The following is a 72089-nucleotide window of genomic DNA, read 5'->3' as shown; positions in this document are numbered from 1 at the left end:
ACTAGGCTTTGAATGCCATTATATGCAATGAAAGTCAAGATCATTCACACATGCATATATTATGGGGGATTTTGCTCTATATATTCAACTTATTTGTTACTTAAATTCCTTATATAAACCCTCTCAAAGAGATTGTCATCAATTACCAAAATGGGGGAGATTGAAAGTGCATGGAGCCCCCATGTGTGGTTTTGGTAATTAATGACAATCCCTATGGACTAATGTTTGCATTGAGTTATATTTGTAGGAGTTGTCCATAGGCAATTCTTGAACCATTTGTTGGCTTCAAGGTTGCAATAAGAAGAAATTGATGAAGGATATCAAGTGTCAAGTATGTCTTGAAGATGAAGATGAAGTGAGCCCTCAAGTTACTTCAAGACATCAATATGATGAAGAATGAAGAGTGAAGCGCAAGTTCAAGATGAGCCAACTCGAAGAGTTCATAAGCTTGAAGCTTGCCATGGAGAAATGAAGTGCAAGTTCAAGATGAGACATCTCGAAGAGATCCTTTGCTTGAGTCTTGCCATCCATATGGTGGTCATGGTTATGTGAAGATGCGCCGAAGAAGAAGCTCTCCCATGGTGGATTATGGGGGAGCAATCCACAAGACTTCGTCAAGCAAGCACAAGCAAGAAAGGCGTTCCATCTTGTTGAGGTCAAGATCGTCGTCATCGAGCTCAAGTGGAATGCGCAAGTATAAGGTTTGCTCTTGATAGGGTTTCTTTCTCACCGGTCTCATAGTGTAGTTGGAGACCGGTTTATAGTTTAGTTGCCGTACTATCAAGAGGGCTCTCGAGTGAGTAACTCGATCGTATCGTTCGGAGAGAGCTCAAACCTTTGCATCCTTGCATCATGTTTCTTGGTTGTTATTTGGACCTTATCCATGTGATGTTTTTGAGCTTGTGCTTATTCTCATGACAAGTTCTAGTTCATCGAAAACGGATTTCGCATAGATCACTTGTTGCGTTTTCGAGTTTGATTCATCATCTTTCTTGGTTGATTATTTGGATCTTATCCATGTGATGATTTAGAGCTTGTGCTTATTCTCATGACAAGCTCTAGTTCATCAAGAATGGTTTTTGCACGGGCAACTTGTTGCATTTTCGAGATTGGAGGTTTTACCTGTATGTCTTTTTTTATAGGTCAAACCTTTCATCATTTGTTTCTATCCTCCCTTGTTGGACTATGATGGTTTCCTGCATGATCTTGTAGGGCATGTTCCTAGATTCAAAACAAGCCCAAGATCATCAAAATCGGAGTCCGGATGCTAAAGTTATGCCCGTTTTAGTTTTGGTGTTTCTGCAGTTTGCCAGGCCGGATTTTCCGGGCCGGATATTTCGGAAATATCCGCCCCCCTCGAAATCGGCTAAGGACCTGAAGAAAAGCAGCTCTGGACAGGGGCCGGATTTTTACCAGGTTTTGTCCCTGAGGCCGGATTATCTGGGGGGGGGGGGGGGGCGGATTATCCGGCCCTTACTTAGGCCGGATTATCCGGCCCTGGTTTTGCCCAACGGCTCGATTTTCTTGGGGGTATAAATACCCCCTTCTTCCTCCTTGGGCTGCTAGCTTCTCTCACTCTCTCTCTCCTCCATTGTTGAACTAGAGAAGCTTGCACTATCTCTCAATCCCTCCATGATTCTTGCCCCCATTTGAGGGAAAAGAGAGAGGAGATCTAGATCTACACTTCTACCAATCAAATCCATCTCTTTGTGAGTGGAACTCTCTAGATCTTGATCTTGGTGTTCTTTGTGAATTCCTTTGTTCTTCCTGTCTTATTCCCCCAATAGCTTTTGTAGCTTTGTTGGAATTCGAGAGAGAAGGACTTGAGCATCTTTGTGGTGTTCTTGCCATTGCATTTGGTGCATCGGTTTGAGTTCTCCACGGTGATTCGTGGTGGTGAAAGCAAGAAGGTTGTTACTCTTGGGTTCTTGGAACCCTAGACAGATTCTACACCTTTGTGGCGATTTGTTGGGAGCCTTCAATTAAGTTGTGGATGTGTGCCCCAATCTTTGTGTAAGGCCCGGTTTCCGCCTCAAAGGAAATCCCTTAGTGGAACCGTGACCTAGGCCTTTGTGGCGAGGGTCACCGGAGATTTAGGTGAGGCTCCTTCGTGGCGTTCGGTGTGTGGTGTGAGTACCGCATCTTGGGGTGAGGCCTTTGTGGCCTTGGTGTGCATCGAGCAACCACACCTCAAGGTGAGCCTCTTGTGGCGTTCGGGAGCACTAAGCAACCGCACCTCTCCACCGGAGATTAGCACTCGCAAGAGTGTGAACTCCGGGATAAATCATCGTCTCCCGCGTGCCTCGGTTATCTCTATACCCGAGCTCTTTACTTATGCACTTTACCTTGTGATAGCCATCGTGCTTGAAGTTATATATATCTTGCTATCACATACTTGCTTGTATTGCTTAGCATAAGTTGTTGGTGCACATAGGTGAACCATTGCTTAGAATAAGTTGTTGGTGCACATAGGTGAACAATAGTATATAGGCCTATGGGCTTGACAAAGTAAACGCTAGTTTTATTCCGCATTTGTTAAGCCCATCTCGTAAAAGTTTTAAATCGCCTATTCACCCCCCCTCTAGGCGACATCCGTGTCCTTTCACACCTTGAAAAGAAAGTTGCAAAAGCTATCAAGTCTTTGAAAGTCTCTGCCACCAGTCGCTGACGTCCTCAAGGCGTCGCCACCGAGGAACAAGGACGAAATGCTCGAGCGCCCCCTTCCGGCGAAGATCCACCGCCGCTGGACACCTCCAAGCCGCCAGGGACGTACCACTTGGCAGCGAAGAAGCGGAGAGCTCTAGCAGAAGCGGAGAAAAGCCTCCACATCGGAGGTTGAAGAGAGGCCTCCATGCCGGCCGAAGATCGCATAGGCGTGGATGCCATACGCGTGGTTGAGCTCATTGACGATGCACCACTGTAGCAAAGGTTAGCGTTGCCTGACAAAAGTCGCAGTTCCACCGCCCCTTCTCCCCTCACCTCAATGGCAGGACAGAGAAGAAGACGAGATAGAGCTCCACCAGATTAGAACGCACCAACCGACAAACCTAGTGAGCTTTATTGAGGAGGAGAGGATGATGTTGTTGCAGAACGCCTTTGTCTCCAACCTCTGGAGCACCGCATCGAGCCACCTCATCACCACCCATCACCAGTAGCCGCTCAAGAACTCAGGTGATGAACTCCTCCTTGGCTTTGCGCCAGTCTCCACATAGGTAAATACCATAAAGCTAGATATAATCCTAAACCTAGGTCTACAGAGAAGAGGCTGACATCCAGATCCATCTCTACACCAACCAGTGCAAGCACCCGAGGCGAGAGGGACCAGAGTCAGGAGCCGGCGGCCGACTCTCAAGGGGAGGAGAGGAGCTTTCAAGAGAGGTGGATAAGGAGAGGTGGGGACCGAGATTCCTGATTGCCACCGAAATTTTTTTTAACATCGGGCAACTGCTTTCTCATCAAACGAGAATTAGTAGATGTCTGGATTTATGTTGCGCAAGTAAGGTTATTAACCTTGAAAAATCGATTTGTCATCTCTGTGCCTCGGGCCGGGTCATCCAAACGGACCATTTCAAACACTTAAATCAGTTAAGTCGGCCGGATGGTGATGCCTAAATGTGCAACTTCTTAAGTCGGTTAAGTCGGCACAACATCTCCACTAATATAAAAAGGGAGAGAGGGTGGTGATCCAACAAATCCTGACCTTTTAACAACAATCCAACGATGCTCCGTTTTTAGTCCGTCAGTTCGCTCCCGCATTGTGTCCGTCAGTCGCCGATAATTTCCAGGCCCGCTCCCCCATACCACGATCCCCATATCGCCCAAACCGTCGTTGCGCCTCACTCCATCCCTACCGCTGCAAGGCAGCTACGTCGCCGCCTACCCCTGATCAGCCCCATCGGCCGTTGCACGCAACTATCAACTTCGCCGCCACAGACCGAGGCCTAGGGCTCCTTGCTTACCTCTATTTCTCTAGGCCACGGCCGCCCAACACTCCTCAGGGACGGCAAGGCAGCATGTCGCTCTTTCCGATGCCACCACGACGCTGCCCCACCCTCAAAAGCCTGCGGTGTCTCCTTTCCCTCTCGCTGCGTCCTCTCCAAAGAGCGGAGTGAGGGCATCTCCAACGCGGCGAGCCATCCTGTTCCCGCACGTCCGGATGGATCGAACCAGACAAAACCGCGGCCCAATGCGGGCACGCATCACAAATGGGGATGGCCGCGGTGTCCGGGACAACCCAAACCCGACCCAAATCTGGGCCAGGTTTGCGTGGCCGCAGATGGCACGCGGCGTCCGGTCGCGTCCGCCTGCTCGCCTGCTCGTCTCTCTTGGGCCCAGCTATCGGTGGGAGGGGGCGTCATATTAAATATGGAATGGGAGGGATCTGTCCCTGTCCAGTCCACTCCCCACTCCACTCGACAGTTGACATAGGCATCCCCAATGGGCCTACCAAAGATGGTACCCGGGGTTTACTGAAGGCCCAGGACTCGAAGAATAAGAAGATTCAGAAGCCCATTTAGTGTTAAGGAAAGATAGATTGTATTAGGAAACATAGAGACTTGTAATCTTACGGGTTGGATATGAAACCTTCCCGAACTTTGTAACTTGTGTATTACGAAACCCTCGGCTCCACCCTCTATATAAGGGGGAGTCGAGGGACAAAGAAAGGATCGAATCTATTGTCAACAGAACCCTAGTTTTTACAATCAGCGAGTACTTTTCGGCTGAAACCTTCGAGATCTACTTGCCCTCTACTTCCAGCAAAACCCTAGTCTACAATCTGTAGGAATTGACAAATTAATCCTTTGTCAATTGGCGCCGTCTGTGGGGATTAGAGGTTGCAAGGAACTGATCTCGATGGCACGTCTAGAATCATCGACTTCGTCGGTGGCTAGCAATGCGATGGATCGAGGTAAACGGGAAAAAACTGATCTAGTCGATTTTATTCCTCACCCGCCCTCCCGTGTGGATGCATGTGCCTATCTGGAGGAGCCCATCGTCATGACGTTCGGAGAATTCCGATTTGGCGTCAACAAAGAAGGATCCTATCGTCTCGAAGTTCCGATCTCGTCGGAATTTTCAGCGATCGATTCTAGCTTTTCATCGAGTGATGAGGAGTTTTCGTCGCCACGCTTCATCGACACCAAGGCAAGCGGAAAGCTCGCCAAGATCTTCAGCGACACATCTTTCGAAGAGGCCATGGCCCCGAAGAGGGCTTTCACTCCCGGTGCCAACAACGGCGAGGCCAGCAGCAGCCGCCTTCCTCAGCCTGGTCTCTACATCGGAGAGGCCGCCCGCGTCGGCGCGGCATTGGCGCAACCCGCGCCACTGCTGCCGAAGCCGGAGGAGGAAGACGACCCGAAGATGTGCGCCGCGATGGCGCTGTCCAAGGCGGAGGACGAGGCCAACTGGCCGCATCTCGTGGAGGTCATTCGCACCTCCGTCATGGAGGAGCAGGCCCGTTAGGCGGTCGAGGACGCCGAGGCCTGGGCGTTGCTCGACCAGGTCCGCCGGGAGGAGGAAGCGAGGCGGCGGCACGAGGAGGCCACGCTTCACCGCGAGGAGGAGAGGCGCCAGGAGGCGAGGCGCGTGGCGGAGCAGGAGAGGCGCCAGGAGGCGAGGCGCGTGGCGGAGCAGGAGAGGCGCCAGGAGGCGAGGCGCCTCGCGTGGTAGGAGAGGCAGCAGAGCCTCAGGGAGGAGGCGGAGCTCCGAGGTGCTGCGGCGGAGCAGCGGGCGGCTCCGGACCCTCACTCGGCCTGGGAAGAGGCCATGTGCTCGCCGTGGCCGGAGTCCCCGGCGCGGTCCACCCACAATAGCGCCTTGCCGCCCGGGGGCGTCATCGACGGTGACGGCGACGAGGCCCACATGGACTAGGCGCGCACCGGCGGCCACCCAAACCCTAGGATAGGGTTTTTACTTGTTTTTAAGTTTAAAGCCCATATAGAGGGTTTTTTTTGGTAGTTTAAATTTAACCAAAATAGGGCATATGTATAAATTTGCTTAAAATAGGGCATATGTTTAATTAAATATGATCAGGTTTAATTGTTTTTGTTTTTATTGTTTTTTACTTATGCGATGGGTCCGCGTGCAGCGTGCGACCAAAATAAACACGCGAACGCGACCCAAACGGCCTAAAACAGACGCCCATCCGTCCGTTTAGGTCGTTGGCGTTGGAGATCCCCTGATGCGCGCAGATGCCGTTGTCCGCGCAGGTGCACGACTAGGCGGAGGATCGCTACCGCATTCGATTCCTGCTCCAAGACAGAGTAGGTGCCGCTTCTTGGTCAATCGGTCGTGGCGTGAACACCGCTTAGAGCATCTCCAGTCGCGTCCCCCAAACCGTCCCCCAAAAGAATTTGGGGTGCGCCGGACAAAAAATGTGTTCCAGCCGCGTCCCCCAAAGCCCATTTTTGTCCGGCGCGCCCCGATATGGTGTCTGGTGCCCCGAGCCCGTCCCCGTCCCACAGGGGACGCTCCGGGCACGCCGAACACAACGAAAAGCGAGGCGAACCGACGTGGGCCCGACCCGTCAGCGGCACAGGGAAAATTCGTCTCACACTCCCGCCAAATCCCGCCTCTCCCGCCAAATCGCGCCTATCCCAAAACATATCCCACCGCTGATTCATTTCTCCTATCCCGCCGATTTATTTCTCCCTCCCGCCGTCCACCCGCCGCTGCTACCCTCTCCACATGGCGCCGCCGACAGCCCCCAAAAAGATGGCGAAGAAAGCGGCCAAGAAGCCGCCGGGCAATGGGACGAAAGGGGCGAAAGCGCCGTTCGCGAAGCCGCGGAAGGCGCCGGCTGCGAAGAAGAAGCCTGACGGATGGACCGACGATCAATGACAGCAAGATTGCATGCGTAGGAAGCTATCGACGGCGGAGCGGAAAGGACGGAGGGCGGCGGAGCTGGAGAAGAAGGCTCAGGCGGCGCGCCAGCAGCAGCACATAATGGCCGGGTGTATCTCCGCCACCAACGCGAGCCCATGGAGTACGTCCGTGCCGGTGTATGTTCCGGGAGTGATCTCTCCGTCGCAAGCCGCCTTCTACAACGACGGCCCCTCTGCCACTCCCGGGTGCGTGACGCCTAACTTGTCGCCGCACTACCAGGATGCGCTACCGCATGGCGGTTTCAACCCCAACAACCTCTACTCCTCGGCGTACGAGCAGCGCGAGCCAGGCCCCGGTCCGGACGGCGACCCTTTCACCGGCCGCAGGGGTCCGCTCGAATACGACGGCGCCGGTGCTGAGGAGGACGACGAGGAAGAGGACGGGGTGGAGGACGACGAGGAGGATGACGAGGAGGACGAAGAGGGCGGCGAGGAAGAGGACGACGAGGGTGCCGGTCACGATGATCTCGTGGAGGTAGACGCGGACGGCATGAGGACGAAGAAGAAGAAGGCGTCGGGCACACGAGGCCCGAAGTGGACGGTTCTGGAAGATCTTTGTCTATGCGAGTCGTGGGCGACGGTGAGCCATGACTCCATCATCGGCGCCAACCAAAAAAGCGGGAAGTATTGGGCGAGGATCAAGGCCGAGTTCGATGAGCGCAGGCTGATCAACAGCGACTACAACAAAGTGACAATGAAGAGGAGCCAGAAGGCAATGTCGACACGATGGGCCATCATCCAGGCGTCGGTGAACTCCTTCCATGGGTACCATCAGGACTTAGAGACCAGAGGCGACAGCGGCGCCGACGTCGCCCAACTGGTACGACTCTTTCTTCCATAATCCGTAGCGCCTACATTGTGTTCGATGAAATGACTCTGCTTCCTTTGGTTAGTTTGATAAGGCCATGGATTTGTACTCGAAGAACTCGGAAGGTCACAAGTCTTTCGTGCTCATGCATTGCTATGGCAAGCTCAAAATGAATGAGAAATGGCGGTTGACGCGCTTGTCGCTGTCCAAGGGGAAGGACGCCATTGATCTGGACGCGCCGCTGACAACTTCGACAGGGCGTCCTACTGGCAACAAGGCTGCCAAGGCCGCCTTGGCCGACGCTGCGTCGTCAGGCGTCGATCACGAAATGCCTCGCCGACGTCTCCTCGACCTTTATCTCCCGCGACAAGAAGGCTGATCAAAGGTGGACCGAGCTGCTCAAGAGGCAAGAGGAGAAGCTGGAGCTCAAGAAACACAGGGACGACATGTCCCTGCTGAGAACGTCGACAGAGGGAATGTCTCCCGGACGCGAGCGGCGCACAACTTCTTCAAAGGCCAGATCCTCGACGACATCGAAGCCAAAATGGCGGCGGCGGACGCGGCGGCCCTGGCAGCGGCATCGGCGACAGCGGCAGCGCAGCAAGAGCAGGCTGACGCGTCTTCTACTGCTACACTTGCGTCGGCCTCTGCGTCGGCGACGGAGCAGACGCACCATGCACAGCAACATGCAGATCGCGACGAGGTCATCGTGCTCGACGGGCCTGCGTCGACTCAGGATACGACGCCGTCGCCCAACCCCTTTTTCTAATTTGGATGCACCACCGATCTGTAATATGATCGCGCGCCTAGTACTTTGATCGCCGCTACTCTGATCGCGACGAATCGGCGGAAACGATCTCTTTTGAATGCATCTATTTGAATTTCTGATTGGGGGCGGCGTTTAGGGGACGCGGTTGGGGAGCGATGTCCCCCAAACGCTCGATCCAGCGCGGTTTGGGGGACGCGAGTGGAGATGCTCTTAGGGAGCGCCCGCACCAATCTTCCATGCTCGAACCAGTGGATTTCCACATCTCGGCAGCCAAATCGATGCTACGACCAGTTAGTTTTGCTTCATCTTAGGCATCGGGGTGGCTCTCTAGATTTTTTTTTGGCTTAATATTGCAAATGTTAAGCAGTCAGCCGCATCCACTTAGCTGCCTCCCAAATGTTAAACGTACTGTCTTGTCGATTCAGTTTGTTGGGTTAATTTTCTTGCTGTACGGGATCGTGTTCTTCTGCGGGGTATCTGGTCTTGTCTTCCAAGGATAAAGGATTCAGTTATACTGCTGCTCCTACAGGGACCATTACTGCATTTTTACAGATAATAAGATGGGTGCTAATAACTTCCAAAGATGTTTTAGTTTTCTACGAGGGACTATTTGCTTTCATCAAGACGGCTTGATTTCTATGGACACTAGATGATGCCCCGCGCGTTGCTGCGGCATTTTTGATTGAACACCAGATTTTGATATGTCAAGAGAAAACAGGTGCATATAAGCCATTTTAACTACAGCTTTTATAAAAGAAAATTCAAGAATAATAAAAACACCACCCAACTCATTCACAAACACTCAACACTATATTTTCTTGATGAAAGAGACGGATGATTTCCTTTTGATTTTGTCAACGTTGGCGTTCTTGCATACTTGCAGGAGGATAGAAGCAAATTATTCCTGGTGGGATGCAAGATAGCTGATACATGATGATCATACATATATTTAAAAGTTCTGCAAACAAGGCACTTCTAGACCGAAGGATCTGCTATTACAGTTGCAGTGAGGCAATGCGACAACAATAGAATAGAATCTTGTACAAATAAAAGTTGATCTCAATTCTTTTAGATCCACGAAATTAATATTGCATAATGAATGGATGGTAAGTGATTCTTCATTCATAGTCGATGCTAGCAAAATTGACCATGAGTCCAAAAATCAGCATATCATAATCTTGAATCTTTTAGCTGCATGAAAAAAAATGCACGGATGGATTAGGTGCTGGAAAACAATGGATGAATAGATGTAAGATTTCCAATTGTCTTCTAAGAATGTAATATTTTTTATCACCAGTACAAATGCCATAACGTCTGACTATTTAGGCCTCCATATAACTTAAGATGATTTGCTGCAGGTCTTTCTTAGGCAGCTAGAAATAGTGAACGCGCATCTTGTAAGATCTATCTTTTTCTAATATTTCCAGCAGATTTTCCACATCTATGTATGAACCCCAACATCTGCAACCTTTTGGAGGAAGCAATATAGCTCACCTTATATATACTGTGAGCCTAGGCATGTACAATCTATCATCCAAGCGGTCACCCTTTCAGAATGCGGTGAAGATTCAGAGACACTCTGCCAATATGGTGTTGAAGTAGATTATTTGTGGAGGGTAAAATAAACCATGTGTGAATGTTAGTGATATTATATAATCTCATCTTATGAAGCTGCCACTGACCATGAAAACCAGAGTAAGGGCAACTCGTCTAGTTCCTCTCTGTTTTTGGTACTCTTCAAACTGTAAGTAAATCATAGTGAATTGGATAAGCTAACAGCTTCATTGAATGTAATCATGATTTTCTTCTTTCCATGCGACAAAAGGGGACTCTGGTAGCTAGCGATGTGGAATTACAAAACGGGCAACATAAAGAAATAAAAAATAAGTGAATTGCACGATCCTGATTGGCTGGGAACTGCACAACAGTATACAGTGGTGAGAAAAATGAGGTTCAGTGGTAAGGACCTTGCCTACCTTCAGGTGCCTGCTGTGGGCTGCTGCATCGGCAAGACGAAGCGGGCAGGAAAAGGAGGTGCTAGCCTTGTCTAGATAAATGCGTATACCAAGGTTGTAGGTACAACGTGGAGCAGTGGAGACGGGTTAAACCTCCTGAGTCTAACAAAAAGAATGATACCCTCTGTCAACAACCTAGAGCAAAACAAATCATGAATCGATTTGATTCCTATAAAAAGTGGCAGTTTCGAACTCACATGTACATGAACGATGTCTAGGCGAGCATAGAGGATGTGCTGATCGAGATGAGGCCTGGCGATGTGCTGGGCGGACGACGGTAGCGATCTCCGACGCCGTCCGGCACGGCTGCACCGACAACACCGGCCACCTCGAAAGTGGACGTAGATGCCAAACGGCTGGAGGATGACACAACGGGATGCAGGCGCTGATGATGACGGGCTTGTTTGCCCGCTTGGTAGTGTTCAGTTTGGCAAGCGGTGGTTGCTTCTTACTCAGAGTCCGGGCAGGTTAGAGCACTGCGGCTGGTTTTAATAGAAGGATTTGGGGGGCAGGCAGAGGGGAATGAAGAGGTTGCAACCTGATCGTCTTCCTCATCGTTATTAAATCTCGGGTCGGTTCGTTTAAAATTCAAGGACTCTGGAGACGAAGAGGAAAGTGTTACGGAGAAGACGATACGGCCGTTGAACGATAACACTACACCCTGGTTTGGCGAAAACCAAATTAAACGGATGGGCCGGCTCTTTACATGGCATGCACATTAGTAGACCGGAAGATATTACGGTGGTTGTTGTCTACTGGTCAAGACGTAGTAGCTTAAATTCAATTCTAAGACACAACGTGATAGGAAGAGGTGACGTGGCATACAACTAATCAAAAACTGAAAAAGTGATGTGGCATGCTTGCATGTTGAGAGAATTACCTTTAGTGGGTTGCTCCAATTTAGATATTATAGATACTGCATGTTTAATGCTCTCGACTGCACTATCGCTGTATCTCAGGCCGCACGCATTTAGGCAAAGAAAATTGTCATTGTCCAATTATACTTCATCCCACCAATACTACATAAACTTCTGGGAATAATTCTTAGAATTTCATTCTTTCCGTTTTTCCCTGAGAATCTATTTATTGTTCTTCACTAGAATCAAAATTTTATTTGATGTTTGTTGTAGTTTAGATTGGCCCGCTATACTTTGGCCATTACTTGCAAAGCATGGATAAGATTTTTTACGCATTGTGAAAATTTGCAGGTTGGAAAGCCTGCTTCAGATGGAACTAGAGTGCACAAACTTTTGATAGCTTCAGAACACATAGACGTTTACAGTACAATAGATGAGTCGAAATGATGTCAATCTCGCATTTTTTCAGTTCTGTTTTTAATTCAGACCAGACTACATGATTTTCAAACAGCTCTTTCAGTTAATTTGAACCTGTCTTTCTGGACCTGGAGCTTCGATGAACCTGTTTCTGAAGTATTTGGTCCATGTTTTGTACTATATAGTTGCTTGATCTTCTGAGAAAGTTTACAGATGAGTTAGATCATTTGCTGGTTTATCGTCTTCATGTCATCATATCCAAAACGAAAGAATAATTTGCCTTTTGATGTATTACTTAGAATTTATTGCTCATGTTAAATACTATCTGCAATGACATGTGCACATAGATTATTAGCACTACCATTTTTAAATTTCACTCCTCAAATTGCAGTCATCGTAGTCTTCGTGTCCACTGGAGCTGGTGCATCCGACTAATGACCCTGACAACAAGGTCACCACCTGAGGTCGCCAAGTAGGACTGCACTTTTTGCTTCAAGCTGCTACGATACATCCCCGTCAGCGAGTGGTTCAGCTCATGGACTCACACTGGACAGGGGCGTCATGGTCCCTGCTGGAAAGGTGAAGCAAGAGCCAAGAGGGACACAACAAGTCCAAAGAGGTGACATGGATATGACGAAGATCTAGAAACATCTTGTAAATTTTCGTAGTGCTACTTCATTGCAAGCCAAAAAAATTAAAATGTGATTGTATTGATGCTTATGTTGAGTTCTTTCTTTATTGAAAACCTAAACCTAACTATGTAGTTGATTGTTGATGTTTGACTGCCCCAGTAGAATGATTAGATTGATCGACAGCTTGGCATTGCAGACATTTCTTATCATGTGTACAAAGTAATATTAGCTTCAAAATGGAGCAAGGAAAATTTAAATATGATGGATTACATTATTTTGAAAAAAAAACAGGCAGAACGTGCGTTGCACGTACACGCTAACTAGTCACAAAAAATGTGCGAAACCTGTTGCGCGTTCCAAACTTCGAACCATTTCCCCGGGCGTGATCACAGTTTGAGTTGTTACCGCGTCCTCCCCTGTTTCGCTCCAAAATTAGAGTTTTGGTGCAACCACTCTGTTTCTTCCTCCTTCCCAGTTACCAATTTTAGCTCCTTTTTTTCTTCCCCAGTCATCTCCTCCCACGAATCGAGACCACCAATCTCCCACGCCTCTCCGCCTCCAACGCCGGCCGCTGCTTCCCGGCGGAACGCGCCCCGTTCCGCCGCTGCCATGCGATGCGACTCAAACAGACGACGACGAACGCTGTAAACACGAGGCTCTGACCGGCGCTCTGACAGGCCGCCATCGTCGTTCGGCGCCGCTGCCGCCGCAGCACGCGCCCGATGGGCAACGTCTGCGCCGGCCCGCGGCGCAGCTTCGCCAAGAACGGCTTCTTCAGCAACATCTCGGGCTCCATTTGGCGAAATCGGTCGGCCGGGTCGACGAGCCCCTCCCAGCCTACCACCACCTCCCGCTCCGTCCCCCTTGTCCAGCCCACCGCCTCCACTGCTCCCCCAGAGGTCAAGCCGCCCGAACCCACCCATACGGCCCCTCCGGCACCCGTCGTCATCTCCGAGCCGGCGAGACCGCCTCCCCAACCGCAGCCTGCGCCGGCAGAGAAAGAGCCCGTCCACTCGAATCCTCCTCCTCCTCCTTCTCCCACTCAGGAGCAGCAACAACCGTCGACGTCGCAGCCGGCTCAGCCACAGGCGCCGAGGCAGCAGTCGCGGCCCAAGAAGCCGTCGGGGCACATCAAGCGCGTCTCCAGCGCCGGGCTGCAGGTGCAGTCGGTGCTCCGGCGCAAGACCGACAACCTCAAGGACAAGTACAGCCTGGGCCGGAAGCTGGGGCAGGGGCAGTTTGGCACGACGTACCTGTGCGTGGACAAGGCGACGGGGCTGGAGTACGCGTGCAAGTCCATCGCCAAGCGGAAGCTCATCACCGACGAGGACGTGGAGGACGTGCGCCGGGAGATCCAGATCATGCACCACCTCGCCGGCCACCCCAGCATAATCTCCATCCGGGGAGCCTACGAGGACGCCGTGGCGGTGCACGTGGTCATGGAGCTCTGCGCCGGTGGGGAGCTGTTCGACCGGATCGTACGCAGGGGGCACTACACCGAGCGGCAGGCCGCGGAGCTGGCCCGCGTCATCGTTGCCGTGGTGGAGTCGTGCCACTCGCTCGGCGTCATGCACCGCGATCTCAAGCCCGAGAACTTCCTCTTCGTCGGCAACGAGGAGGACGCGGCGCTCAAGACCATCGACTTCGGTCTCTCCATGTTCTTCCGTCCTGGTACATAATCGGTTGATCGTTCTTTCAAGAACTGCCTGCCCCGCCATGTCAATCGCAAGGTAAATATGATAGGATGTTGGTTCGTGCAGGCGAGATGTTCACCGACGTGGTGGGGAGCCCCTACTACGTGGCGCCGGAGGTGTTGAAGAAGAACTACAGCCAGGAAGCCGACGTGTGGAGCGCCGGGGTCATCGTATACATCCTGCTTTGCGGCGTGCCTCCCTTCTGGGCAGGTACATTCATCGTGCCAAGCCCAAGTGCCACTGCAGCCCACACATGCTTGCACTACTGAAACTGCGAGATGACACCAATGTGCAGAGACGGAGCAGGGGATCTTCGATCAGGTGCTGCACGGCACGCTGGACTTCGATTCGGATCCGTGGCCGAGCGTATCGGAGGGCGCCAAGGACCTGCTCAGGAAGGTGCTCGTCAGGGACCCTAAGAAGCGGCTCACCGCGCACCAAGTCCTCTGTGAGCTCGCTCGACCTTGCACCACCTACAGTGTTCTTAGCTGCATTACATCGTGCGAATGTTGCAGTAGCCTCATGGCTGTGTTCCACTTGTGACAATTTGGTTCCTGCAGGCCACCCGTGGCTGCAGATGAGTGGCGAGGCGCCCGACAAGCCACTGGACTCGGCAGTCCTCTCTCGGCTGAAGCAGTTCTCGGCGATGAACAAGCTGAAGAAGATGGCATTGAGAGTGAGCACCGGCATATATATTATCTGTTGTTATAAACATTAGCGGTCGGGTTTTTTTTCGAAATTGAGGATAAGACCCCCGGCCTCTGCCTTGAAAAGATGATATGACTTTCTTTATTATCACCTCAGTGGTCAATTGAACTTGGAATTTGAGGAAATGTGATTGTTTGCGCAGGTGATTGCGGAGAACTTGTCAGAGGAGGAGATCGCGGGGCTGAAGGAGATGTTCAAGATGATGGACACCGACAACAGCGGGCAAATCAACTACGAGGAGCTTAAGGCTGGGCTCGAGAGGGTGGGCGCCAACATGAAGGAGTCGGAGATATCTCAACTCATGCAGGCCGTAAGCTTCCTTTAATTTTCACACCCTCCAGCTCCTAAGCTTGATTGGCAAATGCTTTTGACGAAACATTCCGTGCTGACTTCATTAATTCACCAGGCTGATATTGACAACAGCGGCACCATAGATTACGGGGAGTTCATAGCTGCCACTCTGCACCTAAACAAAGTCGAGAAGGAAGACCACCTATACGCCGCCTTCCAATACTTCGACAAGGATGGCAGTGGATACATCACAGCCGACGAGCTCCAGCAGGCCTGCGACGAGTTCGGGATCGAGGATGTTCGACTCGAGGACATGATAGGCGAAGTAGATCAGGACAACGTAAGATCAATAGTCCTGCATTATTACTGTTCTATAACGAATGAAGGATTATTCACCGTGCTAAACTTGATGATTTTTTTTTTCTTTTTGAAAATGTCTCTGCAGGATGGGCGAATAGATTACAATGAGTTTGTGGCCATGATGCAAAAATCCACCGCAGGGTTCGGGAAAAAGGGCCATCACAACCTTAGCTTTGGTCTTAGGGATGCCTTGAACATAAAGTCAAATAGCTGACAATGTTGTAGAAGTGCTTGAATGTATAACCCTGACCCCCTCATACTCTGTGAAAGGGTGTTGTGCATACATGTTCTGGTTGTAAAGGAAAAGAAAATGTCCATTGTGATTAACCTTAGGAGCAATATATATGATAATCAACTGCAGATTTTAGCTTTTGTTCCGATTATTTCATGTTTTGTCCAAATATCGTAGTTTATGTACAGATAAGAAACGGGGGACACGAATTTCCAGTACCCGGGCATCATTGTGCCCTTCTTTTGAAACAAAATTAAAATTTGTACTTTCAAATTTCAACAAATTTCAAAAACAAAATCGGGAGTATGTCTACATGGCCCATATATCCACACAAAGTTTCGGTAGAAAAATCATTATGTTTTGGGCTGTAGAAAAACATCTGATATGTGTATTTCTGTCAGAAATTTGTCCTTTGTATTTCCCAAAATACAACGTATTTTTAAACTAAATTTCTGGCGCACCATCATGATGTATATATACATGTAGCTATATATAGTCTTTTTTGCAGATTTTGTGGAAACCCAAAAGTGCGAGTTTCGAAAATTTGAAAAAAAAGCTCACTCATGCTTAAGAGCATCGATGAGTTTTCAAGAGAAAGAGGACGACACTTAAACGGGTCAACAAACACTGCCGTAGGTGACAGACCATGGTAGTATGTTTCTAGATTTCTCTAATAGGGTTACCATGCCTTCTTAATTGAAATCGTAAGTTAAAGAAAGTACTAATGATTACTCATGATAGATACCGCAAAAGAAAATTGTAAGTTAAAGATAATACATGGCTGTACATACCAACTAAAGGGAAACAATTTTCGAGTACCGTAGCCATGATGATTAGACCTTGGCATTTCTTTTAGTCTAGGACTAGGAAAACATATGTTTTAAATGCAGGAGAAAAATATGTTTGTCGGGGCGTGACCCCTGGTAGGTTAAGGGTATGGCATAATAGCCAAGTTATCCCTATAATGCCGGCTTACTAAGGTAAGCCGGATAATCTTGTTTGCAGGTAAACTGTCGTTGACCAAATTGGAGGTTGACCAGGTTAGGGGTTGATACGTCTCCAACGTATCTATAATTTCTTATGTCCCATGCTAGTTTTATGATAATACCTACATGTTTTATTCACACTTTATGATGTTTTGATGCATTTTCCGGCACTAACCTATTAACAAGATGCCGAAGCGCCAGTTCCTGTTTTCTGCTGTTTTTGGTTTCAGAAATCCTACACAGGAAATATTCTCGGAATTGGACGAAACAAAAGCCCACGGTCTTATTTTTCCACGGAGTTTCCAGAAGACCGAAGAGGATACAAAGTGGGGCCACGAGGAGCCGCCACCATAGGGCGGCGCGGCCAAGGAGGGGCCCGCGCCACCCTATGGGGTGGGCCCCTCGGGTGCCCTCCGACTCTGCCCTTCCGCCTACTTAAACTCTCCGTCGCGAAAACCCTAGTACCGAGAGCCACGATACGGAAAAAGTTACTGAGACGCCGCCGCCGCCAATCCCATCTCGGGGGATTCTGGAGATCGCCTCCGGCACCCTGCCGGAGAGGGGAATCATCACCGGAGGGCTTGATACGTCTCAAACGTATCTATAATTTCTTATGTTCCATGCTACTTTTATGACAATTCTTGAATGTTTTATACATACTTTACAGCATTATTATACATTTTCCGGCACTAACCTATTAACAAGATGCCAAAGTGCCAGTTGCTGTTTTCTGCTATTTTTGGTTTCAGAAATCCTAGTAAGGAAATATTCTCGGAATTGGACGAAATCAACGCACAGGCTCCTATTTTTCCACGAAGCTTCCAGAAGACCGAAGATATAACGAAGTGGGGCCACGAGGTGGCCAGACCACAGGGCGGCGCGGCCAGGGCCCTGGCCGCGCGGCCCTATGGTGTGGGCCCCTCGTGAGCCCCCCCTGACCTACCCTTCCGCCTACATATAGCCTTCGTCGCGAAACCCCCTGTACAGAGAGCCACGATACGGAAAACCTTCCAGAGACGCCGCCGCCGCCAGTCCCATCTCGGGGGATTCAGGAGATCGCCTCCGGCACCCTGCCGGAGAGGGGAATCATCACCGGAGGGGCTCTACATCATCATGCCCGCCTCCGGATTGATGCGTGATTAGTTCATCCTTGGACTATGGGTCCATAGCAGTAGCTAGATGGTTGTCTTCTCCGCTTGTGCTATCATTGTTTAGATCTTGTGAGCTGCCTAACATGATCAAGATCATCTATTTGTAATGCTACATGTTGTGTTTGGTGGGATCCGATGAATCTAGAATACTATGTCAAGTTGATTATCAATCTATCATATATGTGTCGTTTATGTTCTTGCATGCTCTCCGTTGCTAGTAGAAGCTCTGGCCAAGTTGATACTTGTAACTCCAAGAGGGAGTATTTATGCTCGATAGTGGGTTCATGCCTCCATTTAATCTGGGACAGTGACAGAAAGTTCTAAGGTTGTGGATGTGCTGTTGCTACTAGGGATACAACATCGATGCTTTGTCTAAGGATATTTGTGTTGATTACATTACGCACCATACTTAATGCAATTATCTGTTGTTTACAACTTAATACTGGAGGGGGTGCGGATGCTAACCTGAAGGTGGATTATTTAGGCATAGATGCATGCTGGATAGCGGTCTATGTACTTTGTCGTAATGCCCTGATTAAATCACATAGTAATCATCGTTGATATGTATTGAATCTTGATTTGTCAATTGCCCACCTGTAATTTGTTCACCCAGCATGCTAGTTATCTTATTGGAGAGACACCACTAGTGAACTGTGGACCCCGGTCCATTCTTTTACATCTGAATACATTCTACTGCAATTATTGTTCTTACTGTTCTTTGCAAACAAACACCATCTTCCACTCGATACGCTTAATCCTTTGTTTTCAGCAATCCGGTGAGATTGACAACCTCACTGTTACGTTGGGGCAAAGTATCTTGATTGTGTTGTGCAGGTTCCACGTTGGCGCCGGTTTCACTGGTGTTGCGCCGCACTACACTCCTCCACCAACAACCTTCACGTGCTTCTTGGCTCCTACTAGTTCGATAACCTTGGTTTCTTTCTGAGGGAAAATTTGCTGCTGTGCGCATCATACCTTCCTCTTGGGGTTCCCAACGGACATGTACATCTACGCGCATCAAGCAGATTTTTTCTGGCGCCGTTGCCGGGGAGATCAAGACACGCTGCAAGGGGAGTCTCCACTTACAATCTCTTTACTTTGTTTTTGTCTTGCTTTACTTCATTTATTTACTGTCTTGTTTGCTTAATACTAAAAACACAAAAAAATTAGTTACTTTACTTTATGTCTTATTTATTAGCTCTATATCAAAAACACAAAAAAAATAGTTAGTTGCATTTAGTTTACTTTTGTTATCATGTCTAGCTCTGTACCTGTTACTTCTTCACCTGATGAATTAGTCTTTACTTTTAAACAAGGGGATGAGGAGAGTTTTAAAGATGCTTGGTCTAGAATTTTTGATGCTTATCGTAAAGCTGAACCTCAAATGACTCTAACTTTGCTCCTTAGTAATTTTTATTTTGGGCTTATGATTCGCTATAGATACGCCTTAGATGCTATAGTGGGAGGAGATTTCCTTCATTGCAACGGTGATCAAGCTTTTAATGCCATAAAAAAATTGGTTGCATCACATAGTTCAGCTAATAACTTTGATTCAGCTCTTATTAGCATTTATAATAGATTAAACACCCTTGAGATAAGTGCATCTTGCTTGAAAGAAAATTATAGTTATGTTCGTAACCGTCTTGATCAAGTTTTAGTGAACTCTGAACTCTCAATGTGGAACCCTACTATTAAAGTTATTATTGGTGGTGAAACTTTTCATGCCCGTTGTGATATTATGTCTGAATTTTGTCTTATGCCTAAGAGTATTTATGAATCTTTGACACTCTAGGGACTTGTTGAAGAGGGAGAAGGAATAACTCTGATTGATAACTCCGTTATAATTCCTAAGGGAATAGCCGATGGTGTGCACACAACCATTCTTGGAAGAATAGTATCCACTGATTATCTTGTTATTGAATGTGTAGGAACAGGACAAATCACACTTGGAAGATCCCTACTGAAACTATTGGGAGCAATCATAAATACGGGAGAAGGCACCCTAAAATTCACACCGGGAGGCCGACATGTATTCCCTAAACCAAAGAGTAAGAAAAAGAGTAAAAAGGGTAGGCGTAAAGCCTGAGGTAATGTTGATGCTTCTTCTCTTGAAAATACTTGAATTGCACTTTCTGCGCCTAGCTGAAAGGCGTTAAAGAAAAGCACTTCTTGGGAGATAACCCAAGTTTCATTTTATTTACTGTATTGTTGAGTCTTGGAAGTTGTTTACTACTGTAGCAACCTCTCCTTATCATGTTTTTGTGCCAAGTAAAGTTTCTATGTTAAAGTTGATGCTAGATTTGGATTGCTGCACAGAAACATCATTGTTGTCTGTCACGAATTCGCACAGATCTCTCTGTAGGAGAGTCAAAAAAATCTGAAAATTTACGTGAGTGATCCTCATATATGTACGCAACTTTTATTAGTTTCGAGTTTTTCCGTTTGAGCAAGTTAAGTGCCCCTGCAAAATTCGTCTTTACGGACTGTTCTGATTTTGACAGATTCTGCCTTTTGTTTCGCATTGCCGCTTTTGCTATGTTGAATGAGTTTCTTTGTTGCATTAACTTTCAGAAGCTTTGTGCAATGTCCAAAAGTGTTAAGAATGATTGTGTCACCTCTGAATATGTGAATTTTTAATTATGCACTAACCCTCTAATGAGTTTGCTTGAAGTTTGGTGTGGAGGAAGTTTTCAAGGGTCAAGAGAAGAGGATGATATACTATAACCAAGAAGAGTGAAAGGTCTAAGCTTGGGGATGCCCCGGTGGTTCATCCCTGCATATTTTAAGAAGACTCAAGCATCTAAGCTTGGGGATGCCCAAGGCATCCCCTTCTTCATCGATAACATTATCAGGTCACTTCTAGTGAAACTATATTTTTATTCCATCACATCTTATGTTCTTTACTTGGAGCGTCGGTTTGCTTTTATTTTTGTTTTGGTTTGAATAAAGTTGGATCCCATCATTATTATATTGGAGATATTACGCTCCGCTTTTTCATATGGAACACTTGTGTTCTTAATTGTGCTTTAATGTTCATGGCGAAGGCTGAAATTGCTTCGTTAAATTGCTATTTGGTTGGAATTAGAAAATGCTGCATATGGTTTGGATTAACTTGGCAATTGTTTGAGCTCTCATAGATCATGTTTAAGCTCTTGCATCATGTAGTTTAATCTATTAATGAAGAACTACTGTAGAGCTTGTTTAATTTGGTTTGCATGATTGGTCTCTCTAAGTCTAGATATTTTCGGGTAAAGTGTTTGAACAACAAGGAAGACAGTGTAGAGTCTTATAATGCTTGCAATATGTTCTTGTGTAAGTTTTGCTGTACCTGTTCATACTTGTGTTTGCTTCGAACAACCTTGCTAGCCCAAACCTTGTACTAAGAGGAAATGCTTCTCGTGCATCCAAACACCTTGAGCCAAAACCCCATGCCATTTGTGTCCACCATATCTACCTACTATGTGGTATTTTTCTGCCATTCCAAAGTAAATTACTTGAGTGCTACCTTTAAAATTTCATTCCTTTATCTTTGCAATATATAGCTCATGGGACAAATAGCTTAAAAACTATTGTGGTGATGAATATGTAGTTATGTGTTTTAATTCTTATAAGTTGCTTGTTGAGCGGTAACCATGTTTCTGGGGACGCCATCAACTTTTTACCTTTGTTGGATATCATGTGAGATACTATGCATGTTCGTCTTGTCTGAAGTAAGTGCGATTTCATGATCAAATGGTTTGAGTATGCATATGTTAGAGAAGAACATTGGGCAGCCAACTAAAGCCATATATCATGGTGGAAGTTTCAGTTTGGACATACAACCTCAATCTCTTATGAGAATATTATTTGTTGTTGAATGCTTAAGCATTAAAAGAGGAGTCCATTATCTGTTGTCTATGTTGTACCGGTATGGATGTCTAAGTTGAGAATAATCAAAAGCGAGAAATCCAATGCGTGCTTTCTCCTTAGACCTTTGTACAGGCGGCATAGAGGTACCCCTTTGTGACACTTGGTTGAAATATATGTCATGTGATGATAATCCGTGTTATCCGAGCTGATTAGGACAAGGTGCGAGCACTATTAGTACTCTATGCATGAGACTTGCAACTTGTAGGAAGTATTATGCATAGCACATATGAATTATTACTACCGTTGACAAAATTGTTTCTATGTTTTCAAAATAAAAGCTCTAGCACAAAAATAGTAATCCATGCTTCCCTCTGCGAAGGGCCATTCTTTTACTTTTTGTTGAGTCAGTCTACCCACTTCTTTCTATCTTAGAAGCAAACACTTGTGTTAACTGTGTGCATTGATTCTTACATGTTTACTTATTGCACTTGTTATATTACTCTATGTTGACAAATATCCATGAGATATACATGTTACAAGTTGAAAGCAATTGCTGAAACTTAATCATCCTTTGTGTTGCTTCAATGCATTCTACTTTGAATTTATTGCTTATGAGTTAGCTCTTATGCAAGTCTTGTTGATACTTGTCTTGAAAGTACTATTCATGAAAAGTTTTGCTATATGATTCATTTGTTTAGTCATTATCTTTGTTAGCAATCTTTTGTTCAGATCACACCATTCATCTCATATGCTTTACAATAATGTTGATCAAGATTATGTTGGTAGCATGTCACTTCAGAAATTATTTGTGTTATCGTTTACCTACTCGAGGACGAGTAGGAACTAAGCTTGGGGATGCTTGATACGTCTCAAACGTATCTATAATTTCTTATGTTCCATGCTACTTTTATGACAATTCTTGAATGGTTTATACATACTTTACAACATTATTATACATTTTCTGGCACTAACCTATTAACAAGATGCCGAAGCGCCAGTTGCTGTTTTCTGCTGTTTTTGGTTTCAGAAATCCTAGTAAGGAAATATTCTCGGAATTGGACGAAATCAACGCCCAGGGTCCTATTTTTTCACGAAGCTTCCAGAAAACCGAAGAGATAACGAAGTGGGGCCACGAGGTGGCCAGACCACAGGGCGGCGCGGCCTGTGCCCTGGCCGCGCGGCCCTATGGTGTGGGCCCCTCGTGAGCCCCCCTGACCTACCCTTCCGCCTACATATAGCCTTCGTCACGAAACCCCCTGTACAGAGAGCCATGATACGGAAAACCTTCCAGAGATGTCGCCGCCGCCAGTCCCATCTCGGGGGATTCAGGAGATCGCCTCCGGCACCCTGCCGGAGAGGGGAATCATCACCGGAGGGGCTCTACATCATCATGCCCGCCTCCGGATTGATGCGTGAGTAGTTCATCCTTGGACTATGGGTCCATAGCAGTAGCTAGATGGTTGTCTTCTCCGCTTGTGCTATCATTGTTTAGATCTTGTGAGCTGCCTAACATGATCAAGATCATCTATTTGTAATGGTACATGTTGTGTTTGGTGGGATCCGATGAATCTAGAATACTATGTCAAGTTGATTATCAATCTATCATATATGTGTCGTTTATGTTCTTGCATGCTCTCCGTTGCTAGTAGAGGCTCTGGCCAAGTTGATACTTGTGACTCCAAGAGGGAGTATTTATGCTCGATAGTGGGTTCATGCCTCCATTGAATCTGGGACAAAGGATGAGAAAGTTCTAAGGTTGTGGATGTGTTGTTGCTACTAGGGATAAAACATCGATGCTTTGTCTAAGGATATTTGTGTTGATTACATTACGCACCATACTTAATGCAATTATCTGTTGTTTACAACTTAATACTGGAGGGGGTGCGGATGCTAACCTGAAGGTGGATTATTTAGGCATAGATGCATGCTGGATAGCGGTCTATGTACTTTGTCGTAATGCCCTGATTAAATCACATAGTAATTATCGTTGATATGTATTGAATCTTGATTTGTCAATTGCCCACCTGTAATTTGTTCACCCATCATGCTAGTTATCTTATTGGAGAGACACCACTAGTGAACTGTGGACCCCGGTCCATTCTTTTACATCTGAATACATTCTACTGCAATTATTGTTCTTACTGTTCTTTGCAAACAAACACCATCTTCCACTCGATACGCTTAATCCTTTGTTTTCAGCAAGCCGGTGAGATTGACAACCTCACTGTTACGTTGGGGCAAAGTATCTTGATTGTGTTGTGAAGGTTCCACGTTCGCGCCGGTTTCACTGGTGTTGCGCCGCACTACACTCCTCCACCAACAACCTTCACGTGCTTCTTGGCTCCTACTGGTTCGATAACCTTGGTTTCTTTCTGAGGGAAAACTTGCTGCTGTGCGCATCATACCTTTCTCTTGGGGTTCCCAATGGACGTGTACATCTACGCGCATCAGGGCTCTACATCACCATGCCCGCCTCCAGACTGATGCGTGAGTAGTTCATCCTTGGACTATGGGTCCATAGCAGTAGCTAGATGGTTGTCTTCTCCTCTTGTGCTATCATGTTTAGATCTTGTGAGCTGCCTAACATGATCAAGATCATCTATTTGTAATGCTACATGTTGTGTTTGGTGGGATCCGATGAATATGGAATACTATGTCATGTTGATTATTGATCTATCACATATGTGTTGTTTATGTTCTTGCATGCTCTCCGTTGCTAGTAGAGGCTCTGGCCAAGTTGATACTTGTAACTCCAAGAGGGAGTATTTATGCTCGATAGTGGGTTCATGCCTCCATTGAATCTGGGACAGTGACAGAAAGTTCTAAGGTTGTGGATGTGCTGTTGCCACTAGGGATAAAACATCAATGTTTTGTATAAGGATATTTGTGTTGATTACATTACACACCATACTTAATGCAATTGTCTGTTGTTTGCAACTTAATACTGGAAGGGGTGCGGATGCTAACCCGAAGGTGGACTTTTTAGGCATAGATGCATGCTGGATGGCGGTCTATGTTCTTTGTCGTAATGCCCTGATTAAATCTCATAGTGATCATCATGATATGTATATAAATCTTTATTTGTCAATTGCCCACCTGTAATTTGTTCACCCAGCATGCTATTTATCTTATTGGAGAGACACCACTAGTGAACTGTGGACCCCGGTCCATTCTTTTACATCTGAAATACAATCTACTGCAATCTTTGTTCGCTGTTGTTCTTCGCAAACAAACATCATTCTCCACACCATACGTTTAATCCTTTGTTTTCAGCAAGCCGGTGAGATTGACAACCTCACTGTTATGTTGGGGCAAAGTATTTTGATTGTGTTGTGCAGGTTCCACGTTGGCGCCGGAATCCCTGGTGTTGCGCCGCACTACACTCCTCCACCAACAACCTTCACGTGGCCTTCATCTTCTACTGGTTCGATAACCTTGGTTTCTTACTGAGGGAAAACTTGCTGCTGTACGCATCACACCTTCCTCTTGGGGTTCCCAACGGACGTGTGCTTCACGCGTTATCAGGGGTAGCCGGCATAGGAGAACCGACTTAGCTATGCTGGCATACCAAAACCGACTTACCTTAACTCGGTCGTCTTGGATCATATAAGGGGTGCTGGAATTGAAGAACCGGCATACTTTGTGGAAGCCGACATTGGTGACCGACATAGGGCCAACGGTCATATGCTTATCCCCAAGGTTAGCGCTCAAGTCCCATCCATGTAATCACCGAAGAATCTAATCATCACGTCAGGCACGCTGCTACTGTACAAGCGTCATATGAGCTCATCATACGCTGACCATGGTGATAGAGGGAAAGTGGTAAGCGTGGCCACATAGTCAAGTATAGAATGGCAAGTCCTGTCGAAGATGTCCTGGGCGACAAGATGGAGCTCCTGGTAGGGGCCAAGTGAAGACTTTTGGCACCATGTTTCAAAACTGGCATTATTCCGTGCTAGCATTTTTGACATGGAACCTGCCCCCAGTCTATAAGGGGGTGCATGGCCTCCTTAGTAGGAGATCGATCATTTATTCTCCCTCTCATACGCATATATGAGGGCCCTGAACCTGGGTAGATCTTTTTGTGCTTCCGTGTGTACTTTCTAGTTCATCTTCCCTCCCTGAATCCTCTGGTATCCGTCGGCCTTTAACGCAAGCCTACTTATGGCATCTGCTTGCTCACCACGACAACAATGTTTCTTGTTTTTTTATTCGACAAAAAACATACATTAATATCGCAAAGATACCAAGGCGCCGAAGGTGGAGAGCTGCAGAGCGGGGGGGTGGGGGGCTCTGATACCAAGTTTGTTGTAGGGTTGCGTGGGGGCTAAGCCTCCACATATCTGGCATGTTTATATGACCAACAGTTACATACGTGCATGCATCTTCTAAGAGCTCTAAGCTCCCAGGGGTGCGACGGCCTGTGGATGTTCCAAGGGTCGCTGTCGAGGGGCCTACTCGCTGGCCCGTTTGCCCCTGTGACAACCGACTAATTCACAGCTAAAGAAAAATACTCGAGTGGAAGTGGAACCAACTCGATTCCCCTCCTCCCTCCCACCCCCATTAGTTTCTGCCTGCAAGTCGGCGCCGCAGCCCTGCCAATCTGCCATCCCAACTCTCCAGCTCTCTAATCCTCTCCCGCGGTGAGGCAATGGTCGGGTCGGCGACGGCGACGCACATGAGGCTCGAAGAGCAGGTGCTGCGTGAGCTGCAGGAGGCGGACACAGACCTTGTGGTGTGCCGCCTAGCCGATGAGGACGCGCTGCGTCGGCGCAAGACGGGAGGTCCGCCGCCTCCCGGCTGGGTATCTATCTCACGAGGCAATGGACGGCGACGGAGATGCACCAGATCTTGGAGGAGAAGGTCGTATTGCCAACAAGGGCGTATTGCAGCCCCGCTGGACGGGACTCCCGCCGCCTCCAGGGCTAGGTCATGTAAGGCGAACAAATCTGCGTCCCGTCCCACCTCTGTCTCACACACACACACACTAGGATGAACCCTACGAGCCCCAAAATGTAGATCACGAGCAAAACTGTGGACGATATTACCCATATCTCATTCATGCTCAGCCTCCGATTTGATTCGCTACCTGTGCGGATCCACCATGTCGATGTACAATAGTGTACATGGTGATTGGGAAATGATCTTTAAATGCCCAACGCCACTTTGGGGAAGGAAGCGATTATGCAAATCTTTGTACTAGATTGGTGATCCACGTTTTTCATCTTGCAGCTCGCTTTTTTTTTATAAACCTTGCACTTCCAGTGGCCTTTACAACTTCACCAAGTAGCATCCGTCTCAGTATTATTTTCATTTGTTTGTTAGGTGTTCGATGGAAGGCATGTCAGAGCAACAATCTGTTGTGTACTTCTAGAGATAGAAGCTAAAGGTGCACGAGAATATGTCGACACGCCTCAGGTTCCATGCTGATTATTTTTCGTGGGAGGGCCGGGTCAGTTTTCATTCAGTAGTAGCAAGGCATGATCACCATACCATGTCTCAGAGATGGCAAGCTTATGTGGCAGGTACTTCTCTGCAAGAACCAATAACATGCATCGATTGTTTATGCGCCTCCAGTTTGTGGAAAAGTTATTTTACTCCGTAGGATTGTTTCATGCTCAAAATTTTAGCTCGGACAGTAAATTTCATAGATTGTTTGATACTTTGGTTAGCTTACATGTGAGATTAAGTAATGGCTTACTAAAAGTGTTCATGTTTGATATATATGTGAAAGTCACGACATCGATTTTAAATGCATATCGGAAGAATATAGTGATATAGCGATTATGAAATTAGTTTAGTATTAGAATAGTATTTCTCATGTGCTCCTAAAATAATTATGCCTCAAGGATTTGTACATTGGAAGAATAGGGTGATCTGTCTTTGATCGAATCAATTATTATTGTGTCTTTTTGCTCATGTCTCTCTCCTCAGATCAGCGTTGCGGACGTGTCTGCTTTGGAACGGCAGCTTAAGAAGTTGTTCACCTTGTGTGATGGCATGCTGGACCAGGCCATTGCCGACGTGCTCATGGTGTTCCTTTATGGGGAGGCGTTGGTCAGTGCTATGGGAGACTAAGGAGGATCTTTGGTTTGTGTTTTCAGGACCATACTACATTACTTCTTGATATATAGTATTTGTCCTTGGTAATTTATCACTTTTATTTTTAAGATTACAGATTGTAAAGCTCCGCTTATTGTTCCGTAGCTGTGAGGATCATTTTTTCGTTAGTCAATCTTTGCGTGGGCACAAGGACCATATCTTAACTTCCATTATGATTTCACAATGCATTATTTGAAGTAATTCGTAACATATACTATTAGCACAATCACATCAACCTCATACCTGAGTGACTATTTGTCTGCCACCACTCTTCTGACTCTGTTAAATTGGATATATGTTTCATGGCCATAGAGTAAGTTCTCTATTTTTCACCAACTGTATTGATAGATATGTCAGTGCATTTACGGTCTTGATATTTTCCGTCTCAAGCATATAGACAGTCAGTTTCGTGAGCTTCATTTACTTCATGTAGCAGCCATGTGCACTGCCTTGCCTCTTAGGTGATAAAAATAATTCTTCCATGGTAAAGGATCTACACCATCACATCGTATTAGATAAACAGTATAGGATTATGCTAATGATTTGTTAAGTTTATTTTCTATAATTAATTAAATTGTTGTGGGAAGCATAACTTGGATGGTTTCCCCATCGTGACGACATTGTGCAGTAAGGAAGATATATTTCTGTTGTTCTTGCTGTCTTATACATTGCATGTTTCATAGTGAGTTCATCAATGTTGTGAACAAACTAATAACTAAATTTATAGCAGGTGCCACAGGTGCAGTACATATTGATGAGGTGACCTATGCTTCATTAGAGGAAGGATTGCATAGCTTTATATAAACTGGCGCATTTAATTATCAATTTCGTGGCCTGATTGTGGTGGGTATGTGCTGAAAATGTTGCTGGCTGAACTCTACGATGAAGTTCTTACAATGTCAAATACTGTATTACTTCAGTCATATTCAGGTGAGATGTTGAAAATTAGCATGCACTACATGGTTTATGCTTATGGGGTTTCTCAACTCTTATGGTTATGATATTTCTTGGGAAAACAATGCTACAAGTACCAACCCTTGCATACAGGAACAAGGAGAACAAAGAGTTGTACGAATCCGAATTATCAAGCATGTAAGTAAACGCGGAATATATATGTCTATGTGCTTTGTTTCTTTCAGACCTAAAATTTAGTCACTTGGAAGGTTTTTGGGCAGTGAGACCTGGTACATTCTCAACTCTGTGTATATGTCATGTGTCAAATGTTTTTTGCCGTATTAGCATTAGAGCTATAAGAGGAATACCAATGATGAATATTGTTTTTACAATCTCCAGTGGTGTCTTCTCAGATGAAGGCGACAATAGAGGATGTATGGACCTGGTTGTATTTTTTTGGTGCACTGGTCTTTTAGATTGAAGGTTTGTCCTACAAAATCCAAGCTCTCACAGTAATGTTGTCGGCGATGTAGAATTTAGCTTCGAGTTCAAGTTTACTAGCATACAAGAACTTAGAGCGTTCAATATTTTTTGTTGCATCTGCTGTACAAACTGATTGAAATAGTTTGTTAATATGTTCACAGAATAAAAATTGATATATTATGCTGATGTTGTTTTGTACTACCTCTGTCCAAAAATAAGTGTCTCGGTTTGGTTTCGTTTACATATGGATGTATCTAAATGCATTTTTGCTATAGATACATCCGTATCAAAAAAAAGTTGAGACAATAATTTTTGGACGGTGGGAGTACTTGACGAAGGTATCTTAGTCTGGCCATTATCATTATGTTGCAGTGCGAATGGAATGTGAAATTGTGAACAAATGACAGCTCTCTTTGCCCGCATGGTTTTGTTGTCATGTTGTCAGATGATGTCACACAATGTGTGATCAATCTAGATGGTCGATTGGTTTTTGTGCTGGGCTACAGTGATGTAGATCGCCCACTCTGGTCCTCTGTTCGGCTCTTCCTCACCCACCACATGACCCCCTCACAGCCACCTCTTCTCCTCTTTCCGTCGATCTCTTCGTCTTCGTCTCCGCCTTAATGGCTACAGCTACGATGATATGTTTCCTCTTCTGAAGCTCACAGTGGCTACAACTTAAATGGTATGGGGCAGTCAGTTACAAAACATTTTTTAGATGAACGATACACAAGATATATTTTTGGAATAAGCTAGAAACTAAGGTTTAACACAATATCAATGAGAATGTCCTTTTATATATTTGCTCATGTTGAATTCCCATCAGAACTTCCGATCGAGTGTTTGTTGATATACCTGGTATGTTAATGTTTGTAAAAGTTAATAGCTGCACATGCAACAATGGTAGCTTATGAAATCAATCCTACTATGCGAGGAGAGGGTAAAAACCCACCAAGAATAGAAACGAGCAGGGCAAAACGCGCAAGGTTTAAGCAACCAGTTGCCCTGTTTAAGCAACCAGTAGCCCTGCTCAAGTTACGGTTTGTTGTTGTAATTAGAAGATCAACATCGTCCAAGCATGTTTAAGCAATGTACGCATGCGTGGTGAAATAAATCTCATGGATGTTCATGTGTTGTTTACTCAAGTACAAAAAGAACAAATTCCAATACACGTTGCGCCTAAAGATAAATTTCAATAAGACAAAAAGCGTTGTGCCTAAAGATAAATCTCAATAAGGCATCTACGCCGTAAAAAAGAAATGCTTGCGCAGCACAAGCAACACGCTAATATCGAAAGTGGGCGCAGCAACGCACGTTGGGTCCATCTAGTAATACACGAAGGTTAGACCTACGGTAGACCAACTCTAACAGAAATTGCCAAGATAGGAACAAAATCTTTACGAAATAAAGGCAACCATAAGTACAAACAATTTGGCGATAGACAAAACACAGTGAAACAACAATTGTCTGACTACAGCATGGGAGTCTACTACATGGCAAAAGGACTCCGGCAAGCACAAGATTTCCTTTTAGGTAGGTTAGCAACAAGTACAAAATTTGAAGCCCATGTCTAAAACATTACACAATGAATGCCAAACTATTCGTACCTATAAAAGTAATTGCAACGAATTCTAGGGCGAAAATAAATAAGGAACCCACAGGTTCGCTTCGCCAAAGGATCCACAACCGCCCTACCCAAAATGCCAGAGAATCCCTCACAAAGTGCAGAGTAAAAGCCCCCGTCAGCAGTAAAGGCTCCAATTTGCATCTCCAGCGGGCCGATCCAAAATGGCGACTCACTCGATCCGTTTTAATCAGTTTGAATCGGCTGCAGATAGATTTGTGGTGGTTGTCCGATCGGCCAGGACAGTGCGCGCATCGGCGCCACCCATTCGGTCCGTTGGCTATTTGGTTCGCTGACCGGAGATAAATAATTTGGAATGAAGTTTAAAAAGCACGAGAAAATTCAACAGAAATTGCATTATTTCGAACGTAATTTACATAGTTCAAAAATAAAATCTAAACCCTAGTTTCCAGCGCCGCCGTCTTATTCGTCGACGGAGACGAGGTCGACGAAGGGTGGGCGTCCCCAAGCAGGGACTTCCGGCGGTTGCCGCACGTAGTGCGGCTGCTGCGGCGCGTACTGCGGCGGTGTGGCTGGCGGCGCGTACTGCGGAGGAGGTGGGACCATCTGGTCGTCCCACACTTTTTGTGGTGGCGTGTGCGGCGGCAATGGTGGTGGCGGTGGAAGGGAAGCAACATTCTCCGCCACCATTGCTGCTAGCTGGACGATGTCCTCCAGCCTGGGCCAGGACCACTTCGAGTCCTCCTTAGCCTTTGACATGGTCAGGGTGGCGGCCGTGGCCGCCTCCTCATCGTCGTCATCGGGGACGAGTGCCTCCGGCTTCACAGCGGCTGGAGGTGCCACGTCCTCTATCTCCTTGTCCTCCTTGTCGGGTGCAGCCTCGCCGGACTAGAAATCCCGCGGACCGCGGATCGTCTGGTGCGCCTCGTGCTCCCAGGCAAGGAAGTCACGCCAGCAATCTTCGCGCAGGTAGGCGTCCTTGTGTTGCTGCGCCGGCGGCGCATCTCCTGACGTAGCGCCCGCCGGTCCGCGGGCCAGGCGGCATACAGATCCCACTTGTTCATGTGTCACCCATGTCGCATGGGAGACATCATGGTTGCGGCAGGGTCATCCTGCGCCCACTGCCGTTGCACCTCCAACACCGGCACTCGTGAACTCCGAAACCACGTCCCACTTGTACGCCCACGTAGCCCTCCGTAGTGGGTTGACATCATCGGGCCAATCATCGTATGAGACATTTTTTGGCCGACCAACTGGGAAACGTTCCCACATCCACACTGAAAGTAGGAGCAACAAACCACAAATACCGCTTTCACCTTCATGCCTGCGACAAGCATCGTCTAACTGCACACATAGGTCGAGAAGGTAATTTTGTGGTACATGTACATGGCAACGTGGTTTCGACAAGCTTGTTTGGAGAATGCAAATGATTACCTGACGGTAAAGGTATGCTAGTGCCGCAAAACCGCAACTTTTAAGTCCCCGAGTTGTTAACACCTTCAGCCACATCCAAGGAGCGGTCCTACCACCGCCATCGGCAAACAAGGTCGTCAAGATAATGTGCCTTTCATGAACTCGTCCTTGTCCACATAGTGGACACTCACAATTCTCGCCATCTATAACCAAATTACAACAACCCAAATGCATCAACTATATATATATATATATTCCATGATAACATATGCATTTCAACAATAAAATAAAAAGATAGAATGGTGGCCAAATAGATCTAGGGCTAACCTAACTACATCTATGTCACTAAATAGATCTAGGGCTAACCCTAAACTACAAATTTTACATAGACATCATACAAACAACCAATGGATTATACAACAACAATAGAACATAGAATGGTGGCAAAATCCAAATTTTTCTAAGGTTACCAAGATTTACCAAAATAGAACCAAAAACATGACATTAATCAGACAAAATGAAGTGGATGGGAGAGAACACCTATTTTGATACGGGGTGGCCCGATCTTCTCAGTAAGCAACGGTGGTGATGATGATCACGGGGTGAACATAGCGAAGATAACACGATGACAAAGTGGATGATAACTTGTATGACGCAACGAAGTCTCTCGATTGGTCCCTGTCGCCAATGCAACAACTCTCAATCCTGTAAGATATTCGCAACTTGATGACCCACAAGTATAGGGGGTGTATCGTAGTACTTTCGATAAATAAGAGTGTCGAACCCAACGAGGAGCAGAAGGTGTTGACAAGCAGTTTCGATGAAGGATTCACTGTAAATGCCCACAGACAAGTTTTCAGAGGGTTTTGATATAGCAGATAAATGAAGTACAAGTAAGTAAAATGCGAGAGAAATAATTGCAGCGAGTGGCCCAATCCTTTTTAGCACAAAGGACAAGCCGGTTTGTTTACTTATAATGACCAAACGTTCTTGAGGACACACGGGGATTTTAGTCTAGTGCTTTCGCTTCATGCAGCTGATTAATCTTCATTGTTTTGATAAGTGTTGTGTGGGTGAACCTATGCTAATGCACCGCCCTTCCTAGGACTAATACATACTTGTGATTATACCCCTTGCAAGCATCCGCAAATACAAGAAAGTAATTAAGATAAATCTAACCACAGCCTTAAACTCTGAGATCCTGCTATCCCTCCTGCACCGATATACTAACGGGGGTTTAGGTTTCTGTCGCTCCGGCAACCCCACAATTAGCAAACGAATACAAGATGTACTCCCCTAGGCCCATAAAGGTGAAGTATCATGTAGTCGACGTTCACATGACACCACTAGAAGAGTAACACCACAACTTAAATATCATAACATTGAATATTACTCAACCACAATTCACTACTAACATTTAGACTTCACCCATGTCCTCAAGAACTAAACGAACTACTCACGAGACATCATATGGAACATGATCAGAGGTGATATGATGATGAATAACAATCTGAACATAAACCTTGGTTCAATGGTTTCACTCAATAGCATCAATAACAAGTAGAAATCAATACCGGGAGAGTTTCCCCTATCAAACAATCAAGATCCAACCCTAATTGTCACAGCGGTGATGAGGTGCACCGGTGGAGATGGCGGTGATGATGATGAAGATGATGGTGATGATCATGGAGATGATGTCCAGCTCGATGACGATGGCGATGGCGTCGATTTCCCCCTCCGGGAGGGAATTTCCCCGGCGGATTCCTGCCCGCCGGAGAGCTCTTTTCTTTCTGGTGTCTCTCCGCCCCGCAGAGGCGGCTCTGTCTATTCTCCGTAACTCCCCGTGCCTTAGGTTTTCTGGGTGAAGAAATACGCGAAGGAGAGGAGGCCAGAGGGGGCTGTGGGCCCCCTCCCCACATGGCGGCGCGGCCAGGGCAGGGCCCGCGCCGGCCTATGGGGGGGGGCCCATGGCGGCCCCTCTCGGCCCCTCCTTTTGGCTCCCTTCATCTTCTGGAAAAATAGGATTTTTCGTATAATTGCCGTCAATTGTTGATCTTCCGAAATATGGTGTCCTGACGGTGCTTTTTCCAGCAGAATCCTAACTCCGGTGAATAATTCTCCAATGATCATGAAACATGCAAAATAGATGAAATAACATAAGTATCATCTCTAAATATGAAATATATCAATGAATAACAGCAAATTATGATATAAAATAGTGATGCAAAATGGACGTATCAACTCCCCCCAAGCTTAGACTTCGCTTGTCCCCAAGCGAAACTGAGCTCAATGAACAAGACCACATGTTTATGGAGTGAAGAGTCGATAAATAAAATACGGACAAGAAGCATAATATTGATTCACACAAGATATTCTAGTAAACATTCTCTTCATATAACTCAACTTGAAATAAGTAAAGAGAAATCACAAATAGAGGTGCATAGGAAATCATAAACGGTTATGGCAAACTTTGTTCTTGGTCAGAGAACTACTAACGGATTGTACTTATCTTCTAAGCAAATCTTTCATATTAGAATTTATATAGCAGGGCTTTCATCTTCAATCATAACAATCTCCTCATAATCATTGATAACTTTCAAAGTCATATTCATTCAGATAAAATTTGTACTAAACAAGAAAGCATAAAAGACATGATTAACTAGATCATAGCATAAATGGTTGGTTCACAACAACTCAATTGCTTGCTTAAGATAGAAGGACATAGGTTTACTGACTCAACATAAAAGTAAAAGATAGGCCCTTCGCAGAGGGAAGCATGGATTAAATCATGTGCTAGAGCTTTTCAAGTTTTGAAATCATATAAAGAGCATAAAAGTAAGATTATGAGCGGTGTTTGTTGTTGTCAACGAATGGTAGCGGGCACTCTAACCCCCTTGCCAAACAGACCTTCCAAGAGCGGCTCCCATGAAGGATGTCATCTCTACCAGCAAGGTAGATCATCCCCCTTCTCTTTTGTTTACACATGTATTTTAGTTTTATTATGGATGACACTCCCCCCAACCTTTGCTTTCACAAGCCATGGCGAACCGAATCCTCGGGTGCCTTCCAACATTTCTCAAACCATGGAGGAGTGTCTATTGCAAAATTAAGTTGCTTACTGATAAATCAGGGCAAAACATGTGAAGAGAATTATTAATGAAGGTTATTAATTGGGGCTGGGAACCCCGTTGCCAGCTCTTTTTGCAAAATTATTGGATAAGCGGATGTGCCACTAGTCCATTGGTGAAAGTCCACCCAACAAGATTGAAAGATAAAACACCACATACTTCCTCATGAGCTATAAAACATTGACACAAATAAGAAGTAATGTAGTTTGAATTATTTAAAGGTAGCACATGAAGTATTTACTTGAAATGGCGCAAAATACCACATAGTAGGTAGTTATGGTGGACACGAATGGCATGGGTTTGGTCTAAGGTTATGGATGCATGAGAAGCATTCCCTCTCAATACAGGTCTTTGGCTAGTAAGGTTGGGTAGCAAGCATAAAGGTTGAGGGAAACAAACAAATATACAAGTGATAGAAACAATCATGCATCTTTCTCATAAGCACAAGCAATTTTAACTTCAGAATACTAAACTCATTAGCAGAAAGATAATAAAGCAATATATCTACATGTATTTCCCTTTTCTATTTAAACATCAAGATGTTGTTGCTATTGACCAATGCTAAGTTTGCCAAAACCAAATAGATTTACTTGATGCTCCCAAAGTGATATCAATACTAATGTCAAGAGTGATCATATAACAGAGATTGCAAACTAAAATAAGGTGTGCAAAAAGTAAATGATAAGACTTCTCATTAATATTCCATAACGATAACTCACACCAACGGATACATAGATAACCAACTAAGAGAGAGATACTTCCACACTGCAAACTATTCTATATGATAACTTCCCTACTCATGATATGACACTACTTGATAGTAAAAGATAAAGATAGTGATGATGTGATACCGCGGCACTCCCCCAAGCTTGGAACAAACCAAGGGGATGCCAATACCGATGATGAATTACTCCTTCGGTGGTGATGGTGGTGGATTCCTCTCGACAAGCTTCTTAACAAGTTCCTTTAAGTCCTCAATCTCATAAGTGAGGTTGCGAATCAGTTCCGAGTTGTTCTTAGAGTTGTTTCCCCACCCTTCAGCTTCAGGTTTCATCTCTCCTGCAGTGTTAGAATGATCTATATCCCAACCACTAGGCAATACTACCTTGGGAGTCCTTTCAGTTTGACGATTGTAGATTAGATTGCGGAAAGGGTGGTGGATGCCTGGAGAAGATGTCCTTGGAGCTAAGAAGCGACGTGGAACTCCTCCTCCGGTGGCGATCCATGCACTTCTCTTGATGTTGGACGGATTTGCTATCACGCCAATGCTTGCAACGGTGGCACGCGGGTGTACTCGCGGAGTTTCCTCCACTTCTTCCTCATCCTCGCTCTCGACTTCTTCCTTCAATTCCGGTTCTTGAATATGTCCCTCCAAAGGACCCTTGTCTTTGTTGTTGGAGACCATGGTGCTTCTAGATCAAAACAAATCCTGGCAGAAAACAGCTCGAAACAAAACACGACGAGAAAACGATATACGGACCTCCAGAGGTCCGGGGGATTATATATCAAATATTTTTACAAAAAAAGGAAGGTTCCAGGCCGAAAACGAGTGGAAACGGGACGCCGAGGGGCTGTCACCATAGGGCAGCGCGGCCAGGGTGGGGCCCGCGCCGGCCTATGGTGACGGGCCCTCGCGCGTCTCCTCCACTCCGTTTCGATCTCGTAATTTTTTATATTTTCCAAAAACAGCAGAAATATTGTTTGGAAAGTTAAACGTGGACTTTCTATTACTAAACTGTTACCTATTCAAAGTCGGACTCTGCAGCACTGTCAATTTGATCTTTGATGAAAGCTTTCGGAGTCATCACTTGAATAACATCAATATCTTCATTATAAGAATCTCCAGAAATATAATGCTTGAGTCTTTGTCCATTCACTACTTGTGTGGCATTACCTTCCAAAGTGCTAATTTTAATTGCCCCTGAACGATATACCTCCTCAATAACATATGGTCCTTCCCATTTTGAGAGTAATTTCCCTGCAAAAAATCTGAGACGAGACCGATACAATAGGACTTTATCTCCAACATTAAATTCTCTTTTAATAATTCTTCTATCATGCCACTTCTTAACTTTCTCCTTAAAAAGTTTAGCATTTTCATAAGCTTCACTTCTCCATTCATCTAAAGAACTCAATTGTAGCAACCTCTTCTTACCGGCAAGTTTAAAATCTTTATTAAGTTCTCTTACAGCCCAATAAGCTTTGTGCTCTAGTTCTAAAGGTAAATGACAAGATTTTCCATAAACCATTTTATAAGGAGACATTCCCATAGGGTTTTTATAAGCAGTTCTATAAGCCCACAATGCTTCCTTTAACTTACTAGCCCAATTCTTTCTAGATTTATTAACAGTCTTTCCCAAGATAGCTTTAATTTCTCTATTTGATAATTCTACTTGCCCACTAGTTTGAGGATGATAAGCTGAAGCAATCCTATGATTAATACCATATTTGGCAAGAGTTTTTCTAAAACCACCATGAATAAAGTGAGAACCCCCATCAGTCATAATATACCTAGGTACTCCAAATCTAAGAAATATAACTTCTAAAAGCATTTTTAAAGAGGTCTCACCATCAGCACTTTTTGTAGGTATAGCTTCTACCCATTTAGTAACATAATCAACAGCGACAAGTATATGAGTGTTACCTTCTGAAGAAGGGAAAGGACCCATGAAGTCAAATCCCCAACAATCAAATGGTTCAACAACAAGAGTATAATTCATAGGCATTTCATTGCGTCTAGAGATATTACCAACTCTTTGAAATTCATCACAAGATATGATAAACTTCCTTGCATCTTTAAAAAGTGTTGGCCAATAAAAACCTGATTGTAGAACCTTTTGTGCGGTTCTATCTCCGGCGTGATGTCCTCCATAAACACTACCATGACATTTGCTCAATATCTCTTGTTGTTCATATTCTGGGACACATCTTCGCATAATACCATCCACTCCTTCTTTATATAAGTGTGGGTCATCCCAAAAATAATGCCTCAAATCATAAAAGAATTTCCTCCTTTGCTGAGCTGAAAAGGTTGGAGGCAAGTACTTCGAAACAATAAAGTTAGCATAATCAGCATACCAAGGACTCTCTCGCGATCTCACCTTTATTGCAGCTAATTGTTCATTTGGAAAACTATCATTAACAGGAACAGGATCATAAGCAATATTTTCCAATCTGGACAAATTATCAGCAACAGGATTATCATCACCTTTCCTATCTACAATATGTAAATCAAATTCTTGCAAAAGAAGCACCCATCTAATAAGCCTTGGCTTAGCATCTTTCTTTTCCATAAGGTACCTAATTGCAGCATGATCAGTATGAACTGTAACTTTTGAATCAACAATATAGGATCTAAACTTGTCACATGCAAAAACTACGGCTAATAACTCTTTCTCAGTTGTAGCATAATTTCTTTGAGCAGCGTCTAGAGTTTTACTAGCATAATGAATAACATTCAATTTTTTATCTACTCGCTGTCCAAGGACAACACCTACAGCAAAATCACTAGCATCACACATAATTTCAAAAGGCAAATTCCAATCAGGAGGTTCAACTACAGGAGCAGTTGTTAAGGCTTTCTTTAGAGTTTCAAAAGCTTCCTTACAATCATCATCAAAAACGAAAGGTACATCTTTTTGAAGAAGATTAGTAAGAGGCTTTGAAATTTTAGAGAAATCTTTAATAAACCTCCTATAAAAACCAGCATGACCAAGAATACTACGAATACCTTTAACATCCCTTGGATAGGGCATCTTCTCAATTGCTTCAACTTTAGCTCTATCAACTTCAATACCTCTCTCAGAAATTTTATGTCCCAATACAATTCCTTCATTAACCATAAAGTGGCATTTCTCCCAATTAAGAACAAGGTTAGTTTCTTCACATCTCTGCAAAACTTTATCAAGGTTTCGCAAGCAGTTATCAAAAGAATTCCCATAGACAGAAAAATCATCCATGAATACCTCAACAATCTTTTCACAAAAGCCATGAAAAATAGCAGACATGCATCTTTGAAAAGTAGCAGGAGCATTACATAAACCAAAAGGCATACGCCTATAAGCATAAGTTCCATAGGGACAAGTGAAAGTGGTTTTCTCTTGATCTTTAGCTCTAACAACAATTTGTGAAAACCCAGAATATCCATCAAGAAAACAGAAATGAGTATTTTTAGACAACCTTTCTAACATTTGATCAATAAAAGGTAAAGGGTAATGATCTTTCTTAGTAACTTTATTAACTTTTCGAAAATCAATGCACATTCTATACCCTACAACTACTCTTTGAGGAATAAGCTCATCATTATCATTGGGCACAACAGTTATACCTCCTTTCTTAGGAACACAATGCACAGGACTAACCCATCTACTATAAGCAATAGGATATATAATACCTGCTTCAAGAAGTTTTAATACCTCATTTCTTACCACATCCTTCATATTAGGAATTAAACGACACTGATGTTCAACAACAGGTTTTGCACCATCTTCTATATTAGCATGTTGGCAAATAGCAGGAGAAATCCCCTTCAAGTCATCAAGAGTGTAGCCAATAGCTCCTCGGTGTTTCTTCAATATTTCCAATAACCTTTCTTCCTCAATATCTGAAATCTTAGCACTAATAATAACAGGATATGTTTTCTTATCATCAATATAAGCATACTTAAGATTATCAGGTAATGGTTTCAAATCAAATACATGATCTTCCTTTGGTGGTGGTGTTACACCTAAATCCTCAACCGGTAAGTCATGTTTAAGAATAGGTTGTCGAAGGAAAATTTCATCAAGCTCATCCCTTTCTTCCCTAAAAACTTCACTCTCACTATTCTCCAAATGTTGCTGCAAAGGATTATTAGGAGCAAGAGCAATAGATGCACACTGTTCAACTCTAAAATCATCATTAGGCAAATCAGCTTTATAAGGAGTTTTGGCAAATTTAGAGAAGTTAAACTCATAAGATTCACTAGCAAATTTAGTAACAATTTTCTCTTTCTTGCAATCTATAATGGCTCCACAAGTATTCAGAAAAGGTCTACCAAAGATAATAGGACAAGACTTACTAGCAGCAGAACCAAGTACCAAAAAGTCAGCAGGATATTTAATCTTACCACATAGAACTTCAACATCTCGAATAATACCAATGGGAGAGATAGTTTCTCTATTAGCTAGCCGAATAACCACATCAATATCTTCAAGTTCGCAAAAACCAATTTCATGCATGATTTCCATGTAGAGCTCATAAGGAATGGCACTAATACTTGCACCAATGTCGCATAAACCATAATAGCAATGATCACCAATTCGAACAGAGAGCACAGGAACACTGGCTTTCCTATACTTATTAGGATGCGAAACAATATTAGAAGCATCTTCACAAAAAATAATATGAACATCTTCCACATTTTCAGTCACAAGATCTTTAACTATTGCAACAACAGGTTCAACTTTTATTTGTTCTTCAGGTTCTATGGGTTTCTTTGCACTTTTGTTAACTGCACTAGTTATAACAGAATACTCCTTCATTTTAGCAGGGAAAGGAGTTTTTTCAATATAAGCTTAAGGAAGAACATGATCAACAGTTTTAATTTCAATACATTTACCTTTAGGTGAATCAGTTTTATCTTTATATGGTTCATGATACTTATCAAAATTCTTCCTAGGCAATTCAAAATGAGAAGCAAAGGCTTTATAAATATTTGCAACAACTTGAGAGTCAAGACCATATGTAGCACTTATATTACGATATTCATCAGTATCCATAAAAGTTTCAATGCATTCATAATTATAATTTATACCTGACACTCTACCTTTGTCATTCTCCCATCCTTCAGTATTTTCTTGGATTCGATCAAGAAGGTCCCATTTAAACTCTTCTTTATTGCGTGTGAATGATCCAGAACAAGCAGTATCCAGCAAGGTTTTATCTTGAAAAGGAAGTCTTGCATAGAAATTATCAATGATAATATTACTAGGAAGCTCATGAATGGGGCATTTGAGCATTAAAGACTTCAATCTCCCCCACGCTTGGGCAATACTCTCTCCATCATGAGGCCAGAAATTATATATACGATTGCGGTCTTTGTGAATTTCACTTGGAGGATAGAATTTAGAATAAAATAGAGGCACAATATCCTTCCAATCAAGAGAACGTCCATCCTTCAGCAGTTTATACCAATGCGCCGCTTTACCAGATAGCGACATAACAAATAATTTCTTCCTAACTTCATCCATTGAAATACCTGCACATTTGAATAACCCGCATAATTCATGTAAAAACAGTAAATGATCTCCGGGATGAACAGTTCCATCCCCTTCATAGGGGTTATCCACAACTCGTTCAATAATTTTCATAGGTATTTTATATGGTATTACTTCCTCACCTGGCGCCTCATCCACTACCGTTGCAGTAGTAGTAGATTTCCCAAATAGAAATTCAAGGGAGGATCTCTAAATAATGACTTATAGCAGCAAGCAGAAACAAAATCAGCACGTACAGTAAAAGTTTCCTTACCAATTCCACTTACCAATAGCGCTTCACTCCCCGGCAACGGCGCCAGAAATAGTCTTGATGACCCACAAGTATAGGGGGTGTATCGTAGTACTTTTGATAAATAAGAGTGTCGAACCCAACGAGGAGCAGAAGGTGTTGACAAGCAGTTTCGATGAAGGATTCACTGTAAATGCTCACAGACAAGTTTTCAGGGGGTTTTGATATAGCAGATAAATAAAGTACAAGTAAATAAAATGCGAGAGAAATAATTGCAGCGAGTGGCCCAATCTTTTTTTAGCACAAAGGACAAGCCGGTTTGTTTACTTATAATGACCAAACGTTCTTGAGGACACACGGGGATTTTAGTCTAGTGCTTTCGCTTCATGCAGCTGATTAATCTTCATTGTTTTGATAAGTGTTGTGTGGGTGAACCTATGCTAATGCACCGCCCTTCCTAGGACTAATACATACTTGTGATTATACCCCTTGCAAGCATCCGAAAATACAAGAAAGTTATTAAGATAAATCTAACCATAGCCTTAAACTATGAGATCCTGCTATCCCTCCAGCACCGATATACTAACAGGGGTTTAGGTTTCTGTCGCTCCGGCAACCCCACAATTAGCAAACGAATACAAGATGTACTCCCCTAGGCCCATAAAGGTGAAGTATCATGTAGTCGACGTTCACATGACACCACTAGAAGAGTAACACCACAACTTAAATATCATAACATTGAATATTACTCAACCACAATTCACTACTAACATTTAGACTTCACCCATGTCCCCAAGAACTAAACGAACTACTCACGAGACATCATATGGAACATGATCAGAGGTGATATGATGATGAATAACAATCTGAACATAAACCTTGGTTCAATGGTTTCACTCAATAGCATCAATAACAAGAAGAAATCAATACCGGGAGAGTTTCCCATATCAAACAATCAAGATCCAACCCTAATTGTTACAGCGGTGATGAGGTGCAGCGGTGGAGATGACAGTGATGATGATGAAGATGATGGTGATGATGATGGAGATGATGTCCAGCTCGATGACGATGGCGATGGCGTCGATTTCCCCCTCCGGGAGGGAATTTCCCCGGCGGATTCCTGCCCGCCGGAGAGCTCTTTTCTTTCTGGTGTCTCTCCGCCCCGCAGAGGCGGCTCTGTCTATTCTCCGTAACTCCCCGTGCCTTAGGTTTTCTGGGTGAAGAAATACGCGAAGGAGAGGAGGCCAGAGGGGGTTGTGGGCCCCCTCCCCACATGGCGGCGCGGCCAGGGCAGGGCCCGCGCCGGCCTATGGGGGGGCCCATGGCGGCCCCTCTCGGCCCCTCCTTTTGGCTCCCTTCGTCTTCTGGAAAAATAGGATTTTTCGTATAATTGCCGTCAATTGTTGATCTTCCGAAATATGGTGTCCTGGCGGTGCTTTTTCCAGCAGAATCCTGACTCCGGTGAATAATTCTCCAATGATCATGAAACATGCAAAATAGATGAAATAACATAAGTATCATCTCTAAATATGAAATATATCAATGAATAACAGCAAATTATGATATAAAATAGTGATGCAAAATGGACGTATCACAACTCCATACACTTGTGCACGTAACCGCCAACCACGAAGCGGTAAGTTGCAACCGTCTAATTTCCAATGGAACAACATATCACACAAGACTTTCAGGGGTATACACCAAATCAATGCAGTATGGTGTAGGGATTCAATAGAGTTGCAAAGCAATCAACTATGAACTAGCGTTTATCTTAAACGTGGTCTCAACCTAATTTGGGGGAATCCTGGGCACTTATATAGGGGTTCAGGACAACCAAGGTTCAAGAAAATACATAGAAAACCGACCCAAATTGGATCTGGTCGAGACAGACTCGGACACGGCCGGTCAGGGGGTCGGTCGACCGGGTCTAGGACCAGGCAGGCCGGTCGGAACCGGGCCTGGCACCGGGCGGTGACCGGGCTAAGGGTTGATACGTCTCCAACGTATCTATAATTTCTGATGTTCCATGCTAGTTTTAGGACAATACCTACATGTTTTGTTCACACTTTATATCGTTTTTATGCATTTTCCGGAACTAACCTATTAACAAGATGCCGAAGTGCCAGTTCCTGTTTTCTGCTGTTTTTGGTTCCAGAAATCCTACAAAGGAAATATTCTCGGAATTGGACGAAATCAACGCCCAGGACCTTATTTTCCCCGGAAGCTTCCAGAGAGCCAGAGAGGCACCAGAGGGGAGCCCTGGGGGCCGCACCCCACAGGGCGGCGCGACCAAGGGGGGGGGGGGCGCCCCCCTATGGTGTGGGACCACCAGGACTCCTCCGAGGCTGCCCTTCCGCCTATATATTCTCTCCGCCTCGAAAACCCTAGAAACATAAGCCACAGGACGAGAAAAGTTACGCAGCCGCCGCCATCGCGAAGTCAAGTTCGGGGGACAGAAGTCTCTGTTCCGGCACGCCGCCGGGACGGGGAATTGCCCCCGGAATCCATCTCCATCGACACCACCGCCATCTTTATCGCCGTTGCTATCTCCCATGATGAGGAGGGAGTAGTTCTCCCTCGAGGCTAAGGGCTCTACCAGTAGCTATGTGGTTAATCTCTCTCTCATGTACCTCAATACAATGATCTCATGAATTGCCTTGCATGATTGAGATCCATATGATGAGCTTTGTATCACTATTAATCTATGTGCTACTCTAGTGATGTTATTAAAGTAGTATATTCCTCCTTCATGATGTAATGGTGACAGTGTGTGCATCATGTATTACTTGGCATAGGTTATGATTGTAATCTCTTGTAGATTATGGAGTTAACTATTACTATGATAGTATTGATGTGATCTATTCCCCCTTTCATACTGTAATGGTGATAGTGTGTATGCTATGTTAGTACTCGGTCTAAATTGCAAAGATCTATTATGCTCTAAAGTTTACTTAAATATGAATGCCGAATGTTGTGGAGCTTGTTTACTCCGGCTTGAGGGAGCTCTTGTAGCCCTACACAATGAATGGTGTTTGTTATCAAACAAGAGTATATGTAGCACAAGTGAGGAGAAGTTATTTATTTATTATGTGATCAATGTTGAGAGTTTCCACTAGTGAAAGTATGATCCCTAGGCCTTGTTTCCAAATACTGCAAACATCGCTTGTTTACTATTTTACTGCATCTTTACTTCCTGCAATATTACTACCATCTATACCACCTGTGTTTTACTATCTCTTCGCCGAACTAGTGCACCTATACATCTGACAAGTGTATTAGGTGTGTTGGGGACACAAGAGACTTCTTGTATCTTAATTGCAGGGTTGCTTGAGAGGACTATCTTTGACCTCTACCTCCCTGAGTTCGATAAACCTTGGGTGATTCACTTAAGGGAAACTTGCTGCTGTTCTACAAACCTCTGCTCTTGGAGGCCCAACACTGTATACAAGAATAGAAGCACACGTAGACATCAAGCTATTTTCTGGCGGCGTTGCCGGGGAGGTAAGGTAAAAGGTATTCACATCCTCCGACTACTAAGCTATTTCCTAGCACTGTTGCCGGTGTGTGAGTGCTCGAAGGTATCTCCTTCAGATTCTGCAATTATATCTTTTTGTTTCTTGTTTTTATTTTCACTAGTTAGGCTTAATGGAAAACAACAAAAAAATTAGAGATCTTTATGAACTTTATCTTGAATTAGGACATGATGTGTTTGAAGATAGAATTAAAAAACCCATGGAACTTTGTTTGCAAAATAGTTATAGCAAGGTTATTAGCATGAACTCTTTGGACACTATTATTGCTAATGCTATGGAAGAATTTAAGCTTGGGGAAGCTGGTTTTGAGGAGCATGATATTTTTAGTCCCCCAAGCATGGAGGAGAAAATTTACTTGGATGATACTTTACCTCCTATATATGAAGATTACAATGATGAATATGATATTTTCAGTCCACCTACTATTGAGGAGAAAGTTAATTATGATTACAATATGCCTCCTATATATGATGATTATGGTGATGAGAATAATAATGATAGCTATTTTATTGAATTTGCTCCCACTACAACTAATAAAATTGATTATGCTTATGTGGAGAGTAAAAATTTTATGCATGTAGCTCATGACAAGAATGCTGTATGTGATAGTTATATTGTTGAGTTTGTTCATGATGCTACTGAAAGTTATTATGAGAGAGGGAAACATGGTTATATGCATCTTAATAATATTAAGTTTCCCCTCTTTATGTTGAGAATCTTGAAATTGCGCTTGTGTTGCTTTTCTATGCTTGCCACTTTGTTCTTCATGAATTTATTTGTGTACAAGATTTCTTTTTATAGGAAGTGGTTAGGCTTAAATGTGTTTTGAATTTGCTTCTTGATGTTCTCTTTTGCTTCAACTCTTATTTCTTGCGAGAGCATCATTAAAATTACTGAGCCCATCTTAATGGCTATAAAGAAAGCACTTCTTGGGAGATAACCCATGCTTTTTAATTTTGCTACTGTTTTGTTGTGTCTTGGAAGTTGTTAGTACTGTAGCAGCCTCTCCTTATCTTTGTTTTCATGCATTTTTGTGCCAAGTAAAGTCTCTATAGTAAGGTTGATACTAGATTTGGATTTCTGCGCAAAAATTTGCTGTCTGTCACGAATTCGCGTCCTTCTCTCTGTACAAGAATAAAAAAATCTGCCAATTTACGTGCGTGATCCTCAGATATGTACGCAACTTTCATTAGTTTTGAGTTTTTCCATCTGAGCAAGTTAAGTGCCTCAGAATAATTCGTCTTTACGGACTGTTCTGTTTTGACAGATTCTGCCTTTTATTTCGCATTGCATCTTTTGCTATGTTGAATGGATTTCTTTGTTCCATTAACTTCCAGTAGTTTTGGGCAATGTCCAGAAGTGTTAATAATGATTATGTCACCTCTGAAAATGTGAATTTTGATTATGCACTAACCCTCTAATGAGTTTGCTTTAAGTTTGGTGTGGAGGAAGTTTTCAAGGGTAAAGAGAAGAGGATGATATAATGTGATCAAGAAGAGTGAAAAGTCTAACCTTGGGGATGCCCCCGTGGTTCATCCCTGCATATTTCAAGAAGACTCAAGCATCTAATCTCATCGACAACTTATCAGGTCACTTCTAGTGAAACTATATTTTTATTCCATCACATCTTATGTTCTTTACTTGGAGCGTCTTTTTGCTTTTGTTTTGTTTTTGGTTTGAATAAAGTTGGATCCCACAATCCTTGTATTGGAGATATTATGCTCCGCTTTTTCATTTGAACACTTGTGTTCTTAGTTATGCTTTAATGTTCATGGCGAAGGCTGAAAATTGCTTCGTTGATTGCTATTTGGTTGGAATCAGAAAATGCTTCATATGGTTTGGAATAACTTGAAACTTGGCAATTGTTTTGAGCTCTCATAGATCATGTTTAAGCTCTTGCAACATGTAGTTTAATCTATTAGTGGAGAACTACTGTAGAGCTTGTTGAAATTTGGTTTGCATGATTGGTCTCTCTAAGGTCTAGATATTTTCTAGTAAAGTGTTTGAACAACAAGGAATACAGTGTAGAGTCTTATAATGCTTGCAATATGTTCTTGTGTAAGTTTTGCTGTATCTGTTCATACTTGTGTTTGCTTCAAACAACCTTGCTAGCCAAAGCCTTGTACTGAGAGGAAATGCTTCTCGTGCATCCAAACACCTTGAGCCAAAACCCATGCCATTTGTGTCCACCATATCTACCTACTATGTGGTATTTTTCTGCCATTCCAAAGTAAATTACTTGAGTGCTACCTTTAAAATTTCATTCCTTTGTCTTTGCAATATATAGCTCATGGGAAAATATCTTTAAAAACTATTGTGGTGATGAATATGTAGCTATGTGTTTTAGTTCTTATAAGTTGCTTGTTGAGCGGTAACCATGTTTCTGGGGACGCCATCAACTTGTTACACCTTTGTTGAATATCATGTGAGTTACTATGCATGTTCGTCTTGTCTGAAGTAAGGGTGATTTATCATGATCAAATGGTTTGAGTATGCATATGTTAGAGAAGAACATTGGGCCGCTAACTAAAGCCATGTATCATGGTGGAAGTTTTTAGTTTGGACATTCATCCTCAATCTCTTATGAGAATATTATCTGTTGTTGAATGCTTATGCATTAAAGAGGAGTCCATTATCTGTTTTCTATGTTGTCCCGGTATGGATGTCCTAAGTTGAGATCTATTAAAAACGAGAAATCAAATACGATTGATCTCCTTGGACCTTTGTACAGGCGGCATAGAGGTACCCCTTTGTGACACTTGGTTGAAACATATGTTATGCAATGATAATCCATGTAAATCCAAGCTAATTAGGACAAGGTGCGGGCACTATTGGTATTCTATGCATGAGGCTTGCAACTTGTAGGAAGTATTAAGCATAACACATATGAATTATTACTACCGTTGACAAAATTGTTTCTATGTTTTCAAAATAAAAGCTCTAGCACAAAAATAGTAATCCATGCTTCCCTCTGCGAAGGGCCATTCTTTTACTTTATGTTGAGTCAGTTTACCTACTTCTTTCTATCTTAGAAGCAAACACTTGTGTCAACTGTGTGCATTGATTCTTACATGTTTACTTATTGCACTTGTTATATTACTCTATGTTGACAATTATCCATGAGATATACATGTTACAAGTTGAAAGCAATTGCTGTAACTTAATCATCCTTTGTGTTGCTTCAATGCCTTCTACTTTGAATCTATTGCTTTATGAGTTAGCTCTTATGCAAGTCTTTTTGATACTTGTCTTGAAAGTACTATACATGAAAAGTTTTGCTATATGATTCAGTTGTTTAGTCATTATCTCTTTGTTAGCAATCTATTGCTTTGAATCACTCCATTCATCTCATAGGCTTTACAATAATGTTGATCAAGATTATGTTGGTAGCATGTCACTTCATAAATTATTGTTGTTATCGTTTACCTACTCGAGGCCGAGTAGGAACTAAGCTTGGGGATGCTTGATACGTCTCCAACGTATCTATAATTTCTGATGTTCCATGCTAGTTTTATGACAATACCTACATGTTTTGTTCACACTTTATATCGTTTTATGCATTTTCCGGAACTAACCTATTAACAAGATGCCGAAGTGCCAGTTCCTGTTTTCTGCTGTTTTTGGTTCCAGAAATCCTACAAAGGAAATATTCTCGGAATTGGACGAAATCAACGCCCAGGACCTTATTTTCCCCGGAAGCTTCCAGAGAGCCAGAGAGGCACCAGAGGGGAGCTCTGGGGGCCCCACCCCACAGGGCGGCGCGGCCAAGGGGGGACGCCCCCTATGGTGTGGGACCACCAGGACTCCTCCGAGGCTGCCCTTCCGCCTATATATTCTCTCCGCCTCGAAAACCCTAGAAACATAAGCCACGGGACGAGAAAAGTTACGCAGCCGCCGCCATCGCGAAGTCAAGTTCGGGGGACAGAAGTCTCTTTTCCGGCACGCCGCCGGGACGGGGAATTGCCCCCAGAATCCATCTCCATCGACACCACCGCCATCTTCATCGCCGTTGCTGTCTCCCATGATGAGGAGGGAGTAGTTCTCCCTCGAGGCCAAGGGCTCTACCGGTAGCTATGTGGTTAATCTCTCTCTCATGTACCTCAATACAATGATCTCATGAATTGCCTTGCATGATTGAGATCCATATGATGAGCTTTGTATCACTATTAATCTATGTGCTACTCTAGTGATGTTATTAAAGTAGTCTATTCCTCCTTCATGATGTAATGGTGACAGTGTGTGCATCATGTAGTACTTGGCATAGGTTATGATTGTAATCTCTTGTAGATAATGGAGTTAACTATTACTATGATAGTATTGATGTGATCTATTCCCCCTTTCATAGTGTAATGGTGACAGTGTGTATGCTATGTTAGTACTCGGTCTAAATTGCAAAGATCTATTATGCTCTAAAGGTTACTTAAATATGAATGCCGAATGTTGTGGAGCTTGTTTACTCCGCCTTGAGGGAGCTCTTGTAGCCCTACACAATGAATGGTGTTTGTTATAAAACAAGAGTATATGTAGCACAAGTGAGGAGAGGTTATTTATTTATTATGTGATCAATGTTGAGAGTGTCCACTAGTGAAAGTATGATCCCTAGGCCTTGTTTCCAAATACTGCAAACATCGCTTGTTTACTGTTTTACTGCATCTTTACTTCCTGCAATATTACTACCATCTATACCACCTGTGTTTTACTATCTCTTCGCCGAACTAGTGCACCTATACATCTGACAAGTGTATTAGGTGTGTTGGGGACACAAGAGACTTCTTGTATCTTAATTGCAGGGTTGCTTGAGAGGACTATCTTTGACCTCTACCTCCCTGAGTTCGATAAACCTTGGGTGATTCACTTAAGGGAAACTTGCTGCTGTTCTACAAACCTCTGCTCTTGGAGGCCCAACACTGTCTACAAGAATAGAAGCACACGTAGAAATCAAGGGTCCAGAGCCCCTGGATGTTGCCCGGTGTGCACTGGCTGAGGTTTCGGTCGGCGCCGGGCTTGTCCGGTCTGGGGTCCGGTTGGACCGGGACTGGGACCGGGCGCGCCGGCCGGTCTGACCGGGCTGTGCACCGGCCTGGACTTCCTCCTCCTTCGCGCATGCCTCCCTCTCCTCCCTCGCGCGTCCATGGGATATCTTCATGTCCAGCTCCATGTTCAGCTTCTTGTCCAGCTGCTCCTCTCCTCCTCGTGCGATTCTTGCTCCCTCTTCGTACCTGATCATACATAAGTAAAAAGATTTAGGCAGTATAAAGTTCTCATCGATCAAAGTATCACTTAGGAACAAGTTCACCTGTTGTTTGAGTAGCTTCGCACGAGCTCTTGTCATAGGTCCAATCCTAACTTCATTGGACTTGAGCTTCACATCAGCATCGTCTTCATCTTGCAATGACGGAGGTAGTAGTGTAGTAGGGATGTCCTCATCATCTTTGCATCAAGGAGAGGCTAAAATCCATGAAGAAATCTTCAGATCTGAGGGATTTGGGGGAGAGATTTGAGAGGGAAGAGAGAGGGGGACGCGCCCTGGTTCCTTCTTGGTCGGGGTGTGAGGGGTAAGTGGTAGGTGGAGGGAAAAGTGGCGGCCCACACGACTTAACATGTTTCAAAAGGGTAGCGCATTGCCTGGGGAGTTGAACTTCAAAAGCGCTAGGGAGTTGAACTTCAAAAGGGTAGCGCCCGTGACAAGGGAGTTGATGTCGCGAATTGTGGACCCCGTTTCACCATGCTGGCACATGTTCAGCGCCACTGCTGCCGGCGCTACGGTGAAGAGGGTAGCGCCCCAGGGAAAGACGCTACTAAAAAAGGTTAGATTTGGTCGGACTCCGACAGGCTGTACAGGCCACACTCGGTTTGGCCTTGCAACCTGTATATATACAGATTGGGTAGGGATTCTCTTTGTGCCTTGTAATTTTTTTTACGGACCAGGCGTGTTTACAGGATCTGATCTGCGCTCATTTTTCTAGAAAAATTGAAAATCAACAGTTATTATAGTTTTATCTTCAGATCTACTAGAGTTGCTCTTAGGCTGGTCATAGTTTGGAGTAACTTAGACTAGTAACATATGCCATGTTACTAGTCTATATTACTACCTTCTTAGTGGGTAGTAACTTATATGTGTTGTCATGCATTGTATCATTTATTATGTTGTAAACTTATCTTGCTTTGAGGTGTGTGATGTTATGGTAGCATAGCTAGCTACCACCTCACTCTATTTCTTCATTTATTAGCATGTCATGTCACCAATATGCCTTAAGATGTGTGATGTTACTAGCTATGTTACTCCCACTATGAGACTAGCCACAATGGAAGTATTATAAGTAGTATCATGCATGTCATGTTGACAAAAATCTGATATGACGCACCAATTAATGAGGTGAGAGATGGGTGTGGAATCATAATATGATACCGTATCATAGCACGTAAAACTAGAAAACTTAATGAAAAATCAACCATGTACACAAATTTGCATTGAGATTCTACAAAACATTTAATATGATGATACTGTGATACTATCTTATGATACTATGCATTATGGGGTAGTATCATAAACTAGTATCATGTACATGATACTAGTGTATGATACTTTCCATTGTGACTAGTCTAAGCAGTCTTAGCACGCGGCCCTAAGATCTTAGGTAGATTTGGTCCATCCAGTTGAACGACTTCGGCCCAAAGAAAACCCAAAATCCATCGCCCTAAAAATGGAGCCACCACAAATAACCGACATAAAGAAACCCATCCCGCTTCCGCGCCCCATTTCCACCTCTCCCGCGCGCGCGCCCTCTCCGCGCTGCGGATGCACGCCATGGCCGACGCCGGCGAACCCCCTCCCAGTTTGTGCCCCCTGTGCGGCCACCCCGCCACCACCCCCTCTTCCTCGGCCTCTTTGTCGCCGCCAGTGGCGGCCACGAGGCCGCCGATGAAGAGGAATTCGCCGCCTGAGGCGCCGGCCGCCGTGGTGCGGGTGGAGATAGGGGACGAGGCGGTGGCGCTTCGCGAGGCGCTGGCGCGGCAGCAGGTGGCTCTGGGGGAACTGCAGGCCGAGCTGGACGCGGAGCGCGGCGCGGCGGCCGGCGCCGCCAGCGAGGCCATGACCATGATCCTTCGCCTGCAGCGGGAGAAGGCCGAGGCCATGATGGAGGCGCGCCAGTTCCGGCGCTACGCAGAGGAGAAGATGTCGCACGACGCCGCGGAGCTCGCCGCGCTCGAGGAGGCCATGGCCAAGCGCGACGCCTCGATCCCGATGCGCGCCGTCCAGTCCCAGTCGCGCCTCGCCACGTCGTCGATACCTTCCTCATCACCGCGCGTCTCCTCCACGCCGCGCCACCCGTCCACGCCGTCGACGGTAACCGGCGCCGGCGGCTACTACCCGCCGCTGCGGTGCTTCAGCGACCGCTTCAACGATCACCCGCCGACCGCGTCGGAGGCGGACGTGCTCGACGTGCAGACCCCGCGCGACCACCTCGCCCGCCTCTCCCACCGCGTCCAGATGCTCGAGCGCCGCGCGCCGCCCACGGCCACCACCACGCCCATCATCCGCGTTGCGCCGGGCTCCGCGTTCCCCCGCAATTCGCGCGTATTCTCCGACACCGACAGCATAGACTTCTGCGACGGCGAGTTTTTCCCGGACGACGACTGCGGCGCCAGCGACCGGGTGTACACCGTGGACGCTATCCACGGCCGAGGCGTTCCCTTGGCCGTGCCCGAGGGCTCCTACTGCGGCGGCACGCCGGTCGGGAGCGACTGCTGCGGCGGCGGGTCGTGGGCGGAGGACGAGGAGATGCGTCGGCTCACAGCGCGCCTCCAGGCGTTAGAAGCTGACCGGGAGACCATGCGCCAGGCACTCATTTCCATGGGTGCCGAGAAGGCGCAGGTGGTGCTGCTCAAGGAGATCGCGCAGCAGCTCTGCAAGGACGCCCCGCCACCTCTGCCGGCCGTCACCGTGGGGCATCATTACTACAAGGGGGCAGCGCCACCGCCCATGACCGTCACCGTGCCACGGCCGCAGCGACCCATGGTTATGCACAGGATGGTTGTCAAGAGCCAGCCGCTCACGAGGACCTCATTCTTCGCCACAGTGGCCAAGGTAATCTCTTATGTTAATTGCACTTGGGGATTTGGTCCGAATACATCTGTTGTATCTTTCAGATTAGATAATTGCGAATCCAGAAATTTGTTAAAAAATGCTTCAAACTTCCATGGAAGCTGTTTATACACGTTTATAAGATTATGGTTGTCAAACCCTGCTTACTGGTTGAGAAATCGTCCTATTCTCCTACTCCCTACACGTTGGCACTAGCTAGCTGGACGATGGGAAATCCTCTGATTCGATGCACTACCTGCACGTTGGCACCCAGGATTGCAAGCTGGCATTCCCCAACGAATTGTGAGGTTCAGACCTTTGGTTAACATAAGTTCAGGCTTCGTTTCCGATAGACCATTGCTAAGATTAGATTGACAGCTTCAGGTTATATGAACCACGTTTTACATGTGTCTCTGTGTTTTAATTACAGAATTGCTAGTTCTCAGAAAACGAAACTCTCGTTCTCAATAGACTTCTGCAATATCAAATTTACATCCTAATTCGTACAATTGAGTTTGATCTGCACTAATATGTCCCTGTTTTAATTATTAGGGTGAGGAAATTGCTTATTTAATACTATATCATCCACCTTGCATGTTCCTTTTTCATCTCTTTTTTTTCTTCCATAAATTCTTTTTCATCTCTTTCTTAGGGTAAGAAATAACAGAACACAATTTTTTTTGACTGTGAACAGAACACAAATCTTCTCTGTGCTTCCATATTACTGAAATTATGAAATGCTGGTGCGCTTCCTCTGTGATTCAGTTGCTTCCCTGTTAAAATACTTACACATAAACTGGTGCACATGTTTTTGTTTCATCTTTGGATATCATTGATTTGTAGCATTATATTTCTTTTACTTCACAACTTTTGTTCCTTTGTGGCTACCAAAACTTCTTTGAAGTTAATAATACAAGAATCCTAGTGGCTGAAATTAGAATTGCCATAATCCTATTTGAAGGGTATTTGTACTAGAATAGCTTTCCATTGTACCATGCTCTATGATTAAACATCGCTTTTTAGAAGTGTAGCAACCCTTTTCTCAAAGTTTCTTGCAAATCGAACCTAATTATACTACTTCTGTTCTACTTGCAGTGGGTCGCATCGATCGTCTGGTGGCGAAGGAAATCATCTCGTATCAAGTGTGTGAAATCCACATTACCTCGTTACTTTCGTCGCATATTGCTGTCATGATTTATCTTGGTGTTCTTCATCAATGCCATTGCAGGTATCCTATTGGCCAGTGCGGTAACAATGTCGGGCTGATGCTGCTGCTTGACAAGTCCTCGAAGGCTCCAGGGCACGGGCATCAGAGACCTCCCAAAAGGATTTAGATGTCATCAGTCTTGAGCATATATACGGCTGATTTGTTTGTGAAAAACAAGGTGGCTTTCGCATTGTTGTCTCTTCCAGCCCTTACTCTTGGCGCGCGCTCTCGCTCATCATGCATGTCCGGTAAAGTGTAGCTTACAAATGGAAGCCGTCTGTTGTTTTTGTTGTGCTTACGGTTCTTCAGATGATGTTCTTTTGGCTTTGCTTCTTCAGTAAGAATGAGTGCGTTGTGTACAGGGTACGATAACCGGTGGAGCAGTGTACATGCTCCTCAAGAATGGAAGGTACCGCAAAATCACCAGTTGGAAACAGCAAAACAGGGATAGCTTCAAATTTAGCATGTGGTACGATAAATGCGACAAATCAAGTTTAAAGCATCACATTGTTAAGGAAATGGCAAGGTTTTGACTGTTTATTTAAGTTTCCAAGAGACGATAAGAACGAAGAGAGTCTCAACTGCCATAGATTAATTGTTGTTTCTCATACGGATGTCTCAACCAAAATGTCCTTCTCTCACTAAGGCACTAAGACAGAACACGTATGATAAACCTAGAGGCTGACCTGACTTGGTAGCTAGCGATTAGCTGAGCTCGTTGTTCAATGGAATCCCCATTTTCTCGTAAAAAAAAAAACCTAGAGGCCGATCTGGAAGAAAAAAAAACTATATCTCATGTCGAGAATACAACCCTCAAAATTTCTTTGTATCCTATCCGACCTTTTCAGATTTTCTTCATATCCGCATTCACTCCATCCTCTCACTACCCAACCAGTCAAGGTGCCGACGCTCCGTCGGCACAACTAGAATTGCTGTCGGCACAACCCTGTGTCGACGACCACCGTTGGCACCTCGCCGTTGGTATCAACACAGGTTGGCCGTCAGCACAACATCATGTGCCGACTGCATTTAACGGCCGTCGGGATAGAATTAACGGCCGTTTGGCAATTCTAGCTTGATTAAAAAAAAAACAAATTTTTCAATATTTTAAATCTTTCACATGGACCATTTTAACTCTAACTATATTTAATATTATGTCACATTGTACTCGTGGTCAAATTTCCCGGTCAGTCACACATCCTCACACTGCTCCAGCCCTAGCAGGCTTAACTTCTTTGTCCCTTTCGGATGAGCTTCCATGAAAGAAATGACGCCTTGTTGATAATACTACCATATCAATCCTATTAACCCCTATTCCTTGATGTCGCACCTCTTTATTTTTTTTGAATTCCAAACAATTACTTATGTAAACTACAATGAATAAGTAATACTAATCTTGAATTCAAATGACAATAAAATAATTTTTTGTTTTTGTCCTTTTCTATTTAATATGGAATAATTAATATCTTTAAATCTGAAAATCAGAATTACACAAATAATATGTCTAAATCAATCAAAAAAATGAGAGGAATCCAAATATGACATCTATATAATATTTTTAACCTAAAAACTGATTTTTCCAAAAAATCATGAGCATTAGATCGTGTACATGTAGTTCAAATCTAACTGACTTCCTACAAATTTGGCAGGAATTTGTCTTTTCACAAGGGGTGGACGAAAATGTTTAAGATACCCCTGTTGGGGTGTATGTAAGGTGGTCTCGTATTTTTGAAAAATGGGATGGTACCATTGTGAAACTTTCATTTAGTTGCTGCTTCACAAAACACCCCTTTTTGGGACTCGGAAAATGGAAAATACTTTTTTGGTGCGTCGAAAATGAAAGCTTCATCCTGCATCATTGTTCGTCATCCCAAGATGCACATGTATGCACAATATAGGCATATTATCACAAACTATACGACGATTCCAGCCATAACTTTAGTCGTTCAGCGTGAAAGCCATGAAACATCGCACATGATAGCTCATTGTTTAGAAGGTTTTTTGAGATTTTTGCGATATTCCAAGTTTGATATTTTTTCAAGGTAGATCTTATTTTTCAGAAAATTTTGATATATTATTTGTATTTTCTAAATTATAATGATTTAGTTATGATTTTTCTAGATTAATGTGGTAAAATGAAAAATAGGCTGAAAGTTGTTACCTCGCTGTCACGGCGAAGAGGCTCTGCCGACGGTTGCCATCGGTACAGGGTGTCTGTGCCGACGGCTTTCCTGTGCCGACAGCTTGCCTGCTAGCCTGGCCGAAACGAGCCAGGTGCTGACGGTCTCGACATTTAGTTGCCAACACGGAGGATGGCCGTCGGCACCTGGTAGGTTTCCTGTAGTGTCTGACTTACGAAGTGGTGGTGGAAAGACCTGATTTATTAGATCCAAAGGTTTCTGTTCACGTTCATCCTCGTTCTCTGTGGCCGTCCTTGCTCATCCTTGGCAAATCTTTTCTCACACTCCTCTACCATCTACAATGGAGAAAAGGACTACAGATTGGTGAGGTCTTAAGCTAGAAGATCAAAAAGATGAAGGTAACCCAACATATTAACGTACTTGTGTGCGTGATAACTCTGCTAATATCCCAAAATTCTGTCAAATTTTCTAGATAAGCCAATCAGTTTCATAAACTACAGGGATCAACGGGGGTCATAAGGTGAGTAGTTCACGGAATCCAGTACCTAGAACCCAAAACACTTTGCCAAAATGATTTGTCATCTCCACATCTGTTCATGCAAAAATGTTAGAGCTGCCACTTGCAGCTCCCTCTTCTTCTCTCTAATCTCTCTTGTATCTCTCTCACACAAACCTAACACACGCACACACTGGCCAAGGAAGAGCTAGCACAAAACCTTTGCCGTGACACTCACTTGGCTCTCAGAAGTCAGAAGTGCTACATTTTTCTTACTGCCCCACAGGCCTTACTTTCATTACTCAATGAAAGGTATGAATACATCAGCTACACGGTCAGGGGCCAACGGTCTGATCCGCTTCGTATACTCACGTCCAGAACGTGCGCAACTACTTTCCTAACTCCGTGCAAACTTCTAATCTATTTGATCCACTAATCACTCTACTGGCTACCTGCATGCACACGCACGATTAAACAACCTGCGCAGCCTTTCCTCAACGGTCACACACGACCAGGCCAAGGAAGCACATATTTAGCTCTACTTAGACTTATTCTTTTCAAATCCAGACCATTAAGCTCACTGATGGCATCTCCATGTGTGTATACAACGAAGCTTTCCGGCCGGACAACTCGATTACATGAACAACTCATACAAATAAACATAATGAAGTAGAAACTAACAAGATTAGTTCCAACAAAAAATACAGGTAGACAAGGGGTGGGCATTTTAACCAAAGACCGAATTACCAAACCAAAAAAAAAAAACGAGACCAAAGAGAATAGACCAAAACCGAAAAATACTACTACTAAAATTGGCCAGGAACTGTAGGAAACCGAAATTAGTTCGGCTAGTTCGGTTTAGCTCAGCTAACCGAAAATACAGAAGAAACCGAGAGAAAATAGCAACATGAAAATTCTATGTACGCACATAGCTCACTAGTCAATTTGAAGTAACCTTCACGAGAGTAACCCACTTGTGAGAACCAACCTGTGGTTGGATGGTTAGAAGAGCAGTGGCACCCCGGCCCACCAGAGTTCAAATCCTAAACTTGACACTTTGGTGTCTCATAAAGGCGGAATACTTTTTAGTGGGAGGCGACGTTTCCGTCGACAGCGAGGCGCCTGTGGTGACTTCGTCAATCTCAAGACCCGCCGGATTAGTTCTTCAATGCAGTCTCTTGGAGGTGCTCATAGGAATAGGGTGTGCGTGCGTGCATTCATAGGGGTGAGTGTGTGCGCGTATGTGTGAGTATCTTTGATTGTACTGTATTTCGCAAAAAAAAAGGTAACCCACTTATCTAGTCAACCTGGACGCACACACTGCACATTATCTAGTCGCTCTAAGACGGCAGCCGCCGGTGAGGCATTGTCGGGATGAGGGCTCCTTAATTCCGTCAACCAACGCCGGAGTTGTGCCATCTTCCTCTTTCTTCCTTCTACTTCCTGCCTACAGAACATCTGAGTGCCGACCACCTCCACCTCAATTTTCGACAGAATCTCTATTCCGTTTGTCTGGCATCACACGGACAACCTACAGAACTCCTTCTCTACGGGCACCGGCCCGCTAGCTCAATCTGACTCCTGATCGGCTACTAAAGCTGCATCTCTCATTCTCTCCCGTTCCATCCTAGTCAGGCGCTTTTTTTTTGAACGGCGAGTTACAACATTGTAGGGCGAGCGATAAACCCTCCTGATAAGGGGTTGCCCGAGCTTCTCAGTAAGCGACGGGTGGTGATGAACACGATGGTGTAGGCAGCGGAGGGAATCGATGATATGGTGTAGATAACTTGTATGACGCCGACGAAGTCTCTCGATTGATTCCTGTAGCCAATGCAACAAATCACAACTATGTAAGATATTCGTAACTCCACACACTTGCGCACGTAGCCGCCGACCACGAAGCGGTAAATTGCAATCTTCTAATCCCCAATGGAACAGCAGATCACACACAAACTTTCAGTAGCATAAAACTCCAGATCGATGCGAATTGGAGAGTAGTATTCAATAGTTTTGCATAGCAAACAACTAAGAACTAGGGTTTATCTTAAACATGGTATAAAACTACTTTGGGGGCGTCCTGGGCACTTATATAGGGGTTCAAGACGACCTCAGGTCGAAAAAGTACGAAAATAACCGACCCAGAATAGATCTGATCGAGACAGACTCGGACTCGGCCGGTCTGGAATCCAGTCGATCGGGCCTGGGACCAGGTGATCCGGTCTAGACCGGGTCTGGGACCGGGTGGGAACCGGGCTAAGCGTCCAAGCCCCCTGGATGGTTGCCCGGTTGGCACAAGTGCTGGAGCCGGTTTTGACCGGGGCGATCCGGCGTGGAGGCCGGTCGACCGGGCCTGGGACCGGGTGGCCCGGTGCCACGGCCGGTCTGAAGAAATCCTCCTCTCGCGCATGCCTCCCGCTCCTCCCTCGCGCGTCCATGGGATTTCTTCACGTCCAGCTCCATGTCCAGCTTCTTGTCTCCTCCTCGTGCGATGCTTGGTTCCTCCTCATACCTGATCATACATAAGTAATATGACTTATGCAGTATAAAGTTCTCATCGATCAAAATATCGTTTAGGAACAAGTTCACCTGTTGTTTAAATAGCTTCACACGAGCTCGTGTCATTGGTCCAATCCTAACTTCATTGGACTTGAGCTTCACAGCTTCATCTTCATCGTGCAATGACGGAGGTAGTAGTGAGGTAGGGATGTCCTCATCATCTCCCCCCCTTCAAAAGGCGTTGACCTCGACGCTCCAAGGTCTTCTCCGTCATATGGTGTCAAATCAGCAACATTGAAAGAATTACTGACACCAAACTCATCCTCTGGAAGATCTATCGAGTATGCATTATCATTGATCTTGGCAAGCACTTTGTAAGGACCAGCACCACGAGGAAGCAACTTGGACTTCCGCAGCTTCGGGAACCTGTCCTTGCGAAAATGTACCCAGACCATATCACCAGGCTTGAACAATATCTCCTTGCGCTTCTTGTTCATCCTTGCAGCATTGCTCTAGCCTTTCTTCTCGATCAACTCTTTAGTCTTCACATGAATTTTCTTCACAAAATCTGCCCTCTTGGATGCCTCCATATTGACTCTCTCATGTATGGGTAGAGGCAACAAATCAAGCGGAGTAATGGGTTTGAAACCATACACCACCTCAAAGGGACACAACTCTGTGGTAGAATGTACCGCCCTGTTGTAAGCAAACTCCACATGCGGCAAACATTCTTCACACTCCTTCAGGTTCTTCTTGATCATGGATCTCAATAGTTGTGACAATGTTCTATTCACCACTTCAGTTTGACCATCAGTTTGAGGATGACAAGTAGTGCTGAAAAGCAGCTTCGTCCCCAGCTTTCTCCAAAGCGTCTTCCAGAAGTAGCTCATAAACTTCACGTCACGATCAGAAACAATATTCTTCGGGACTCCATGTAGACGTACAATCTCCCTGAAAAACAGGTTAGCAATATGCGACGCATCGTCGCTCTTGTGGCAGGCAATAAAATGTGACATCTTAGAGAATATATCCACTACCACAAATACATAATCATGGCCTCTTTTAGTACGCGGCAAACCCAACACAAAATCCATACTAATATCCTCCCAAGGTGTAGTAGGTGCCGGTAACGGAGTATACAAACCGTGAGGCTTTAGTTTGGACTTAGACTTGTTGCAAGTAATGCACCTCTTCACATACCTGTCCACGTCCCATCTCATCTTTGGCCAATAAAAGTGTTCAGCTAGCATGAGTAGCATCTTCTCACGCCAAAGTGACCCATCAAACGTCCAGCATGAGATTCCTGCAATAAGAGCAAACACACAGACGATTCTGGAACACATAGTTTGTTAGCTCTAAACAAGAACCCATCATGTATGTGATATTTTTCCCATGCTTTACCAATAGCACACAAGCGATATGGTTCAGCAAAATCATGATCAGTGGCGTACAAATCACATAGTATCTCTAATCCAGTAATTTTAACATCAAGTTGAGTTAATAACATATTCTTCCTAGATAGATCATCATCAACAATATTATCTTTTCCCTTCTTATGCTTAATAATGTATGGAAAAGACTCAATGAACTCAACCCACTTAGCAAGACGCTTAGGCAAAGTAGATTGGGCTTTCAGATATTTTAAAGCTTCATGATCAGAATGTATGATAAATTCTTTTGGCCACAAGTAATGTTGGCAAACCTCAAGAACTCTAATTAAAGCATACAATTCTTTATCATAGATAGGATAGTTGAACTTAGCAGCAGAAAGTTTCTCAGAAAAATATGCAATTGGGCGACCTTCTTGCATCAACACACCACCAATTCCAATACCACTAGCATCACATTCAATCTCAAATTGCTTATTGAAATCAGGAAGTGCAAGCAACGGTGCAGAAGTTAACAATCGTTTCATTTCATCAAAAGCATGATCTTGGGTTGCGCCCCACTCAAAGACAACACCCTTTTTAGTCAAGTCATTCAAAGGTGCAGCAATAGTACTAAAGTTGGGCACAAATCTTCTATAAAACCCAGCAAGACCATGAAAACTTCTAACTTGACTCACATTCATGGGAGTAGGCCAATTTTGAATAGCTTCAATTTTAGACTCATCTACTTCTACTCCATGCTTAGAGACAACATAACCCAGAAATATGACCTTATCTTTGCAAAATGTGCACTTCTCAAGATTACCATAGAGTTTATTATCACGCAACACTTGCAAAACATGTCGAATATGTATAGTATGATCAGATTCATTGCGGCTGTAGATTAATATATCATCAAAGTACACAACCACAAATTTGCCAATAAAATCACGCAAAACATGGTTCATCAATCTCATGAAAGTACTAGGTGCATTAGTTAATCCAAAAGGCATCACTAACCACTCATATAAACCAAATTTTGTTTTAAAGGTTGTTTTCCACTCATCCCCTTCTTTCATCCTAATTTGATGATAACCACTACGCAAATCAATTTTAGAGAAAACAGCAGCACCACTCAATTCATCTAACATATCCTCTAAACGGGAAATAGGATGACGATATCGAATAGTAATGTTGTTTATCGCTCTACAATCTACGCACATGCGCCAAGTACCATCTTTCTTAGGAACTAGAATAACAGGAACAACACAAGGACTAAAGCTTATGCGGATATAACCTTTATCGAGTAGCGCTTGTACTTGTTTCTGTATCTCCTTCGTCTCTTCGGGATTCGTTCTATATGGCGCCCTATTGGATAGCGAGGCGCCGGGAATCAAGTCAATTTGATGCTCAATACCACGCAATGGTGGTAGTCCTGCGGGCACCTCCTCCGGCAACACATCGCTGAATTACTGCAACACATTAGAAACACCAAGAGAAATAGGGGTCATGTCGTTAGAAACCAAAACCTCACCCTTGTACATGAGCACAAGAGGCATGGCTGTAGGATCCTCACTAAATTCTCTCATGTCTTCTTTGGTGGCTAAAAGCACTAAGGAATTCACTCTCTCACTTTTCGTTATATCACTCACAGCATTACAATTCTCTCGCCTATATCTATAGATGCATCCTCCAAATTTACTTAATCTTCTGACGAGACTCATTAACAATTTGATGTGGTGACATAGGTTGTAAGTTAATTTTCTTGCCCTTGAACTCCAAGTGGTATGTATTGGCGTGGCCATTGTGTTGCACAGAACGGTCATAGAGTCATGGCCGGCCCAACAATAGGTGACACACCGTCATAGAAACCACATCAAAGTCAATGGAATCCTTATACGGTCCAATCTCAAAATCAACACGCACAATGTGGCTCACCTTCACCTCACCATTATTGCTCAACCACTGAATATAATATGGATGTGGGTGCGGTAGATACTTCAGTTTCAGCTTGGCACATAACTCTTTGCTTGCTAGATTGCGACAAGTTCCGCCATCAATAATTACCTTGCAAGCTTTATCAGGACCAACAAGTGCCTTTGTTTGGAACAAATTGCAGCGCTGAGTAGATGCACTGGGCTGCACATTGAGAATACGCTGTGACACAACTATAGTTTGAGCTTCAGAAGGATAAGCGTCAAAACTATCGCTGTCATAATCATCATCTTCCGGAGCATCCGGATCAGCATCGTCACCAGTTTCATATTCATTGTCCTCATTAATGATCATAACTTTGCGGTTAGGACAATCCTTTTTGAAGTGACCCTTGCCACCACATGTATGACAAAGCATATCACGGTTGCGTGCCGTTGACATATTAGAACTAGTTCCACTTGTTCCACTGTAGCGCCTGTTCGGTTCCATCATAGTAAAAATACGTTTTTACCCCTTAGTCCACGTGTAAATCATCAAACCCATTCACACCGCATCTGACGGTGCGTCCATCTTGCAAAATTGACTATTAAAGACCTTCTTCTTCCTCCGTTCTCCCCTTCGTTGCGCCGCACCTCTGTTTCTCTCTCTCCAAAATCCCCTTTGACAAACACGCTCCTGCGCTCGTGCCTACTACCTTACTGCAACTAACTCCACTTGATGCCGCCACGGACTAAGCTCACCAAGCACTCCTCCCCCATGGAAACAGAAGGCCTGCAATCCTCCGAGTGGGAGAGATCCAGGATCTCAAATCAAGATATGAACCTGCTCAAGAAGCTTGGATTCATGAAGAAGGAGAACACGCTGATCTTTCCCGGCGACGAGAGCTACCCCACGCCACGCATTGGATACCGGGTAACTTTCGTCGACCATCTCATCTGTGGCCTAGCTACCCCAATCCACGAATTTCTTCGTGGATTGCTCTTTATTTACGGTCTGCAACTCCATCATCTCACCCCCAATTCCATCCTTCACATCACCATCTTCATTACCCTCTGTGAGAGCTTTCTCGGGACCCCTCCCAACGGGGGCCTGTGGAAACGCATTTTTCTAGTCCGCCGCAACAGCTCCCACACCACTGCCTATAATGTAGGTGGTGTGGTTATATGCGTCCGCCCAGATGTTGAGTATTTCGATGTCAAATTCCCTGACTCTGTTCAAGGGTGGCGCAAAAGATGGCTTTATGTCCAGGAGGCAAACGTTGATCATCAGGAATACAATGTCGCTCCTTTTGATGGTGGCGAAAAAATCGTTCGCCGTCGTTCATGGGATGCGGAAGCCTCCGATGATGAAAAACGGCGACTGATGCCCTTATGAAGCGCATCCATGAACTCCAGAATACCCACGGCAAAGAGCTGTCGGGTATTCAAATAACTGCATACTTTCTGAGGATAAGGGTACAGCCTCTTCAAGCTCACAAGAATCCTCTGTGGATGTATGCTGGCGCAAAAGACGGGGATAGCTTCTCCAAGGATTTGTCAACAAAAGACTTGGAAAGGCTTATCCGGAAGATGTCATCGCTGAGCAAGAAAGACACTTGACGTGGGCATTACCCTTCGGGTAACCAATGTTGCTCTACCCTATACGGTCTAACTGGAGGCCCATGAAAGTACCTAAGGGCAAGATGGGCCAATAGGACGGTGCGACGGAAGATTGCTTGGAGTTCAAGGCACGAAGGAAGCCGAACAAGGAAAGCCTGAAGATAGATCTACTGTAATCCTACCCGTACTCGATGAGATCTCTCGGGACCTGGCCGCCTATATAAAGGCCAGGAGAGGGGCTATCGAGGGACACAATCAATCTTAGCGATCTTAGCCAACAGAAGCTTAGAACTAGGTTACCCTAGCGATTAGCTATCTCGACGAGATCACAGCCGAACTATTCGGCACCCCATTGTAACACTGTTTTCATCATAATCAAGAACATACAAGCAGGACGTAAGGGTTTTACCTCATCGAGGGCCCCGAACCTGGGTAAATCGCTCTCCCCGTTTGTCTGTGTACCGATGTCTCGTATCAGCTTGCAGGATTCCATCAACCCTAAGTCCCAATCGGAGGACATTGTCGAGGAACACCCCCGACAATTGGCGCCGTCTGTGGGAACCCTGCTGGCACAAGATCAGTCATCGGCAGATCTGATCATGTCATCAACATCTTCATCGGCACCGCCATCACCAACTCTGGGAGGTCCGGTCCGATTCGGCTCCTACGAGTTCACCCCGCATAGCGATTCTTCTCGCTCAAACTTCTCAGATCTGCAAGGAAACATGGAGATGACCATCGGCAGCGTCCACTACAACGTCAACGCGGAGGGAATTCTCCAGCTGCTGGAATCGCCTACCTCTGGATCAACGAGTCCTAGCGCGTCGTCATCACTCGATTTATTGGCTGGCCTGACAGAATCAATGAGCTCGCCCGCGCCTTCGACTCCCCGTTCAGCGTCCTCAATGTCAGTAGGATCCGACGAACCCACATCTTCGGAATTAACCTCCTACTACTGCTCGAACTGCGACGCCAGGCACGGTTTGGGATCAAGCGACACACCGTTCATCTGCAATGCCCGATACTCGTCGGGAGAAGACAGTGTCGGCAGCATCGCCCGGAGAGCCACCCGAAGAACAGCACACCATCAGGTCTACGTCGCCAACAACACAGGAAATACAAGGCACGGAGGAGACGGAGACCGCACGCCCCGTTCCAGCAGGAGAGCGAGCTTCGAAAATAGCGCTAGCAATCGCGACAGCGACTATACCATCGCGGACGAGGAGTGGGCTGCGGCCAGGACAGCCGTACTTAACAACACCCCGCTCCCCGCAGGAACCTCGGTTGGAACCCTAAACGCATACCGCTCTATACTAGAGAAAAACCGGGAGCACCTGCCGAGAGAGCAAGCTACCCTCGAGAGACGTCTATCTGCGGCAGAACGATCCAGCGAGCGACGGAGAGCTTCACAAGGAAGCGCTTCCCGAAGTGCTCTTGGGGCGGGAAAACATCGGTCAAGACTGTCCAGGCTCTCAGAAGACGACGCCAGAGAAATAACGTCAAATCTAACCAAGTCTTTCATGACCACGGATACCGCAGGCATGCCACGGCCGAAGAACGTTGCGGGAGCAACAGCTAATCTCGCCGCATACCTCATCAACCAACGCCCCGAAGGATCCATGGCACAAGCTCACCGTGGTGCCCTAGAAAGTCTCGCCATATTGGGAAACAATCTAGTTCCGCAGAAAGAGAAAACCATGGCGCAGGCCAGCGGTTCGAAACATCGGGCGAGAGATGCCCGGGATGAAATCACCCAGAGCCGGATTGATAAAGCAAGACGACGACGCGCCGCCAGGAAGGATGACGACAGTGACTCCTCAGACGAGGATCAAGAGTACGATGGTGAACTAAGGGGAGCCGATTGTTTGAGTTACAAAATCCGTGAGTCGATGCCACCCAAAAAGTTCAAGCCTACTCCCACTGACGCTGCCAAGTATGATGGGCAGCAGGAACCAAGATCTTGGATAGATGATTACCTGCAGACTGTGATTCTGCATAAAGGGAACCAGATAGCAGCAATGCAGTGCTTGCAGCTCTACTTAAAGGACTCGGCGCGGGCCTGGTTAAGGGGGCTGCCGAAAGGTTCCATCAAATCATGGGACGACCTGGTGGATGCCTTCGTTGGTAACTTCCAGGCAACATATAAAAGACCCGTCGGGATTGAGGAGCTACGCAACTGCCAGCAGAAGCAGAAGGAGTCGATGCGCTCTTACATAGGGAGATTCACCAAACTCCTAAACACTGCCGAAGATGTATCTGTAGACAGAGCAATCGACGCTTTCAGCGATGGTGTCCGACGCGAAAGTTACATAGAAGAACTTGGACGCAAAAAGCCGAAAACCATCACCAAGCTGATGGAAATCGCCAACAGTTGGGCTGATGGCGAGGACAACGTGCGAAGACCACGCCAGCGCAGCGATGACGAAGACGACGACCAGCCAAAGCACGACTCGGGCAGCCGAAGGGATCGGCACAAAAGGAGGAAAAATCGCAACTACGACGACAACAACCTGGTAGCTGCAGGATACTTCGATCGACATGATGATCGGTATGATGAGAGAAGAGACGATCGACAGGATGGCAACCGGAACAACTCTGGAAACCGCGGCAATTATAAACCACGGCAGCAGAGGGTTCCTGAGTTACCCTATGCTGAGCAGATCAACGCTCCCTGTTACCTGCACTCGTATGTCGACTCTAAGGACGACAAAACAAAGTCGAGTCACCTTCTCAGGGATTGTCGACAGTTCCTCGACATGCACAAACTCATCTAGCAGTCAGGACAGCAACCGCTACCACCTCCACCCCCACCCCCATCACAGCACCAAGTCCAGCAGGCCCAACCTCATCAACCCAACGAGGCGTTCCCACCACCACGTGGGCAGATGAGCATGATCCACAAGACAGGTGTCTCGAGAAGAGAGATGAAGAAGCTCACCCGGGAAATTAATCTGGCCGAAAGCATCATGGCAAACATCCTTGAGTATGTCGAGTGGTCCTCTCAGAACGTTACGTTCAGCCAAGCAGACCACCCGATGACCATACCAAAACCAGGACACGCTGCCTTGGTAGTTGAGGCACAGATAGGGGGATTCAAGATGAGCAAAGTATTTATGGATGGTGGGAGCGGGTTAAACCTGATTTTCGTCGACACAATCAAGAGTATGGGGATCACCATGGGAATGTTGGAAGAGACAGACACCTGCTTCCACGGGATTCTGCCAACTGAACCAGGTTACTCTCTTGGAAGAATTTACCTGAACGTTGTCTTCGGCAGATCCGACAATTTCAGGAAGGAGAAGATCGAGTTTGAGGTAGTGAATTGGGAGTCACAGTATCATGCTATACTCGGGAGACCAGCCTATGCCAAGTTCATGGCCGTGCCGCACTGTGCATATCTCAAGCTGAAAATGCCTGGCAACAAAGGGACAAACATCACAGTCCATGGAAGTTTTTCGCGCTCAGACAGTTGCGATCGCAATTTCCAGAGGATCGCTGCGAAGTTTGGGAGCAAGCAAGAAATTATCAAGCCTCCGCCCAAGTTGTTGTTGCGTGAAATCAAGGAAGAGAAGGACGACAGGGGAAGCAAAAAGAAGCCAGCCGACCTTGCCCTTAAAGCCTCGACAGCAGAAGCCTCGGCAGCAGGAGCTTTGACAGCAAAAGCTTCGGCAGCAAAAGGTTCGGCAGTTGATGACGTAGAAGGCATAGAAAACAGCAAGACGCTGGCAGCCACAGCTCAAACCCCTGGTGAAATCAGCAACGCTGCGGCTACCCCTAACGTGGTGAAGAAGCCAGAAAAAGAGAAGAACCCCTTCCTTGATTAAGAATTTTTTTCCAGCATTTATTTTCCTTTTTTCCTTCTACTTTATACAGGGCCTTTCTTTTTCGCCCTTCAGCCCCGTGCCTACTTTATTAATAAGAATTTAAGCTTCCATCTTTTGATAAAGCATTGCAGTGATCACGAACTTCTATGCCCCGTCACTACGAAAACGTAGTACAAGGATCGTGTTCCAAAAAGCCTCTACGAGTGCTAAAAAGACGTTCACCTTTCCCTCTGCTATAGATGCCTCTACGAGTGCCGTAAATAGCAAGAGTTTGGAAATACACATAAAAAACAACCCACGTTCGATATTTCACTCATGGAAATATCAAGGAACAACGGGCTCATCGGCAGAATCACTACACCCGAAATATTCGGGAGTGCCTTTCGAAATTTAAAACGGTTGAAAGCAAAGTTGCGCATACAACAGGTTTAGCAAGACCTGCAGCACGAGCTGATCACTCACATGATTTGCTAAACAGCCAATATACATACATTTAAAAACGAGCAACTAAGATTCGCTCAAAATTGAAACTTGCCAACGGCAACAACATGGTAAAAGTACATATACATGTATCTACCGAATGAAAAGGCGTCAGTACATAATCCAAACACTTGGATAAAGTAGTCAAACTATCTATTTACAAACAGTTATTAAAACCTTGAAATCATTCTTGCGGAGCTCCTCTTTCTTCAGGTACCCTTGAATCCTTCTCGAGTCTGTCGACAATTATGTTGGCAGGCAACAATACCTTCGGATACAGCTCCTCCAAGGTCCCAGTAGCATTGGCAATCGACAGCAAACCCGCCGAAGGATAACGCGCAAGTACAAGGGAAAGCGCAAATATGGCCCCTGCAAAAACCTGCGCACGTACCAACGCTCGGATCTTCTTGGCATTACCCAATTCAGACATCAAAGCAAGGAGAGTCGGGGGGACTGCGTTCAAGGGGAACATTGTCTTCCAAACCACCCTCATAGCCTTGTAGCACTTGTCAAAAAAGTGGTGGACCTGTTGAACTCGAACCTGAAATTGCGCCACAGTCGAAGCCTTCGAATGCTCCCGCCAGAAAATTTCCTCGGCCGAGGATAGCTCGATCAAGGCATTCACACGCTCGTGAACCCGTTTGCTCTCCTCCGCATGGTTCAGAGCTATGACTGACAAGGAAGTAAAAAAGAGGATCAGATAAAACGCTATCGACCAAAGGGTGAAGAGATCAAAGGACTCACAGTTCAAGCTCTCGGTAGCTTTATGCAGCTCAGTAAGAGCGTACCGCTCTACGTCGGTTGCAATCTCGCTCTTCTTGTTGATAATCGCGGCCAAGGTGTAAGTGATGCGCAGGTCCTTCTCCATCCATCTGGGTGATCCGATCCTTCATCCGTTGGATCCGATCACTTTCGGGAAGAACACCAGAGGAGTCATCAACAAACGAGGGCACTGGGAAAACCTGCAGGCAACAGCGTTAAGAGGATGATATGGTCAAATTAAGCATCCAACGAAAACTCCCATCGGGAGCAGCATAAGTAATCCCCATCAGGAGAAGCACGAGTGAAGATATTATGATGAAAACATGCTGGCAACATTGCCGGCATAGTGTTCATTACAAACTTAAAGTTCTCGCAGCAGAATAATGTTTCATACTAGCCCAAGGGTAAAATTGTTACAACAGTCAAGGAGCTTGAGTCTGAGTTGACAGGCTAGGGCCAACCGATGTTTTTCCTGAAACTAAATCGAGGAGCTGATGAGCACAAGTACGGGCGGACGCCGTAAAAGCGCTTAAATCAATAGATCGCCCATCTTTCTCTTTCGGCAGCTCCTTAGTCATTTCTTCGATGTCAGCCTTAAAGCCGTAACCCATCATAAGTTGGAAGGCAAGGAGGGCGCCATAGGTACGCGAGGTACGCTTGAATACCTCAATGACCTCCTTGGTGTCGACTGCGAAAGCGTCAATCAGCTGCCCCAGAGTTCTCTCCTGCGTGGCCTTGGGGAATATCATCGAATGCATCCGCGTCAGAGCACCCTTTCCCTTGTCAAGAAGCCCCCGGGTGAGTTGGTAAGTGATACGCGTAGATGCAAACGTCCGTTGGGAACCCCAAGTGGAAGGTATGATGCGTATAGAAGCAAGTTTCCCTCAGTATGAAACCAAGGTTTAATCGAACCAGTAGGAGCCAAGAAGCACGTTGAAGGTTGATGGTGGCGAAATGTGATGCGGCGCAACAACAGGGATTCCGGCGCCAACGTGGAATCTGCACAACAAAACCAAAGTACTTTGCCCCAACGAAACAGTGAGGTTGTCAATCTCACCGGCTAGCTGTAACAAAGGATTAAGCGTATCGAGTGGAAGATGATTGTTTGCAAGAAAATAGTAAAACACAATTGCAGTAGATTGTATGCTATGTAAAGAATAGGACCGGGGTCCACAGTTCACTAGAGGTGTCTCTCCCATAAGATAAAAGCATGTTGGGTAAACAAATTACAGTCGGGCAATTGACAAATAGAGAAGGGCATAACAATGCATATACATGATATGATAAATATAGTGACATTTAATTGGGCATTACGACAAAGTACATAGACCGCCATCCAACTGCATCTATGCCTAAAAAGTCCACCTTCAGGTTATCATCCGAACCCCATTCAGTATTAAGTTGCAAAGCAACAGACAATTGCATTAAGTATGGTGCGTAATGTAATCGACAACTACATCCTTAGACATAGAATCAATGTTTTATCCCTAGTGGCAACAGCACATCACAACCTTAGAACTTTACATCCTTTGTCCCAGGTGTCAATGAAGGCATGAACCCACTATCGAGCATAAATACTCCCTCTTGGAGTTAAAAGTACAAACTTGGCCAGAGCCTCTACTAATAACGGAGAGCATGCAAGATCATAAACAACACATGAACAATAGATTGATAATCACCATAACATAGTATTCTCTATCCATCGGATCCCGACAAACACAACATATAGAATTACATATAGATGATCTTGATCATGTTAGGCAGCTCACAAGATCCAACAATGAAGCACAATTAGGAGAAGACGACCATCTAGCTACTGCTATGGACCCATAGTCCAGGGGTGAACTACTCACTCATCACTCCGGAGGCGATCATGGCGATGAAGAGTCCTCCGGGAGATGAATCCCCTCTCCGGCAGGGTGCCGGAGGCGATCTCCTGAATCCCCCGAGATGGGATTCGCGGCGGCGGCGTCTCTGGAAGGTTTTCCGTATCGTGGCTCTCGGTACTGGGGTTTTCGCGACGGAGGCTTTAAGTAGGCGAAAGGGTAGGTCAGGGGGCGGCGCGAGGGGCCCACACCACAGGCCGGCGTGGCCAGGGCCTGGGCCGCGCCGCCCTATGGTGTGGCCACCTCGTGGCCCCACTTCCTTCCCTCTTCGGTCTTCTGGAAGCTCCGTGCAAAAATAGGACCCTGGGCGGTGATTTCGTCCAATTCCGAGAATATTTCCTTACTAGGATTTCTGAAACCAAAAACAGCAGAAAACAGCAACTGGCTCTTCGGCATCTTGTTAATAGGTTAGTTCCAGAAAATGCATAAATATGACATATAATGTGCATAAAACATGTAGGTATCATCAATAAAGTAGCATGGAACATAAGAAATTATCGATACGTTGGAGACGTATCAGCATCCCCAAGCTTA

At 45.1% G+C, this 72089-nt stretch overlaps 2 protein-coding genes across 3 annotated transcripts; both read left to right on the top strand.

The window, feature by feature from the left end:
• The first annotated feature begins 12822 nt into the window (after positions 1-12822).
• On the top strand, positions 12823-15807 carry LOC127300685 (calcium-dependent protein kinase 27). Its single transcript, XM_051330835.2, has 7 exons — positions 12823-14053; positions 14143-14286; positions 14372-14524; positions 14637-14752; positions 14927-15094; positions 15191-15415; positions 15521-15807. The coding sequence occupies exons 1-7, from the start codon at positions 13105-13107 to the stop codon at positions 15647-15649; spliced, it is 1884 nt and encodes a 627-aa protein (XP_051186795.1). The 5' UTR covers positions 12823-13104; the 3' UTR covers positions 15650-15807.
• Positions 15808-52011: 36204 nt separating this feature from the next.
• LOC127300684 (myosin-binding protein 7) lies at positions 52012-54973 on the top strand. 2 transcript variants are annotated; one of them, XR_007851519.2, is made up of 4 exons: positions 52012-53366; positions 54459-54505; positions 54592-54818; positions 54933-54973. XR_007851519.2 is itself a non-coding variant. In XM_051330834.2 (3 exons), the coding sequence occupies exons 1-3, from the start codon at positions 52077-52079 to the stop codon at positions 54695-54697; spliced, it is 1443 nt and encodes a 480-aa protein (XP_051186794.1). In that variant the 5' UTR covers positions 52012-52076; the 3' UTR covers positions 54698-54929. The 2 variants fall into 2 exon arrangements, 1 of the variants encoding a protein (XP_051186794.1); XM_051330834.2 differs by lacking the exon at positions 54933-54973 and having other exon boundaries at positions 54592-54929.
• The last annotated feature ends 17116 nt before the right edge of the window (positions 54974-72089 follow it).

This window comes from Lolium perenne, chromosome 5 (assembly GCF_019359855.2).
Source record: "Lolium perenne isolate Kyuss_39 chromosome 5, Kyuss_2.0, whole genome shotgun sequence".
Lineage (NCBI taxonomy): Eukaryota > Viridiplantae > Streptophyta > Magnoliopsida > Poales > Poaceae > Lolium > Lolium perenne.
The sequence above is the reverse complement of the archived record's forward strand: the minus strand, read 5'-3'. Positions and strand labels throughout refer to the sequence as shown.

Coding starts and splice junctions, on each gene's coding strand:
- LOC127300685 (XM_051330835.2), top strand. CDS start 13,105: ATGGGCAACGTCTGCGCCGGCCCGCGGCGCAGCTTCGCCAAGAACGGC. Junction 14,054..14,142: donor CTCCATGTTCTTCCGTCCTG/GTACATAATCGG, acceptor TGGTTCGTGCAG/GCGAGATGTTCACCGACGTG. Junction 14,287..14,371: donor CGTGCCTCCCTTCTGGGCAG/GTACATTCATCG, acceptor ACCAATGTGCAG/AGACGGAGCAGGGGATCTTC.
- LOC127300684 (XM_051330834.2), top strand. CDS start 52,077: ATGCACGCCATGGCCGACGCCGGCGAACCCCCTCCCAGTTTGTGCCCC. Junction 53,367..54,458: donor TCTTCGCCACAGTGGCCAAG/GTAATCTCTTAT, acceptor TTCTACTTGCAG/TGGGTCGCATCGATCGTCTG. Junction 54,506..54,591: donor AGGAAATCATCTCGTATCAA/GTGTGTGAAATC, acceptor ATGCCATTGCAG/GTATCCTATTGGCCAGTGCG.